The sequence below is a fragment of the Lepus europaeus genome, chromosome 1 (genome assembly GCF_033115175.1).
Source record: "Lepus europaeus isolate LE1 chromosome 1, mLepTim1.pri, whole genome shotgun sequence".
NCBI classification, from domain to species: domain Eukaryota; kingdom Metazoa; phylum Chordata; class Mammalia; order Lagomorpha; family Leporidae; genus Lepus; species Lepus europaeus.
The window spans coordinates 31,199,028-31,271,116 of NC_084827.1; positions in this window are offsets into that span (position 1 = coordinate 31,199,028).

Here is a 72,089-nt window from a genome sequence, read left to right on the forward strand (position 1 = left end):
CAGCTCTACTTCCAACTCCAGCTTCCTGTTAATGCACACCATGGGAGACAACAGCTATGGTTTAAGTAGCTGAGTCCCTTCCACATATGTGGGAAACCCGGATTGAGGTCTTGGCTCCCAGGCATTTGGAGCATAAGCCAACATATGGGAGCACTCATTCTCCCCCACTCAAATAAATAAATGTTTTTAAAAAGAGTTTAAGAAGGCAAAGAAGGAGGAACACAGAACACACAATGAGCTTTTAACTTTATTAAGGAAGAAGAAACAAAGCAGAGATGTGTAAGTCTTGAAAAGTGGTCATTGGAAGGCAAGGGAGCCTCCTTGTAATGGCTTCTTATTTTGTTGATGGAAGTATGAAAAAGGTGAGATGTTAGGGAAAGATATGAAATAATAAATTTGAGTATGGGTACACTGAGCATGAACAACATTCCTATTGCAAGAAAAAAGTATTACCAAATTCCTCTGAAAACAGTCTAGTTGGTAGAAAATGCTTAAGAGTGCAAAATTTCAAAAATTGAAAATTAAAGTGCCACATATTAGACAGAGGGAGAATTTTATGTGATTCCAGAGAAGAGAGAAGAGGAAAGAGAATGAAGTAAGGTGTCATCTGAGGCTGTTCTTTGTGCTTTGTGAATCGTAGTGTGACCCTTAACCCCCTAGCTGAAACCTAAAATGATGTTTGTTGAGTTTACACAATCTTTTGTACATGAGATCCTACTGGAGACAGAGCAGCACAAGCCAAAAAACACGAGTCTCCAAGGAAGAACATAAATTTGAGCATCTCTAAGACAGAATTATGAGTTTAAAACAATCTTTTCTAGACTATCTCTTGATACCTAGATGACATTTGCTTCTAAAACTGAAAATTTAAGAAGGGAAGATGAATGAGTCATTCTTGTGTTGGAAGGCAGTGAAGTGAGGCTCCCACACCTGGTCTTGGGAGTCCTTTCAATCTTCTCTCCTACGTCTGAACTCCAAAACCCACCCTGGAATGCCTCTCCTCCCTTAACCTCAATGACAGTAAGGTTCCTGCCAAGTTCAGAAGGAAGTTACCTGAAAGGCTGCATTTCATTTTGTGGGATTCTGAACCTCTCAGGGTTGATTTATTGAAAAAGCCTCAGAGAATAGAAATCATCATCATTAAGATGTGCGGACCTTTCTAGGAGAAAGGAAAGAGGCTTAAACTGTCAACCACCAAAAAGGCACACCCAAATCAATGGTGCAAATGGAGCCAACCCTTATTCCTTCTTGAATGCCTAAGCAAACAGTGTACTCTCAGTGAAACAGGCTAGATGAATTATGCAGTATCTGAGTTCTTGCCTACTCTGATTCTTTAAGCCAGTAGAACATTTTGTGGAGAGACAGTGGGAAAGGGAAAGGGGCACTTTCGGTAATTGCTTGCCCTTTGCTGGCAATGCAGTAGCCATAATTTTATGCTGCAGTGAACTCTCCAGTTTTTTTTTTTTTTAACACCTGAGCTTTGTGTTACACAGCTCCTCTAGCATGATAAATGTTCTTTACAGATTTAGAAGTAAGAACTGGACTTGAGTCCAGCTCTTTGTTGTATTCACTAGTTTGACTACAAGGAATAAATCCCACAAATAACTAATACTAATGTAGTTTAGATGTTAGAAATCTATCCAAATCCTCACACAAACCACATACTCCATCTGTGCTCAAACACTGGCCATTTCCTAAAAGTTAAGGGGAAGGAGACATGGACAGGTCTCTGTCTATCCACCCATCCTGCTCCAACCCCCGTGCTGGCTCACTCATATTTGTCTGTTACACATGATTCATGACTCACATTCTCCTAAAGCCTTCCCTTGTCCCTGTATACCCCGTCCAGTAAGATGGTTTGCTTTTTCAGTGCTTTTAGTAGTTTTATAACACCTTGTGCCTATGTCTATGACAGCATTCTTTTTCATTGCTGTGTAACTTCGTCATAATGATATCTACAGAAAGAAAGACATACGCCTGCGCCTTGGAAAATCTAGGTGAATTGAAGGGTGCAAGAAGAATGTGGGCTGGAATAGCCCAAAGATGTGAAAAATAAGAAGAACCTGGGCTTAGGAATCTTTGAAAGGAGGTCACACCTGAACTTATGACAGCAAGAATGAGCAAAGAATAGGACCTTGTGGTTCAGTCACCTGCTTGTTGACAGAAAGCGCCTGTCCTGCTCCTTGGATTGACCATGCAAAATCTATAAATAGAACTCTAACAGTATCCAGAAGCTCATTCAGGCGTTTGGGGCAAAGTCTCATTTCTTCACTGTCCTTCTTATGATTAGCTCTTTCTGCTCAAGACCCAACCAGATTCAACTGTCTCCCATCTATAAAGATATCAGATGTGGGGGGGGGGGCAACATTGTGGCATAATGGGTTAAACTGCTGCCTGTGACACTTGCATCCCAGATGGGCACTGGTTCAAGTCTGGGCTGTTCCACTGCCTTGGGCCCCTACACCCACGTGGGAGACCTGGATGAAGCCTCTGGCTCCTGGCTTCAGCCTGGTCTGTTCCAGGCCTCGTCAGTATGGTCATTTGGGGAGTGAACCAGTAAATGGAATATCTCTCTCTATCACTCCATCTCTCTCCATGACTCTGAATTTCAAATAAATATAATAAAACATTTTTAAAAAATCAAGAAAACAGATAGTTAAATATATATATATATATGTATGTATATATATATATATATATATATATATATATATATATATCAAGTGGAGCCAGCATTGTGGCATAGCAGGTAAGGCCACTGGATGCAATTCCGGCATCCCACATGGGTGCCAGTTTGTATCACGGCAGCTCCATTTCCATTCCAGCTCCCTGCTTATGGCCTGGGAAAAGCAGCAGATGGCCCAGGTGCTTGAGCCCTTGTACCCATGTGGGAGATGTGGATGGAGTTCCTGGCTCTTAGCTTAGGCCCAGCTCAGCCCTGGCCATTGTGTTCACTTTGGGAGTGAAGCAGCACATGAAAGATCTTGCTCTCTGTCTCTCCCTCTCTCTCTCTGTAACTCTGTCATAAAAATACATAAATCTTAAAAAAATAAAAATATCAGATACAAATTATTGCCTGACACATAAAGTATAAGGAACACCAAATTTCTTTATTTTTCTATCAAATCAATTGCAGTTGGAGCTCTCACCTATTGCAGTTGGGGAGGAGTTCAATACTGGCCAATATGTGCAGCTCCTGCTCGTACCTCTAGTCCTGTGCACTGGGGGGCAGCTTAATGTCATCACTTTTCCAGGCCTCTTTCCTTGCCCAAATCAACCACCAACAGCTCTGAGCATCTCAACACCTGTTCTTAAGGCTCTTCGCTTATAGAAGTGATTCTGTCTTAGGATACCACAGCCCTCTTCCTGATCTTCAGGGTCTGGTACTGCCCTGGAACTAGATTTCCTTCCTTCACCTCCCCCTCCAAGTACGAAACCTTCGAATGTGGTCACTGCATCACCTGCATCAGAACCATCCAGGGTGCTTGTTAAGCTGAGGTCATTACAATCACTTGGGGCCTATTTCTTCAGACTCTTCCTGTGGAATCTGAGCAAACTTGCTCTCAATGATTATTTGGGCTATCCTTAAAGAGCCACTTTCCTGTATTCTGAATACTAAAGCCTGTGAAGGGTATCTCCAAACTTTCAGAGAGAATAACGTACACTCACTCTCTTCACGCGGATTCATTCCTTAACTCTGCTCAGCCTGTTTCCTGATCCATTATCGAGTCTTGGTATGAAAGGAGAGGCTGTCCACCTTGGGAAAGCAAAAGAAAGTTACCAACTATTCTGAACAGAATAAAGGAAAAGCTCCAAAGAGGCTGCTTTGGGCAGACCTGAGAATAAAATTGCTGTTTGAATTCCTGGCTGACCACTTTAGTGTCCACGTGTCATTGCTTGCCATTCTTGTTGTTGTGGCAGGATTTGGTATGGCTTCTATAATTTTCATTTTTCTAGCACTTAACAATATTTCCTTTCAAAGTTTCATGATGCCAGTATCTCTTGTAAACATTTTTGCCTAATTCCATCATCAATCCACTTCTCTTCTAAATTCACATTCCTTCCCAATAATTTCTAATGTTCTAGACTCATTTAAAAACTGTACAGGCACTCTCAAGTCTCTGTGCCTGTTTCCCCTGGCTTCTCCATTCATTAGTGTTCACCCAATCAGCCAAGCCAGAAACCTGGAATTCAGCCAAAACTCACTCCTCGCTTCCCATCAGTCATCAAATCCTGGCAATTCATCTTCCAGCTATAACTCTAATTCCTTATTTCCTCTGTAGCCATTGCCACTGATGTGCTTTTATCATTTCTCACCTTATCTACTGAAATTCCTCCATAATCCATCTGTCTGCTTCCAAACTTGCTCTGTTTCCAACACATTTTCCATGCCAGTGCCAGTTAATTTTTTCATTAAATAAAAATTGAATAGTGTAAGTTACTGGCTAAAATAGCCTTAATTTGTTTTCTCAAGCTTCTTAGTTGCATAAAAAGAAATGGGATTCACATTGGCTTATAAAAACTTGGAAATTTGCTGCTTCAAGTAACTGGAAAGTCATGGGGTGGAAGCCCTGTCATACCCAGCCATTCTTACTATAACATCAGGATCATCACACTCTGTACCCCTTACCTTGTTTATTTTCTGTTGACTATATTATTAGGCAGGTACTGCCAGGTTGCAGAACAGTGAGTATAAGCAGCTCTAAGATTATCCTTTCTACCATGTTAGTTCTTAGCATAAAGTGGGCCCCTCCTTTCTAATATTTCTAGTTAAGTTAGGGGCTAGGGATATTGACCTCTCTTGGGTCACTTGAACATCCCTATGGTAGACAGAATATTGCTCCCCAAAGATGTTGATGTTTAAATCCCCAGAATTTGTGACTATCTTACTTTTCATGGCACAAACGACTTCATAAATATTATTGTTAAGGATCTTGAGAGGCAGAATTTATCCTGGATTATTTGGATGGACACAATGTAATCACAAGTACCCTTAGAAGAAGAAAGGACGGGATCGCAATCAGTAGCAGATGTGAGGCTGCTGGTGGTGGAGACAGAGGTGAGTCAAGAACCAAGGTGTGTAGGTAGCCTCTAGAAGCCGGCAATGGCAAGGAAACATTATTTCTAAGGTCTCTGGAAGGAATACAGCCTTTCTGACACTTGGAGTTTAGGGTTTCTGACCTCCAGGACTATAAGATGAATTTCTGGTTAAGCTCTTAAGTTTGTGAGAATTAGTTAAAGCAGCAAGAGGGAATTAATACAATCCCTGAACTAATCACTGTGGTTATGATAATGGAATTCTTTAGTTGGCCATTAAGTCATGTGCCCATATATGATTGTCTGACTTATCCAAGTCTCACAGTCAAGGGGAGGCTGTATGTTTCTCCAGAGAAATTCAGGGTGCAATATCTTCATAGAAAACAGACGCCTAGTGTGTACAAGCATCAATCGTCCTTTCCGACTCTCATTGTTTTCCAGGTAAAGATTCTGAGTGGGGTGAATACTGGCACCTGAGGTCAGGTTCTTACTTCTTTCTGTACTATTTTCTTATCTTCTACATAGACAATCTTTCCTTCATCCTTCACCTAACATATGTTCTTTTAAAAGATTCATTTATTTGTTTGAAAGGCAGAGTGACAGAGATAGAGTGGGGAGGCACCCTCCATCTATTGGTTCGTCCTGAGGTTGTACCAGACCGAATTCAGAAGCCAGGAACTCCATCAGCATCTCCTATGTGGGTAACAGGCCCAGTGTAGTTGGGCCTTCATCTGCTGCCTTCCTAGGCATATTAGGGAGCTGCATTGGAAGAGGAGCAGCCAGGACTGGAATAGCCACTTTGATATTGAATGCTGGCATCACAAGCTGTACCTTAACCTGCTACACTACAACACTGGCCCATAGCTCATGCTCTTACAGACAGCTCTGGCATCATCACTCTCAGAAAGTTCTCTTGGATAGCCTGGGCTAGAATAATCCTCTTCCACATTCTCAGTAAACTCCTACCACATTACTTGTCCCACTTGGTTGGAAGCAGTACTAAGTCAAATGATAATTCTCATAACCAATCATAGTTGTTGTGCTGGAGGAAACATGTAAACTTGATTTCCTAAGCAAAACAGAATATCAGCTATTTTTGTAAACCTTGTTGCCATGGAAACAGCCATCAACACACCAGGAGGGCTCATTGTGACTATATTTGATACAGTTCAATAAACTGGTATGTCTCTCCCATTTCTCTCTCTCAAAAGATTCAAGATTCACTTAGAAATCTACTCTTGATAAAATAATTGTTATAAGTATTACTTGAGCCTGATGGAACTGGAAACTATTGCTGTCCATGGACAAAATAGCATTCATTTTCTCCCAAAACTCCAAGACACAATTGCTATTTACTTTAGATTGTAATTTTTAAAATAATAACTCTAATTCTAATATTGAGGATTCTTGTTAGCTATTTCTTCAGCCCTGTCTGGGCTGAACAGGTGAATATAGTAGGTAAGAAAAGGGATATTTTTATTTCTTATTCCTATTTTCCAATATGACTCGAACTACTTCCTGCCAATAAATCCTCCTGACATTTTACAGTCATGGCACTAAATCACTAAAGCATCCATGGCCACTGAAAATCTACTGAAAGTAATGGTATTAAATGATGATTTTTTAGGTCTTGTCACCAATGTTAAAATGTATTCTTGATAAGGCATTGGATTTATATGTTAATGGCTATATTTCACCACCCTGCCTAATGGGTGTCTCTGTTACAGTCTATAGTAAAAAGTTATTAAACCTCCAAGGACCCTTTGACTGAAAGAAGTCTTGCCGTAAATCAATGAAAATGAGCACAGCCTATTTTCTGAGCATGGCACATCACGGCTGTTTGACAGAATGAGCACAGTGTTTGCTTGTTTTTAATCCAATAATATCCCTTAATTTTTGCAAGCTGTGGAAAGCAGCTTGATGGCCCATAGGGAATCAATTCCTTCACTTCACGTACAGGATGAGGCTTGAAGGACTACAAGGGAAGAGAGGCAATTTTCAAAAGTCAGTTGTCCTCCTTTTTCAGAAATGAAGCTCTCTTCCTTGCTTCCTTTTATTTTAACATCAAACCTAGATTTCTCTAAGGAGTTTTATGTAACATCAGTACCAATTAGTCAGATGGGGCTATTCCTATAGTTATTTGTTCCATATTGTTGAATTTGTGAGGCTAGAAAAGTTTAAAGGTTAAGGAAGTGAAAAAATAGGCAGCTGAATGTCATAACACTAGCTTGGAAATACTTCTCAGGAACCAAACATAATTCTTTATAAAGTCGTTTAGTACTTGTCCCTAGCAATGGTTTCAGATAGTTTGCCTCCTCTTGCAGATCCTTCCTCTTCTCTCAACCCCAAGCCTGGCATGCTTGTCCTCATCAGCTGCTGTCCACATAGTGCAGTGCACCTCTCTGCTAAAGCAAGGGACAGCTTGACCTGAACCATGACGAAGCTTCCTCAGCCTCTTGATGATTATTCTGATGTTTCCATGCTCTGTGATGTCAAAAGGAAAGGGTTTGACAATATTTTTCTGTGAGGATTTCAGTGCAATGTGTCTCTTTTGAGGTTCAACATGGGACTCTTTCTGTGGTTTCTTGGCAGGAAGAGTATAAAGATGTATTCAGAGCGGTTTTTAAATAATTGCTTTAAAATTTCATTTTAGAGGGAGAGAGAGTGACAGACTAACCTCCTGTCTGCTTGTTTATTTCCCAAATGAACCATAAGCTAGGAGCTCTGTCTAGGTCTTCTCTGTGAGTGGCAGAACCTCAACTTCTTGAGCCATCATCTGCCGCCTCCCAGGGATCTTGGATCTTGGATCTTGGATTAGTACCACTCAGCTCATTGGGATTAGGAGTCCCATGGCAAGTTTTTAGCTTTATCCTTAGAGATAAGTCCGTGGGAATGTGTGCTGAACTGTACAGTTTCTCCCTCTCTTATTCCCACTCTTAAATTTTACTGGTATCTATTTTCAATTGGATTTAAACACTTAAGAATAATTCTGTGTCAAGTAAAAAGTTAAACCAATGGTATTAAGTAGAAAAAGAAAACTAAAAAGAATAAAATAGTAAGCTGTTCCTTGACAGTCAGGACAAGGGCTGATCAAGTCATTGATTCTCTTAGTGTCAGTTTCACTTCTACAGGTTTCCTTTTAGGTGCTCAGTTGTCACAGATCAGGGAGAACTTGTAATATTTGTCCTTTTGGGATTGGCTTATTTCACTCAGCATGATGTTTTCCAGATTCCTCCATTTTGTTGCAAATGACCAGACTTAATTAACTTCATATACAGAAGACCAACTCTATACTAACTAAAGATTTCAACAGTTTGCACCCACAACATACCTTATTTCACAAAGTCTGATGTTTTCCAGATGCATCAATTTTGTTGCAAATTACTGGATTTCATTTTTTTTACTGCTGTGTAGTATTCCATAGGGTACATATCCCATAATTTCTTTTTCCAGTCTTCAGTTGACGGGAATTTAGGTTGATTCCATGTATTAGCTTTTGTGAATTGAGCTGAAAAAATATGGGGGTGCAGATAACTCTTTTATTTCCTGATTTCATTTTCCTTGGGTAAATTCCCAGAAGTAGGATGGCTGGGTTGTATGGTAGGACTATATTTAGATTTCTGAGTTATCTCCAAACAGTCTTTCACAGTGGTTTTACCAGTTTACATTCCCACCAACAATGGATTAGGGTACCTTTTCCCCAACATTCTCACCAGCATTTGTTGTTTGTTAATTTCTGTATGAAAGCCATTCTTTTTTTTTTTTTTTAATTTATTTGACAGGTAGAGTTACAGACAGTGAGAGAGAGAGAGAGACAGAGAGAAAGGTCTTCCTTCCACTTGTTCACTCCCCAAATGGCCGCTAAGGCTGGCGCTGTGCTGATCCAAAGCTAGGAGCCAGGTGCCTCTTCCTGGTCTCCTATGCAGGTGCGGGGGCCCAACCACTTGGGCCAACCTCACTGCCCTCCTGGACCACAGCAGAGAGCTGGACCGGAAGAGGAGTAACCGGGACTAGAATCAGCACCCATATGGGATGCTGGCACCAAGTGAGCCACAGTGCCAGTTCCATAAAAGCCATTCTAACTGGGGTGAGGTGAAGCCTCACTGTAGTTTTGGTTTGCATTTTCCTGACAGCTAGTGATCCTGAATATTTTTTCATGTGTCTGTTGGCCATTTGGATTTTCTCTTTAGAGAAATGTCTAATTAGATTGTTTGTTTTGTTGTTGTTGAGTTTTTTATATATTCTGGTTATTAATCCTTTATCAGTTTCATGGCTTGCAAATAATTTCTCTGATTCTGTCAGTTGCCTCTTCATTTTCCTGTTTCTTTTGCTATACAAAAACTTCTCAATCTGAAGTAATGCTATTTGTTTATTTTGGCTTTGACTACCTGTGCCTCTGGGGTCCTTTCCAAGAACTCTTTGCCTGTGCCTATATCTTTCAGGGTTTCCCCAATGTTCTCTAATAATTTGATGGTGTTGGATTATATATTTAGATCTTTAATCCATGTTGAGTAGATTTTTGTGTAAGGGATAGGATACGGGTCTTGCTTCATACTTCTGCATATGGAAATCCAGTTTTCCCAGCAACATTTGTTGAAGAGATTGCCTTTTCTTCAGTGATTGGTTTTAGCTCCTTGATCAAATATAAGCTTGTTGTAGATCTTTGAATTGATTTCTGGTGTTTCTATTCATTCCATTTGTCTATCCATCCATTTTTGGCTGTTTTGATTTTAAGTGCCTTGTAGTATGTCTTGAAATCTCATATTGTGATATTTCTGGATTTCTGTATCTTATATAAGATTTCATTAGCTATTTGAGGTCTCCTGTTCCTCTGTAAGAATTTTAGCATCATGTTTTCTAGATCTGAGAAGAATGTCTTTGGTATTTTGTTTGGTATCACACTGAATATGTAAATTGCTTTCAGAAGAATGGACATTTTGATGATATTGATTCTTCCATCCATGAACACAGAAGAATTTTTCATTTTTTTATATCTTCTCTATTTCATTCTTTAATGTTTTATAAGTCCCATCATACAGATCTTTGCCATCCTTGGTTAAATTTATTCCAAGGTATTGGATTTTTGTAGCTATTGTGAATAGGATTGATCTTTGAAGCTAAATCTCAGCCGTGGCATTATCTGTGTATACAAACGCTGTTGATTTTTGTGTGTTGACTTTATATCCTGCCACTTTATGAAACTCTTCTATGAGTTCCAATAGTCTCTTAGTGAAGTCTTTTGGATCCCCTATATATAGAATCATGCTGTCTGCAAATAGGGATAATTTGACTTCCTCCTTCCCAATTTGTATCCCTTTGATTTCTTTTTCTTTCCTAATGGCTCTGGCTAAAACTTCCAGGACTATCTTGAATAGCAATAAAGAGAGTGGGCATCCCTGTCTGGTAGCAAATCTCAGTGGGAATGCTTCCAGTGGGAATGCTGGCCATGGGTTTGTCATAAATTGCCTTGATTGTGTTAAGAAACATTCCTTCTATACCAAATTTACTTAGAGTTTTCATCATGAAAGGATGTTGTATTTTATCAAATGCTATTCTCTGCATCTATAGGTTTTTTCCCAGCAGTTTGTTAATGTTATGTATTACATTGATTAATTTGCGAATGTTAAACCATTCCTGAATACCAGGGATAAATCCCACTTGGTCTGGGTGAATGATCTTTCTGAGGTGTTGTTGGGTTCAATTGGCTAGAATTTTGTTGAGGATTTTGTGTCTGTGTTCATCAGGGAAATTTGTCTGTAATTCTCTTTTATTTTATTTTTTCTTGAAGGTTTTTATTTAATGAATACAAATTTCATATGTACAGCTTTTAGGAATACAGTGTTTCTTCCCCCAATTTCTGCCATCCCACCCCCACTCCCATCCCACCTCCTACTCCTTCTCCCATTCCATTTTTCATTAAGATTCATTTTTACTTGACTTTATATATAGAAGACCAACTCTGTACTAAGTAGAGATTTCAACTGTTTGTACCCGCATAGACACACAAAGTATAAATTACAGTTTGAAGACTAGTTTTACCATTAATTCTCATAGTACACCACATTAAGGACAGAGGTCCATCATGTGGAGTAAGTGCACAGTGACTTCTGTTGTTGATTTAACAATTACTGCTCTTATTTTTGACATCAGTGGCCACCTGAGGCTCTTGACATGAGCTGCCAAGGCTATGGAAAACTTTTGAGTTCACAAACAGCATTGGTTGTAATTTTCTTTCTAGTTGCAACTTTTTCAGGTTTAGGAGTTAAGGTGATGCTGGCTTCGTAGAAAGAATTTGGGAGAATTCCCTCTTTTTCTATTGTTTTGAATAATTTGAGAAGAATTGGAGTTAGTTCTTCTTTAAATGTCTGGTAGAATTCAGCAGTGAAGTCATTCGGGTCCTGGGCTTTTCTTTGTTGGGAAGGCCTTTATTACTGATTCAATTTCTGTTTGGTTATGGATCTGTTTAGGCATTCTGTGTCTTCATGGCTTAATTTAGGTAGGTTGTATGTGTCCAGGAATCTATCCATTTTTTCTAGGTTTCCCAGTTTGTTGGCATACAGCTTTTTGTAGTAATTTCAAATGATTCTTTTGTTTCTACGGTTCCTGTTACATTTCCTTTTTCATCCCTAATATTATTGATTTGGGCTTCCTCTCCTTTTTTTTTTGGTTATTTGGGACAATGGTGTATCAATTTTGCTTATTTTTTCAATAAACCAGTTCTTTGTTTTGCTGATCTTTTGTGATTTTTTGGATTCAATGTTGTTGATTTCTCCTCTAACTTTAATTATTTATTTTCTCCTACTACTTTTGGGTTTAGTTTGCTGTTGCTTTTCTGGATCCTTGAGATGCATTGATAGCTCATTTAATGGGTGTCTCTCCAATTTCTTGATTTAGGTACCTATTGCTATAAACTTTCCTCTTAACACTTTTGCTGTATCCCATAAGTTTTGATAGGTTGTGTTGCCATCTTCATTTGTTTCCAGAAAGTTTTTTATTTCTCTTTTGATTTCTTCTATGACCCACTGTTCATTCAGGAGGGCGTTGTTCAGTCTCCATGTGTTTGCATATGTTCTAGAGTTCCCTGAGTTCTGATTTCCAGCTTCATTCCATTTTGGTCCTGAAGATGCATGGTATGATTTTGATTTTTTAATTTATCGAGACTTTCTTTATGGCCTAGCATGTGGTCAATCCTTGAAAAGTTCCATGCACTGCTGAGAAGAATGTATATCCTGCAACTGTAGGATGAAAAGTTCTATAGATATCTGTTAGGTCCATTTGGTCTATAGTATTGATTAAATCTGCTGTTTCCTTGTTGATTTTCTGTCTGTCCGATCTGTCCATTGCTAAAAGTGGGGAAATGAAGTCCCCCATTACTGTTGTGTTTGAGTCTTTGTCTCCATTTACATCCATTAAGATTTCTTTTAATCAGCCACGTGCCCTGTAATTAGGTGCATATACATTTATAATAGTTACATCTTCCTGTTGAATTGATCCTTTAATCATTATATAGTGCCCTTCTTTGTCTCCTTTAACAGTTTTTGTGTTAAAGTCTATTTTGTCTGATATTAAGATGGCTACACTGGGGCCAGCATCATGGCTCACTTGGTTAATCCTCTGCCTGCAGTGCCGGCATTCCTTATGGGTACCGGGTTCTAGTCCTGGTTTCTCCTCTTCCAGTCCAGCTCTCTGCTGTGGTCCCGGAAGGCAGTGGAGGATGGCCCAAGTGCTTGGGCCCCTACACTCACGTGGAAGACCAGGAGGAAGCACCTGGCTCCTGGCTTTGGATCAGCGCAGTGCCGGCCGTAGCGGCCATTTAGGGGATGAACCAACGGAGGGAAGACCTTTCTTTCTGTCTCTGTCTCTCTTTCTCTCACTGTCTAATGCTATCTGCCAAATAAATAAATTTAAAAAATGGTTACACCAGGACTTTTTTGGTTATGGAATATGTTTCCATCCTTTCACTTTCAGTCTGTGTACATCTTTGTTGGTGTGATATATTTCTTGTAGGCAGCAAATAGATGGGTTTTGTTTTTTAATCCATTCAGCCAGCCTGTGTTTTTTAACTGGGGAGTTGAGGCCACTTATATTCAAGGTGACTATTAATAAGTAACAACTTTGCTCTGTGATTCTTCCAGAAATATTGCTATTTTTTACTTTGAATCTCCTTTGAACTTTTACTGAGAGATTTTCTTCCATTATCTTCTTTTGTAGTAATGACCATGTTTCTATGTGTCTGTGTGCAACACATTCTTAAGCATTGTTTGTTTGGCTGGATGTGTGGTGACAAATTCTTTCAATTTCTGTTCGTTATGGAAGGTCTTCATTTCACCTTCATTCATAAATGAGAGCTTTGCAGGGTATAATTTCTGGGATGACAGTTTTTTTCTCTTAAGTCTTGGACTATAACTCATTGTTCTCTCATAGCCTGTAGGGTTTCTGATGAGAATTCCACAGTGTGTCTAATTGGAAATCCTCTGAACATAGTCTGTAGTTTCTCTCATGCACATTTTAGAATCTTCTCTTTATGTTTTACTGTGGTGAATTTGGTTACAATGTGTCATGGTGAGGGTCTTTTCTGGTCATGTCTATTAGGAGTTCTATGTACTTCCTGTACTTGAATGTTCCTTTCTTTCTCCAAACTAGGAAAGTTTTCTGTTATTACTTCACTAAAAAGGCCTTCTAATATTTTCTCTTCCTCCATGTCTTCAGGAACTTCTAGAACTCACATATTGGGTCTTTTTATAGTATCCTGTAGATTCTCAACAGTGTTTTTTAGTTTTCTAATTTCCTCTTCTTGTCTTTGGTTTGACTGTATAATTCCCTGTGCTTTGTCTTTTAAGTCTGATATTCTTTCTTCTACTTCATAGATTCTGTTGTTAAGGCTTTCCACTGCATTTTTATTTGTTCTGTTGAATTCTTCATTTCATTTTGATTTCACTTTAAGATCTCAATTTCATAGGAGAAATTTTCTTTCATGTCCTGTACAGTTTCAGTAGTTTCTGCATTTTCTTCTGATTACTTCTATGTAATCTTATGATCAATTTTTTAAAATTCCATTTCTTGCATTTCTTCTGTCTCATCATTTTCACAATCTAGTATTGAAGTGTCATGTTCTTTTGGGTGCATGATGTTGTCTTCCTTATTCTTGTTTCTTGAATTGGTGCATTTGTTGTTTGGAATTTGTAGAGATACTAGTTGGTTTCTTCTCTTTTTCTGCTGTGGTGGCTTTTATTTTTATACCATGACTCTGTAGATAAGCAGAATATCTGCTTTTTAGTGAATATCTAGAGGCTTAGGTGTGTGTGGCCAGAGAGCTCTGTTCAGTTCTCCAGGGTGAAGAGTGTTCCTAAGGTGATACTCCCAGGTTTGGCATAGTAAATCTTCTCTCTCTCTTTTAAATCAGAAGGGAAATTTATTCTGCTTAGTTTATCTCCTCTCCTCAAAGGAGACCAGTGTCTGAGCACTAGCTCCAGTGAGTATAATATTCATCCCTCTGCCCCAAAGACCACACAAGGGATCTGTGCAGTCCTCAGTGTAAGTTCAGTTTCCCCAGCCATGTCTCTCACCAGGTAACCAAGGAACCCTGAGCATGTAGAGTCTCCCTCTGTGACTCCTGAAAGTCCCAGCTACACCATGAGTCCTCTGACACACCCTCAGTTTTTTTCACAGTCCCAGTACAGAAGCCTCACACAGTCACAAGCTCCTAGCCCCCTGTTAGTTCTCCCCACCAGAGTCAGGAGTCTCCACTTGGCTGGTTCCTGGGCACAGACACGAAGTGGTACAGCTGTTACATATGTCCAAAATGGCACCTGTTCTATCAACTTGTTACAGGATGCCTTTGTAAAGTGATTGGGGAGAGAGAAATGTGTCAGTCCTGTCCTTTTTATTTTTCTCCTCTAGTTTGGTTAGAACACTTTCCCCATGGGGATCCAACCTGAGTGCCCTCTGTGTTCTTCCTGCAGCTTTTTCACCAGTGGTTTGGGCTGCTGTGGTCCGGTCTCACCTCACTTTCTAATGCTGGTGCATAGGCCCTCAGCTGCTGTAGTCCAAACCATGGGCACCTATGCCCTCCTCATAGGTCCACTATGTCCCTCTAATTTCTGTGGGGTTCCCTCTGCTATTTTCTCTCTAACTCTTCCCTGAGACCACACGCTCTCCACTCTTTTTAAACTATATTTTCCTGGGCTAGAATAGTAAACTCCCTCCCTACTCTGCCATCTTGGTATGAACAGAAAATTTTGTTTTAACAAAAGAAAAACTTAGCTCATTCATCCAGAAAAATCCTGCAAACAGCAACCCGATCAAGTTCCTAACAGGATAGAAGATACATTTAACTCTTGGTTTAGAGTTTAATTGATTTTTGCTATTCATAGTGTTTCAATGCCAGACACAGGTTTTTAGTTCAAAAGTTGTTCATTCAAGGGTCAGTTTTCCTGTGGTTATAAACAGACACTATTAAAAAAGTGAAGGATGGGTGGGTATTTATCACAGTGGCTAAGGCACAGTTTGGAATGCCTGCATCCTGATTCCACTCCCAATTCCAGCCTCCTGCTAATGTACACCCTGAAAGGCTGCAGGTAATTCTTTAAGAGTGTGGATCTCTGTTACCCATGTGGAAGACCCAGATTGAATTCCTGGCTCCTGGATTCAGCTTGGTTTTGACCCAGCTGTTAAATTAGCCAACAGATGGAAAAGCTGGCTAGTTATCTGTCTTTTTCTATCTCTTTCTTTCAAATGAAATGATGTGAAATAATAAATAAAAAGGTTTTGAAGTAAAGGAAAGCAGTTCACCAAAAGCGTTATTACCAACTGAGGCATACTTTATGGAACAAAGTTTGCTGGAGAGTTTTGATATGGGAGGAAGATCGACACTATGAGCAACAGCCTGGGAGTATCTGTGCATGATCCGCAGGGACCAGGCAGGGATCACAGTGGCGGTAGCCAGTCTGGAAAGGGGGCAAGGCAATTTCAGAAAGGACAGTGGGCTTGGGACAGGACCTGGAGTCAAGGTCAGACTCATAGATCTGTAAGGGAGATTATTCCAGGAGCTACTGGGACTCTTATTTGGAAACAGGCACAGCCTTTCCAAACTGAAAAGAGCCGTCCTGAAATGCTGATGGCCACACTTCAATAGCTTGGCTGCACCCTCTTCACTCCAGGGCTCTTTGCCTCACTGGCAGGAGTGGGGCTTCCAGGAATAATGGCAGGATATGACTGACTGGATTTCCCTCATCTCAACTTCTGCAGTTCTCAAGGCCCAAGTTTAAGTAAAGGAACTCTAGTACAAGCAGGTAGCAGAATGTAAACAAAAAGTCCTGGTGGTGGGTAATGCCTGAGGCCTTTGGAACTGGTACACCTGGAGATGGCTGGAATGTCTGGTATGGGGTGGGGACATGGAGATGTTGTAAGAAGATCCTGGGAAGGAAGACAGATGATGGGCTCTATATAGGGAGTTTCCAGATAAAACACAGTATGCCAGTTAAATCTGAATTTTACATAAATGAATAATTTCTAAGTATAAGTATGTCCTAAACCTTGCACTGGGTGCTAGAATTGTAGCACAACAGGTTAGGTTGCTGCCTGCAATGCCAGCATCCCATATGAGCACTGGTTGGAGTCCTGCTCCTCCACTTCCAAGTCAGCTCCCTGCTACTGCACCTAGGAAAGCAGTGGGAGATGGCACAAGTGCTTGGACCCCTGCCATGCATGTGGGAGAACTGGATGGAGTTCCAGGCTCCTGGCTTTGGCCTGGCCTAGCCCTGGCCAAATTGTGGCCATTTGGAGAGTGAACTAGTAGATGGAAGATATCTCTCTCTCTTTCTCCCCCCCCCCCCTTTCTCTTCTACCTTTCAAATAAACAAATACATTTTAAAAAATAAAAACATTGCCAGGGATATACTTGCACTTTTAAAAATCCATTGTTGAAGAGTCAAATTTAAATGGGTGTCCTACCCTACCCATATGCCACACCAAGGACATGGGCCTCTCCTTCAGGCAGCAGAAAACCATTGGTGGATTTCAAAGGGAAAGGTCATGGTCAAATCATCCTTCTGTCAGCAGGAATGGGGAGCTGGAGGGGAGGAATATGAGTCTGACACAAACAGGAAGTATTGTAGAAAAATAAGAGTCAAAAGACATAAGCAAACAAAAAACAAGATGCTATTTTGAATCAGAACAGTTATTTCTTCAGTCCAATATTCTGTCTGCCAGGAGTGCCAAACAGTGCTTTGCAAAAAAGAATGGCACAGTAAGAGAAACCTCAGTCTGAGACGCAGCTTTTAGCTGTAATAGGCCCTTTGAACCTGTACAGATCAACTACAGACCACACATATAGCTAAGCACCTTCCATCTACTCAGGCTTCTTTTCAAAATTTCTATTGTGTTCTTAAATATTAGAGGCATTTCCCAAAAGGCCCTCACACATTAGGAAGGTTTCCTGGTTTAAATGCAGAAGTAAGTTAAGGCTGGAACAAAGCTACTTATCTTCACCCTCAGAATCCTCTGTGTCTCCCAAATCACATCTCTTCCCAGCCTTGTTCAGGATTCTGCACTAGGTGTCTGTGTCCCCCTGCTCCTGTATTCCTTGTTTTGTAATTACTTCCTTCCTCTTTGCACCTGCCTAATAAGCCCACTTGTTCTCTCCTTCATGTCACCTGGAGACTCTGAGTCTTAGAATAACTGACTTAAATCTTAGATCACAACGGACTGCTCCTCTTCCCATCCCTAAGGCTGTGGTGGTTGTTGACCTACTCAACAATTTCCTGGAAATATCATTTTATATCTCCCTTTCTGTTAAAGCTGCAGGGTTCTTTTCTTCTGCTAAACATTGACTTCTTCCAGAAGTGATTCTGAACCAGGGGTTATACTATTGGTCTGTCCACATATTCCTTTCAGGAATATAAGCATTAAATATATAAATATAAGCATTAAAATAAAAGTCCTTGTATTTGACTGCCTTTATCTCTATGGTTATATGAATTCTTCATATAACTCATGAAAAAGGTATGTGATGAAAAAGCTATGCATATGTTTCAAATACATTTTGCATGAATTTTATCTTTTAATCCCATTTTCCCATGTACTTTTTGGAGTTCTGCTGTACTACTCATGATATTTTGTATCTTTGCCCTTCAAAAGCCAAATAATCCTACCGTCTGCCACCATCACCAGGCAGGGAATGTGTGAGCTTTCCTGATTCACCTCTCATAATTTTTATTACAGAGCTGTAGACTATAGGCGGCAAAGAAATTCACTTGATTCCCTAATAATGATGTTTCATTTGTTGGCTCAAATGCTTTGGCTTGAATGAGTTAAACAGAGCCTAATACAGGACAGAATGTTGGTATTCTTTGCGATTGACTTAGGAAATGAGGACTTAGTAGCAAAATGAGAAAGGGAAGTTTTGGTCAGCCAAGGGAGAGCTATGAATAAAAGCATCACAGTAGTTTGAAACTTTTGAAAAATGTAATGCAGGTTTTTATACCTCTTAAAGGGTAGTTATAAAGCTGGCATAAAACCTCAATGCTATGGAGAAACTTACTGTAATAGAAAGCAAGATCAGAACAATTACACTGAATATTTATAAATGGAAAGGTTTTGAGGTGATTTTAAGATTTTTACTTTATTTATTTACAGAGAGAGGTCTTCCATCTGCTGGTTCACTCCCCAAATGGCCTCAATGGCTGGAGCCAAGCTGATCTAAAACCAGGAGCCTGAAGCTTCTTCCAAGTTTCCTATGTGGGTGCACAGGCCCAAGAACTTGGGCCGTCCTCTGCTGCTTTCCCAGGCACATTAGCAGGGAGCTGGATCAGAAATGGAGCAGCCAGGACTTGAACCAAGCACCCTTATGGGATGGCAGCACTGCAGGCTTGAGTTTTAACCTGCTGAGCCATAGCATCGGCCTTGAGGTAATTTGAATTTCAAATATAAGCAGATTGACTTTTTTTTAAAAGTTGATATACTCATTATTTTACTCTGTTCCTGCAATATATGTATTTGTATATAGTCACTTCAGTGTTTATATATTTCTCTTTATCCAGTGTGTGTCTTTGTGATCCATTTTGAATATCTAAAGCAGATAGAATTAATTATAAGGAATTGATTACATAGGGGTAATACTGAGAAGGGCCAGTGAGGCAGCTGAGGTGCTAATAACCTCGGGAAGCCACTGTCACCCCTGGAGGGACCCAGGGAAGCTCCACTGTTAGCACAGCCCAAGAGGAGGGGCCCGCAGAGCATTCTGGGACCCTGGTGTCCTGTCCAGGCGAAACTGGAGCCTTGGAAGGAAAGTGATATCTCTCCATCCTGGACTCAAAGCAGGATGGGTTAGGAAGAGAAATACCCTGGCTTCTTCCTTCCCCCTTCTGTTTAGGCTCTCAGCACCCATATCCTCCATAAGCCAGCAGAGACAGGGCCTAGCAAGCATTCCCATCCATGTGAAGCTGAGCTGGGCAGAAAAGCATGTGGAATTACTCTGAGCACAAACAGGCCCAGGCCTAAAGAGTTTCTCACATAGATAATCTCCTTATTAATAACGACTTATTGCTTTATTTGATTCATTTCTCAGAGGATTAGTAGTAGATTCTCACCCAATACACTTCCTGGCCCATTTGCATATGACATCACAGAGGCATAGCTTGCAATACAAAGTGGAGGGAAACAAATAGAGATGAGTCACTCAGAGGTAAGACATGATTGTTTTGAATGGAACGCTTATCTGCAAGAAGGAAGCTTTGACACGTGTTAGGTTTAATTTATGTAGCACTTGCATCTGAAAATGTATCTTGGACTCTTTAATCACTTGGTCAGTTCTATATGGAAGATCTTGTTTTGATGTTTCATTTCTCTGTGTGTGGGAGAGGAAGGAGTGGTGTTGGGGCTGGCAGTAATGCAGCTGGATTTCAAAAGCAAAGGAAATATGAGAATCTAGGGAGACAGGAGTAGTTCAATTTGTGTTTACTTGTCGATTCTATAAGATTATTTTTTTAGTTTCTATTTTAATTAAACATCAGTAACCGTGAAGTCCTGAAAAGAAGACATCTGGCTTAGTATGAGGGTACGTGGAAAATGTACATTATCTTATAATTCCATTTTTCCATAAACTTTTTGAGGTATCCTAGTATATTTTCAGTTTGCACTGGAAAGAAGGGAGCTGATCATATGTGAGACTGGAGATATATTTGACAGGACAGCTCTATAGCTAGAGCATGCCAGGTTCTATTTATATCACGTTGTCGCTGTATAACAGTGCCTGTAACTTCTCTGAAAAGATTCATAGAAATGTCTCATTTCCAAATGATGATGTGGTACTGAGCAGGGCAGTTTCCCCAAGTGCCCCAGAGGTTGCTTCTCAGTATGCAGGGCGGCTTATGGTGGGAAGGAGAAAGAACAAGGCTGAGGCCAAAGCTAAATTCTAATCACTTTTTGGATCCATTTACATAGGAATTCCACATTAAAAACTCAATATCCCTAAAATGGTTAAACTTGATGTTATTGATGAAAGGTATGCTATAAATGATCACTAATCTAGGATGTCTCTTAGACTATAGTGAATAGTGGAAGAATGTTCACTCATAAAAGGATGACATTCTGTCATTTGTGACATCAAAGGTGGAGCCAGAGGTCAGTATACTAAATGTAATAATCCAGGGGGCCAGCGCCATGGCTCACTTGGTTAATCCTCTGCCTGCAGCGCCGGCATCCCATATGGGTGCTGGATTCTAGTCCCAGTTGCTCCTCTTCCAGTCCAGCTCTCTGCTGTAGCCCGGGAAGGCAGTAGAAGATGGCCCAAGCGCTTGGGCTCCTGCACCCACGTGGGAGACTAGGAGGAAGCACCTGGCCCCTGGTTTCGGATCAGCGTAGCTCTGGCCATAGCAGCCATTTTGGGGGGTGAACCAATGGAGGGAAAACTTTTCTCTCTGTCTCTCTCTCTCACTGTCTAACTTTATCTGTCAAAAGTAAATAAATAAAACATAGTCTCCATATATTAGGAGCTAGCATATAATATGAATGACACATACATAGCACACACAAACATATATACACACCCAAGCATGAAGAATAGAAAACATACATGGAAAAGTCATTGTTAATTCTGAGGAGTGCAGTGAGACAAAAAAATAAAATAAATGAAATGAAATAATCCAGGTACACAAAGTCAAGTACTGCATGATCTCACTCATGTGGAATCTAAAAAAAAATCTGATTTCATAGAAGTTCAGAGTAAAATGATGGTTGCCTGGGGAGAGTAGGAGGAAGGGAGGAGTGGGAAGAGGATGGTAAACAGGTACTAATTTGTAGTTATGAGGGAGAAGTTCTGGTGCTCTATCCATGGTAGAGTGACTATAGATAATAATGTATCAATTTTTTAAGTTAGAAGAGAAGATTTTGAATGTTTTTACCATAAAGAGGTGATAAATGTTCAATGAGATAGATATAGTCACCCTGATTTGAACATTACACACTGCATACATGTATTGAGATATCACATGATGACCCATAAATACATATAATTTTTGTGTATTGGTTAAAAATAAAAATTTTAGATTTATTGATTGATTTGAAGGCAGAGTGACATAGAGAGAAGGAGAGAGAGAGACCTTCCATCTGCTGGTTCACTACCAAAATGCCTGCAACAACTGAGCTGGGCTAGGCCAAAGCCATTAACCGGGAACTCTTTCTGAATCTCCAATGTGGGCAGCAGGAAACCAAGAATTTGGGCCATCATCACCTGCCTTTCCTGGCTCATAATCAGGAAACTGGATCAGAATTACTATAGTTGATACTTGAACAATGACTCTGATATGGGATGCAAGTGTCTCAAATGGCAGCCATTAGCCTGCTGTTCCACAAAGCCCTCTCTCCCATCAAAAGTGATATTTTTAAAGTTAGGGTGTTGGACCTCTCAGTTGCAGAGATGCCCACTTGCTCAGGAGGACGCCCAAAGATCCAGACTCCAGACCAGTTGATGCAAAAAGCACGAGGTTTTTATTGGACGTTTGCGCAAATGGGCCCCCACCTCAGGCAGTGAGGAGCCCTGAGCGGCAGTTTCACACAGGTTATATAGGCAACGAATTAGCATATTCCTAATGCGCATGCATAGGATTGGTCAGTTCAGAGGGACCATTAGCATATGGGAGAATGCTGGCGAAGAATGCTGGTGGAGAGTGCTGGTGTAAAATGCAGAGGTGGCACGGGATTGGCTGGTTCGGAGGGACAATTAGCATACCGGAGAATGCTGAGGGAGAGTGCTGAGGTGTTACAGGATTGGCCGGTCGCAGTGACATCATAAGTGCGTGCCTAGAGACTCTCCTAAGGGGAGGGGCAGCTCTGCTCTGGGCGCGCCCAGAGGTTTCCCGGAGGGGAGGGGCAGTTCTGCTCTGGGTGTGCCTAGAGGTTCTCTGAAGGGGATTGACTTTTCCTTCCCAGAGAATGTCCTGCCCGCTAGACTCTGGGGAACATCTATCCTCTTAAGAAGCCCCTGATATTTGCCCAGGCCTAGTTTCTTGTCCCTCTCCCCCATAAGGGTCCTTCAAGGGCACTTGTTTAACTCATGATGCCTACTCAATAAATGGTGGCTATTGCAGAAAAAAATCAGGAATAATGAGAACTAATAAAATCTCACCAAATTTCTTGATATGACAGCAAATGTTTTAGCAGCATGAACAGGAAAGCAGAGCAGGACACAATCTGAGAGGTACAGGACAAAACAGATGGTCAGATAAATAGGTAGCTATCATGGGACATTTATTCTAAATGTTTACTCAGGTAAGGAAGGAGAAAACAGAACAGTAGTCAAACACGAGCAGCAGTATTAAAAGATACTTTTGTTTTTTTATGAAGTTTGGAGAAATCTGGACATATTTGAAGACAAAGTGGAAAAGTCCCATAGAAAGAATAAGAATAAGAGAGTGAAGAACTGAGAGATCAAAACCATGGATAAGGTAAAATGGGTGGGATGGGAAGGGACTAAGGGCACTGATTCCAAAGATTCTAACAAGTGGCCTAGAAAGATGTGAAACCACTTTTTCCTCTGATACATGATAAAAAGGAAGCAGAATTAACATCAGCATATAATGTCTGGGAGCAGACATTATATGAGACTTGGGTCAAGCACAAGGCCATTAATCACGCCCATGCAGCAAGGGAGAGAAGGTTGCAGCTCAAGTAAATAAAGAGCCTTGGTGCTGAGTCTGTGGGGCAGGTGTGCAATGGCAATGTTGTTACCAGCATTGGGCCATCTAGCAACAAATGACAAGGTTATACCAATAGGATGGTGATTCAGACAGAATATTAATAATTGAAGTTTCCAGGGAGGAAAAGTGATTGCTGAGTAAGAAAATGTCCACCATGGATCAAAAAGATAAAGCAGAAACTCAATTATTAAAGCTAGCCATAAAATCAAAGTAGGATTAACAGCACATTTGTCATGATGAGCCATTACTTGAACCACTATCTTTGACTGGAAACAAGATACGGTTCTCAGTTTGGGCTGAGCTGAGCCACATGATCCTTCTTGAAGGCAGAAGGGGGGGAAGGTAAGTAAGTCAGATGAAGCAGAAGGAAGAGAGTTCACAGGGGTGGTGGTCATGTGGTCAGAAAAGAGGAGATGCTGGTTACCAAAACCTGGGTTGACAGGTGGGATTCAGGTTTAAGACAAGATGGGAGAAAAATCTTGAATAGCTCCTTTTGCTACAGAATTCAAGCCATCTATAAAAGGGGCCTGAAAAGATTACCACATGGCAGGGATTGTCAAGTAAAGATAACACGCAATGTCTATCATCATGAAGGCTTCCATAGCCTTGACAGTCCATGGCAAGAGCCTCGGGTGATCACTGAGGTCATAAATAAGAGTGTTAATTATTAAAGGAACAACAGAAGTCGCTATGCACTTATTCCCCAAATAGGAATTTCGTCCCTAATGAGTTATACTATGAAAATCGATTGGAAATTTTGTTCCCAAACTGTACTCTATATATTGTGTGTGTGCATGAATGCAAACTGTTGAAGTCAATGCTTAGCATGGAGTTGGTCCTCTGTATATAAAGTCAAACTAAAAATGAACCATAATAAAGAAGGAGATGGGAGAAGGAGAGGGAGGTGGGATGAGAGTTGGGGAAGAGGTAGGGTAGGTATGAGGGAAAGAACCATTAGAATGGGCCAAAATCACCATCCTTTCAAAAATAACAACAAAAAATCACTTTACTTTGTCATGTAACCTCTACTCATAATCTTCTGTGGAATTTTCAGATTTAGTTTATGCCCTTTAGTTAGCTTTGCACCTAATTTTATCAGTTTTTTTTTTTTTTTTTTGACAAGCAGAGTGGACAGTGAGAGAGACAGAGAGAAAGGTCTTCCTTTGCCGTTGGTTCACCCTCCAAAGTCTGCTACGGCTGGCGCGCTGCGGCCGGCACACCACGCTGATCCAAAGGCAGGAGCCAGGTGCTTCTCCTATCAAACCCATAACAGTGTCATGACACTAACTAGATAATATTTATTAAAAACAAAACTAAAATAAAAGGGGAAATATTTTAATTGTGTTGAATGTTATAGACATCCAACATGCATCTTAATTTCCTTGTCATCAAATAAGCAAAGTGACACTTTGTCAAAACTTCAGCAAAGTCTTTTAAAACCTTCTTATGGAAAAGCCTTTATAAAAGTACCAGAAGTTGTCAGGAAGAACTCACAAGTTTGACCCTCTTTCAAAGTTTTCAATGACAATACTTTGTACTAGGTCAAAGTTCTCTTCTAGGGAATTGAGGAACTAATGGATAACAATTTACCTATTTCACAAGGAGCAAATACATATAAAATAACTCATAATGTCTTATGTCAACTCAATTAACTAAAATATCAATTGAGAAATGACCCAAGAGAATATTAAGAACAAAGATGAATATAAAATCGAATTTAAGCTATAATTCTGTGATAAATGTCAAGAATCCCTTTTAAGGAACATCAACAGATGGATAATGGAGGCCAATATGTCATAAGGCCTTTTATTACATTCCTAAGTACTCTAAAAAGATATTTTCTAGACTGAAAGTTTAGTGATTAATATAAATTTGCATTAAATGCAGATCTAAGGGATGGAATTGTGGTGTAGCAGATCAAATCAGCATCCCATATCAGAGTGCCAGTTCAAGTTCTGTTTACTTCACTTCTGAATCAGCTTCCTGCTAATGCATCTGGGAAGGTAGTGGATGATGACCCAGTATTTGGGTTCCTACCACCAGCATGAGAGGTGCAGAAGGATTTCCTGGCTCCTAGCTTTGACCTGGCCCAGTCCTGGTGGTTGTAGGTATTTGGGTAGTAAACTAGCAAACAGAAGATATCTGTCTCTCCCACTCTCTCTGTCACTCTGCATTTCAAACAAATATTCCCTTTAAAACAAAACAACAAATCTATTTTGATGCAGAAATGATTTATTATGTATACCATACCAAGAAGAATATGTGATTATGAAACATTGACTTGAATGTAATTCTGAAAATTGCAACTTGTTTTTGGTATTGTTCCTCTCTCAAGCTTCTCTAAAGGTGGGTTGTACTTTATTTTTCTCATATGATATGAAAGTGGGATACATTGCTTAAGTACTTTTGTAGTTGCCTCATCTCTATAAGACAAAGGCTAAGAGATTTAACTTAGATTCTTTGTGGTTTGTCCATGGCCTATACATCTAGCACACACTCCACTACCTTCTACAGAGACTGTGAGTTCTTCCCAGTATCCATTCTCCCCTTTTCTGTTAATAGTAACTTGAGTTCTAACTGGCACAGGGCCTCCCAAGAGTCTTCCAATCATACCAAATGTCATATGCTTAAGCGAAAGAAATACATGTCAGAGGAAACACCCCAGGGTCTTCATGGAAATCTTAACCCCAGATTACATCGTTACATTGCTCGTCATCAGAACATTGCCTTATTTCTTCACCAACAAGACTGAAGAAGCTATTATAATTCTTCCCATTATAATAATCCATGGAAGTGTTTTGAATAAAGTGAATCATGAGTATGTGGCACTCGCATGCTACCATACTTCAAGCTCATGTGCAATGCAAACAGCAGGATAGCCAGAGCTTTTACCTATGGACAATAAAATGGAGACCAAAACTGAATATGTTGCAGACAAAAAGTCCACAAGTTCTCAGTCCATGAGCATACCCACTAGTGTAAACCAGCATTTTATCAAAAGAGATACAGCAGTGGACGCTGATGAACCACGATAACAACTCAAGAATCCTTCAGGCACTCCTGAGTAAGAGTTCACTGTGGGGTTATTGTCTAGCTTCACCTGTACATTTTCCAGTGGTTTGTACAAATGTTTAGAGACAAGCAAAACATTTTGAAAACACTTTATAGTTCTTAATCTTCTTGTATCTATCAATCCTACAGCAGAAAATAGCAGAAAAATAACTCCCCATTAGTTACCTCTAAAAAATGTGTCTGTGCTATTTTCCCAATAAAAAAGACACAGATAGACCTTGCAAACCTGCCAGTACAAAGCACAGAAATGCAGTGTAAAATATTTTAGAGGCATCCTTTAAAGTCACCTATGAAACTGCAAGGAAGTAAGAAAAATTCTCTCAGGCAGGAATGTGAAGCAGGAACAAAAACAAGATAGGGAAGGCAGCATAAGGCTGTGCAGCCCTCCTCAGGAGGACGGCCAGGTCTTCAAGTTAGTGGTCATGCACAGGGCTTGCAGGCAAGGTCCTGAATATAGACATCCCTCGAGAAAGGGAAAACGTATCTTCCCAGAAGATGTATAGCTGAAGGATAGCACCTATGGGAATTGGGGCCTGACCCTATGTTCTGTGTCATGTGCAACCCAAATGCAGTCCCTGTAACAAAGCATAACAGTGTGTTCAGGGCCACCGTACACCAGGAAACAAAGGCAAAGGCTTTCTGGAAGAATGGCTCCTCCATCCTGGCCTCAGAGTATGCTCATAGGTGACATTGCATTGAATTTAAACTTGTAATAAAAAACAAAATTCTAAAGCATATCAGATAATACCACCCTAACTAAGCCTCAGCAAAAAAAGAACATCAGAATTAGACATTTTTTGAAAAAGATTTATTTATTTATTTGAAAAGCAGAGTTACAGAGAGAGGGAGAGAGAGAAAGAAGAGAGAGAGAGAGAGAGAGAGAGAGAGAGAGAGAGAGAGAATCTTCCATCCACTGGTTCACTCCCTAAGTGGCTACAATTGCTGAAGCTGGGCTGGTCCGAAGTCAGGAGCCAGGAGCTTTCTCTGGTCTCCCACGTGGGTGCAGGGGCCCAAAGACCTAGGGAATGCTCTGCTGCTTTCAGACACGTTAGTAGGGAGCTGGATGGGAACTGGAGTAGCCAGGACTTGAACCTGTGATCATATCAGCTTTACACACTACTCCCACAGCATTGGTGTCAGAACTAGACATTTTAAAATTCCAGGTATTGAAGTTATTAGACAAACATAAAATAGGCCTGGTTAATAGAGAATTGAAACCATGAGTAGGGAACAAGAATTTATTTTTTAGAAGTGATTATACTAGAAAACATACAAATAGAACTTTGCAAAGTGAAAAATAAAGTCATTGGTATCCTTCTTAGAATTATATCTACGAAATACATGAAATCTGTTCTCTTTGTATTGATAAACATCAAAACAAACTGAAAAACTCAGACAGTTAAGCAGCAAATCAGGCCCAGCTGAAAAGGAAATTACAAATCACAAGATAGATTCTAAAGACTTTCCCAGGACACAGGACAGACTGAAAAAAAGATAAAAATGAGGAAAAAACTTGAGACAAGCTGGATAAATGCCTAAAATAGGTTCCGTTTGAGCACCGGAAGGAAAGGAAAAAAAAGAACAGAAATGAGAAAAAAAAAAGTTTTAAAGGATAATGACTGAAGTGAAAATGTATCTTAGAGGATAGAGTAAACCTAATGAATTCAAAACATGATAAAAGGAAATCCAAGATCAAAAAAATGACAGTGAAATTCAAAGAGAAAAGTAAAAGATGTTAAAAGAAGCCAGAGAGTTAAAATAGGCTGGGCTAAAAGAGCTGTGCTTAGTCTAGGGGCCGCTTTCTCAATAGCAAGACTGGATGACACAAGACGGGGAAATGGGTGGCGCCCACATGCTGGGAGAAAATAATGATTGATTTCAGTGTGTGTAGTCAAACACTAAGAAAAGAGAATAAAATAAGGGATTTTTTACATAAACAAAAACAGAGTTTACTACTAACAAATTCTCACTAAAGGAAAATGTGAAGGAAACTTTTTCCTGGAAAGATGTTGAAGATGAGAATAAATCTAAACACACATCAAACAAAGCAATAATATCTATCTCCAATTAATGGGGTGGAAGTTTGTCCTAGTGATTAAGTTGCCACTAGGATGCCTGCATCCTGCATTTCAGAGTACCTAGATTTGAGGCATGGCTCTGCTCAGGATTTCAGCTTCTTGCTAATTTGTGCCCTAGGAGGCAGCAGGTGATGGTTCAAAGTTGTTGGATCCTAGCCACCCAGGTAGAAGACTTCGGTCCTTGTGGAAGCAGTTACAGACATTTGGGGAATGAACCAGTCAATGAGATGGCTCTCATCTCTCTCTCCCTCTCTCCCTTCCCACCTCATCTTCCCTCTTGGGATCTCTCCACCCCTCAAATAGATAAAATTTAAAACGTATTTAAAGAACAGCTAGATGCTGTGTAAAAGAGCTATACCTAAAACAAAAAGACACAGAAAAGCTAGAAAGGATGGGAAAAAAGATGCAATTAAAAGAAAGCTGATACAATCACTATCACAAGCAAATATAACTAAAGGCAAAAAGCAAGCACTATAAGTAATTAAGAAGTTCACAGGCTGGGCCGGCGCCGTAGCTCAACAGGCTAATCCTCCGCCTAGCGGCGCCGGCACACCAGGTTCTAGTCCCGGTTAGGGCACCGGATTCTATCCCAGTTGCCCCTCTTCCAGGCCAGCTCTCTGCTGTGGCCAGGGAGTGCAGTGGAGGATGGCCCAAGTGCTTGGGCCCTGCACCCCATGGGAGACCAGGATAAGAACCTGGCTCCTGCCATCGGATCAGGATCAACGCGCCAGCTGCAGCGGCCATTGGAGGGTGAACCAATGGCAAAGGAAGACCTTTCTCTCTGTCTCTCTCTCTCTCACTGTCCACTCTGCCTGTCCAAAAAAAAAAAAAAAAAAAAAAAGTTCATTACATCCTGATCAAACTTTCCATTCACCAGAAAGCTGTAATAATTTTAACCTTTTAGAGACTAATAATATAACTTGAATTCCATAATACCATTAATAAAATAAAATATATTACACCTTGAAATTAATTGTGTTATACCTTTAAAAGTAAGTATACATAACTTAGCAATAAAATCAGCTGATTACAATTCATGTCCATAGATAAATATTCGTAAGTCAGACTAAATGCTCTTCATAGATTGTCCATATCTGGTTTAGTCATCAGATTTATTTAGTGTCAGAGGCTGAATTATAGAATGTGCTCTCTTTTTCTATGCCACATTTAGAATCATCTCACTCAGATGTTTGGTAGGACGAATCTCTAAAACCATATAGGCAGAAATACTCCTCCCATGGAGATTCTTTAAGGACCTATTTAATGACTTCAATGGTTACAGATCTACTCTCATTTTCTATTTCATCTTGAGTCAATTTTGATAAAATAGCCATTCTTTGAAAGTTTCAGAATTTTTGGCATTAAAGCATTTTCTCTTCATCTCCTCTGTATCTGTACTTTTTCATTCTTTAAAGTGTTTCTTTTAACCTTAACTTTTTTTCCCTAACACCTTTTATTTAAGACATACAAACTTCATGCTTTTCATAAATACAAATTTAGAAACCTATTTCTTATTCTCTTGGTCAAACATTCCAGAAAGCTGTCCACTATTTTGTTCTCTTCAAAAATTAATTTTTAACACTGATGATACATTCATGTCTTTGTTTTATATTTTTTATACTCTGCCTTTATTTTTTATAATTTTTCACATTTCTTTGTGTTTATTCTATTCTTTACCAATTTTTTAAAGTAGATGCCCAGCTCATCGATTTTCAGACTTTTTTCTTTTCTTTTCTTTTCTTTTCTTTTCTTTTTTTATTTATTTGACAGGTAGAGTTAGACAGTGAGAGACAGAGACAAAGGTCTTCCTTCTGTTGGTTAACCCCCAAAATGGCCACCACGGCCGGAGCTACGCCGATCCAAAGCCAGGAGCCAGGTGCCTCCTCCTGGTCTCCCATGCAGGTACAGGGGCCCAAGCACTTGGGCCATCCTCCACTGCCTTGGGCCACAGCAGAGAGCTGGACTGGAAGAGGAGCAGCGGGACTAGAACCTGGCACCCATATGGGATGCCGATGCCACAGGCAGAGGATTAACCAAGTGAGCCATGGCACCAGCCCCCAGACTTACTTCTTTTCTAATAAAGTGTTTGATTCCGAACAATGTAGTTCTACATTTCACTCATGTACATCTCCAAAATTTTGGGTTACATTATTTTCCTTATTACAATTTTTAAGCTATGTCATTAAAACATATTTTTACATTTCCAAAATGTATTTTGTTCTCTATGTACTTGAATATAAATTATATAAATTTTAATTATTCCTTAATTTGGTTTTTCTCAGGGATGTAATTCACTGTACAATTAATTCTTTGGAATTTACTCCAATCTGCTATCTGGTCAAAAGCAGTCATGTTTTGATAAATGCTTCAATTTTTTGGTAATTGTTCTTCATTGTCTGCAAAGAACAGGGTCCAGGATGTTCTTTGTATTCATTGGGTGAATGTTTATCAAACCTATCGGGTAACAGCAATTATCTGACATGTGTTTTTTGTTTGCTTGTTTGTTTGTTTAGGGCAAAGCTTTCTGTGTCCCTTTCCCAGAGATTTTGTCTCAACAGATCTGGTTCTGGGTAAGTTTCAGAAATCTTGCAGTGAGCATAGCACATTTACTGTTCCTGTCAAACTTCCCTAATTGTACTAACTGATGTCTATTTAATCTGCTGTTTATTAAGAGAGTTGTGTTCAAATATTGCAATATGATAGTAGATTCTTCTTTCCTGTTAAAAATTTTGTTATAGAAATATGTCTATGCATGAATATGTGTATACATATTTATACACACACATTTGGCAGATATTTTCAATTTTCTTCTGCATCTGCTTCCTGATTTTGTAAAAATACAGACAAGAGAAATAACAGTAATTATTTTAAAGGCTTAGGAAATATAAAAGTGCATTACCAAAAGTTGCCAGTCCATGGTAACTGCTCAGTAGGTCAAAGCTGTTATTTTCTATGCGGTCACTTTGAAACGTAGAATTATCTACATATATGTGCATGCAGTCCAACTATTTAACTAAGGGGTGGTATATATTATCCTTGGATCAAGCCACCCAGTGTAAGTCTGAGCACAGTCTATGCTACATGTAAAGAACTATTTTTACTGAATGGAATTGAGATATTACGGGACTAACTTTCCTCAGGGCTTACTCCCATGTGTGGATTTTCTGTGCTAATGTACCTGAAAACGTTGTCACTAACTCCAACAGTATCCCTGACACCAAGTCCCATGAGAAACTGCTTTAAGAGAAGTTAAACAGAACCTGTTTCACTGCTAAATTTTACCAGACATTTAAAGAAGAACTAACTCCAATACCTCTCAAGCTATTTAAAACAATTGAAAGGGAAGGGATTCTCCCAAACTCTTTTTATGAAGCCAGCATAAATTAATTCCTAAACCTGTAAAAGATGCAACAGATAGAAAAAAAACTACAGACCAATTTCCCTAATGGATGGAGACGTTAAAGCCTCCTCAAAATACTAGCCAATTGAATCCAACAACACATCAGGATGAGCGTTCATCCAGACCAAGTGGGATTTATCCCTGATATGTAGGGATGGTTCAACATTCACAAATCAATCAATGTTATATATCACATTAACACACCAAACAAGAAAAGTCATATGATTATCTCAATAGATGCAGACAAAGAATTTGATCAACTACAACATCCTTTCATGATGAAAACCTTAAGCAAATTGGGTGTAAAAGGAATATTCCTCAACACAATCAAAGTAGTTTATGATAAAACCATGGCCAGTATCTTATTGAAAAGGGAAATGGTGGAAGCATTCCCACTAAGATCCAGAACAAGACAAGAATGCCAATCTCACTATTGCTATTCAATATAATCTTGGAAGTTTTAGCCAGAGCCATTATGCAAGAAAAAGAAATCAAGGGATATAAATTGGAAAGGAGGAATTCAAACTATCCATATTTGTAGATGTCATGATTCTGTATATAGCAGATACAAAAGATTCTAAGAGAATATTGGAACTCATAAAAGAGTTTGATTAAGTGGCAGTATATAAAATCAACACAAAAAAATCAATAGCCTTTGTATACACAGACAATACCATGGCTGAGAAAGAATGTCTAACATCAATCCCATTCAAATAGCTTTAAAAAATTAAATACCTTTGAATAAATTAAACAAAGGACATCAAAAATCTCTGATGAGAATTACAAAACATTAAAGAAAGAAATAAAAGAAGACACTATAAAATTGAAAAGTCTTTCATGTTCATGGATTGAGAGAATCACATCATCAATATGTCCTCATTACCAAAAGCAACTTACAGATTCAATGCAATGCCAATCAAAATACCAAGGACATTCTTCTCATATCTAGAATTAGGGGATATGTATACCATGGAATACTACACAGTGGTAAAAAAATGAAAGTCTGTCACTTGCAACAAAATTGATACAATTGGTAAACATACTTAGTGAAATAAGCCAGTCCCAAAAAGATAAATACCATATGTTCTCCCTGATCTGTGATAATTAATAGAGCACCTAAAAGGTAATCTATAGAAGTGAAATTGACACATTGAGATATGATGACCCTAACAGCCCTTGTCTTGACTATTGAGGAACAGTTTTTTTCCTCCTACTATCTTTTGAACTCTTTACTTAGTGTAGGGTTAGTCTTTTTTATTAATAAATTTATTTTTAAGGAATACAAATTTCATATGTACCACTTTAGGAATATAGTTATTCTTCCCACCATCCCCACCCTCCTACCCATACTCCCCCACCTCCTCCTTCTCCCCTTTCCAGTCTCATTCTCCATTAAGATTCATTTTCAATTAACTTTGTACACAAGATCAACTGTATACTAAGTAAAGATTTCAACGATTTGCATATGCATGCACATGTACACACACCAAAACACATTAAAAAAACCTGGGAACAAGTATCACATTTAACTCTCATAATGCAACTCACTGGGACAGAGGTCCTGCATGGGGAGTTAGTGCACAGTGACTCCTGTTGTTAATTTAACAATTAACACTCTTATGTATGCCATCAGTGACCACCCAAGGCTCTTGACATGAGGTGCCTAGGCTTTGGAAGCCTTTTGAATCCACAAACTCCATTAGTATTTGGACAAGGCCATAAGTAAAGTGGAAGTTGTCTCCTCTCTTCGGGGAAAAGTATATCCTTCTTTGATAGCCACTTCTTTCCAATCGGATCTCATTCATAGAGATCCTTCATATAGAATATTTTTTTTTGCTATAGTGTCTTGGCTTTCCATGCCTGAAATGCTCTCATGGGCTTGTGTGTATAAAGTTAATTGAAAATAGATCTTAGTAAAAAATAAGAATGTGAATAGGAGAGGGAGGAAGAAAAATAATGGGAGTGCAGGTGGAAGGGAGGGTAGGGTGGGAAGAATCACTATATTCCTAAATTTGTATTTATGAAATGCATGAAGTTTGAATACCTTAAATTAAAAAAAATTCAAAAAAAGACAAAATATGAGCCATGAAATGGTCAAGAAAATATACTATTCATCCCATCTAGAATACAATTAAAGCAAGAGAGAAAACAGACAAAAAATAGACATAAGCTATGATTCTCTTGAAGACCTTTGGTGGATTTTCTTGGCGTTCTTATATAACAAAAACAATTGATTTGTCTGTTTTTATTGTTACTTTGTCAGTCACAAAGTTCAGAACCAAGTTCATGTCTTAGCTCTAGTGACCAAATAGAGGTTTAAAGATGTATTAGGTATTTTATATTCTCCCTAACAGTCTCCTGTAGCCCATTTCTATCTCCAGTAGTAATTTAAATTTTCCTTGTTCTATTGTTTTTTTAAATTTTTGCTTTGCAAACTTATTGCATGTATTTCCTGTTAGCAACAAAAGTCTTTGTGGAATAAGCCAAGATATAAGCACATGGACAGTTACACAAATGTTACTATTCAAGTGGATAGACACATGACTTTCTACGTATGTATGAACTTAATTTATAGACCAAATGGGGAAGAGAGCTGGATCCCAAAGCCCAGGGCCCTCAGGTCAGTATCAAAGACCCTGTATCAGAAAAGACAAGCCATAGAGATATAGCATAAAATCTTTACTCAGAAATATAGAAAAGCCATGCCTCCCTTAACTTGGTGATTTACTAATATGACTATAGTCTTTAGAGAAGGATAAAAATGTATAAGATTTATAGATTTTTCTGCTTCTGTAGATATTGCATCTAGAGTTACAGTAAGATTTACGTCACCTTTTATATCAAATTCTTACTTATGGCTCTGTGTTTAGTCAAAATGTCATTTCAGGAAATAATGGCTTGTTTTCAGAATAATATCTTGTTTACATGAATTCACTTTCCAGGAAAAAGCAGGGAAGTTAGTGTGCCTTGGTAGAGTCTGCAGTACACTGGCCATTTCTTGACCTGTGTTCTTGGAGCACTGTGAGTCTGTTTCTCATATTCCAGCTCTAAGATCCTCTCCTCCATAAGTCTTGGAAGTAGTTATGCACACCCAGCTGTTTAGCATGCTTTACTGGAAACGTTTGTGAAACAAAACTTTCTTCCTGCCTCCTAACCTCCTGCCTTCTTAACGTTAGAACTACCCTTTGTAATTTCCTTGTTTTTCTCACATTGACTAGATCTGAAAAGAACATTTATTTATGCCATAGCAAACACAGTGTAACTGGTATTTTAGCTGACAGAACATCTTTGTTTATGTGCTTGTGTAACCTCCTCCTCCGGCAGCAGAACCAGGGAAGCTAGCCTTCTTAACAAACTGCCTTGGCTATGCCAGTGGCAGACACGGCGGCAATCCTGTTATTACAGGAACATGAGATTGGTTGAGGGTTACTTCATTTTTCATTTATTGACTTAAGGAAAAGTAACCCAATGTTAAAACCTGAACATTATTTCAGAAATCAATACAAACCACACTGTAGGTAGCTTTCAAAATTAAGGGCAATACTTCATCTAGTAGTGATAGCTTTAGGGCACTGTAAATTTTCTTCCAGGATCTTCTTATGGTCCATGAAGAAAGCAAAGGGCAATGACGCGAGTTGGTCCTGAGGGAGGCTAGATAAACATGGCTTAAGATTAAATTGTTTCCTAGCCAAACAAGAATTATTAGCACACAGCTTGCAGAATCTACTGTGTTGTAGATAAATGTATGGAACAAATACAGAAGTGGGCTATATTCCCCAACTGGAAACAGGTGTGATTTTCAATTTCTGTTGAAAGGGGTCCTGATTTTAAAAGGGTGGGGGGTATGACCCAGCAACCAAATGAAACTGTGAAGGCACAGGCACTGCTCTTCTTCAGTGACATAATGCTGTTTCAGATACTTCTAGAATATTTATGGAAAACACTGTTCTCTTTTGAAAGTCCATTGTTGGGCTATTATTCATCTTTATTACTCCCCCAAGGCATTGTGCAGATTAGTGCCCTAAGAAGAAAACAGAAGATATAACACCATTTTTAAAATGCCATTACTTCCCTTATTCCCTGTTATTCCCTTAACAATGTATATATTAAATTCTCTTCCTACATTTTGAGCAGACAATTTTAAAACATTGTGTCAATGGTCAGTGACTGTAGGTCTAAAGTGGCACTTGAAGCCATTTGGAGACCACATGGTAGCATTCCTTGTTGTAAGCTATGCATCCTTGATAAAACATAGGGCAAAGGGTAGAAGAAGATGGCCTCTGGATCCTTCCAAAGAGTTCATGAGCTGACTTTGTAAGCAAAGAGCAGAGTTGTGCATTCAGTTAGCCCCTGTTTTTCCAATAACCACACTGTGAGCTTGCTACCCTTTGTCGTGTGATTGAGGAGTGTCTGTCTTCATACCAGAGACACTTAGTAGGATTCTATAGGAAGAAAATTAGCTCATGAGACAGATTATAGGAAATTTCAGACTCTACAAGCTTGGCCTTGTCCTGTTTCCATCCTTGTTCAATATTAAACCTCAAATTCTCTGAAGATAAGGAAACTAATGATTGCTAGCTACTTGAAAGAGGAAAGATAAAATTTCAACTTCACATTTTCAAAAGTCATCCATCAATGTATATTACTTATTATGAAAAAGAAATAACCTACCTACAATTTGCTTTCATTTTGCTTTTTTTATTTTTTTATTTTTGACAGGCAGAGTAGACAGTGAGAGAGAGAGACAGAGAGAAAGGTCTTCCTTTGCCATTGGTTCACCCTCCAAGGGCCGCCGCGGCCGGCACACTGCGGCCAGCGCACTGCGGCCAGCGCACCACGCTGATCCGAAGGCAGGAGCCAGGTGCTTATCCTGGTCTCCCATGCAGGTGCAGGACCCAAGCACTTGAGCCATCCTCCACTGCACTCCCGGGCCATTAATTATATCATGTTTTTGACAACCAAAAATCCACAAGGAAATACAGTTATGTTATTGACAATAATGGTAACTGAGGGTTGACAGGGAGCCAGATGTCTGTACAGAACTTAGAAAAAAAAATGTTAATTCCAATGCTGTATGTTCTAATTTAGAGAAATCAACAATCTCAATTTCCTGAATCTTTTTAACTTAAAAGGGCTGACTTATAAAGAAAACAAAAATGAGAAGTAATGATGATAAAGAGGAAAAAATGAGTATAGAGGGAAAAGTTAAAAAATGAAATGTTTGACAAAAGCAGAGAATTGAGATTGACATAGTAATAATGGCTTGAAGGCTTATCATGATTCCAGGCAGTTTTGAGCCAAAGTTAAACAACTCTGGGCCAGTTTTCTCATGGTTACTTTTGTCCCATCCTCATTCTTCTCAATAGGCCCAAATCATTACCTTCACTCATTCATTTATGCAGCTATTTCAGCTATCTTTACTGTCTACTGTATAAAACTATGCTAGATGCTGTATGCGATGGGAAAATACATATGATGTAGTCATGTGTCCTTTAAAGATTCAGAAAAGACATAGATGTGAATCTGCCTTATTTAAGGAAGTGCAATGAAAACTAACACAAGAGAACAGGGAAAGGACCCATTTCCAGTTAGTGAGACCTGGGAAGCCTTTTGAAGAGACCCGTTTCCATCTGAGTCATGCTATTTCCCATCACTGCTGAAAAACTCATTACCTCACATACGAATAAACTGAGTAGTGCTGAAATTAAGATAAATTGGTATGACAGCACCGAGCCTCACACTACTGCTACTTCTTCCAAGCAGCAAAAACATTGTGTCCTTATGGTTGGTCCCGATTTTGTGCAGTCTTCAGCTCCCCTAGCTATGTCCCTGTGAACAAGTGAAGGCCTTGGCACCTGTAACTGTGTTTCAACACTTTTCAGAAAGGAATGTTTTAGTGGCTTCACGCTCCCTATTGGCTCTTGTTTGGGAGCTAATTTAGAAGGCTAAGGTTACTATCCATCTGTGTCCATCCTTACTTAGACACAGAAAGGGACAGGGACAGATTTTGTTTGTGTGAAGGACAGACAGTTACGTAACTGCTGAACATCCAGAGGAAGGTCGGCACTGATGAAATGAAGACCCACCTGCATGGCGATTGCTGTTGTTATCCCTTAAAAAGTCTTTCACTCTCCTTTGTAATAGGGGAAAAAGGCAAGAGAAACGATTCAGAACAATGTCTCTCCGGAGTGACAATAGCATGGTTTCTTTGGCCCTTGTTCAGGTCCTCACTCAACACTCAGCAATAAACTGGGAGATGAAAGTTTCTCCTAGGAAAAATATATACTGGGATCTGGAAGAACATCCAGAAAGACTGAGAAAATTCTGACACAGGCCCATCACCGTGACTATCCATGGAAGGCCACTTTTCTTTCTGGCACTGATATCCTTTGTCTTTGAGAAAAATGAGAAATTTTTGCTGTCTAGAGATAAGCAGCTACTTTTCATTAGTGCCTATTTTATACTAAGTGCTTTATACACTCCATTCCGTCCTTTCATCTGGTGTGAAGTTTCCCCTCATTTCGCAGGTGTGGAAACAGAGGCTCAGTGAACGAGTGTCTTAGACCACAGACTGTCTCTCAGAAAACCTGGACACATTCCCAAAGGCCCCCTGTGCCACAGAAACCCTTCAGGATAGCAACTGTCCCTAAGTGCTTGCCTTGCCAGGAATAGCTTTCTTCCAGGTCAAAACAGTACAGCATGGCTTTTTGCTAAGTGTGGGTAATGGGAATGTGATTGTAGAGGAACAAAATTATGGAAGCAAAGGAAATCATTCAGCCCCAATAAGTAGAAATAAAATCAAAGCATCAGCTTGCTCACAGTTAAGCTTGAGGGCTGGCATTGTGGCACAGCTGTCTGAGCCACGGCTTGAAATGCCCATACCCCATATCTGAGAACCTACTCTGGTCCCAGCTAATCCACTTCCATTCCAGTTCCCTCCTAACGAACCTGGGAAGGAAGTGGAAGATGGCTCAAATACTTGAGTTCCTGGCTTTGGCTGATAGAGCCTGGCTGTTGTGGGCATTTGGGAAAGGAATCAGTGCATAGGAGATCTCTTTTTCTCTCTGTGTCTCTGTCTCTTCCTCTCTCTGTCACTCTGCCTTTAAAATTAATAAATTAAAAAAAATTGGCTACTCACAATGGATTTCAACTCATTTTGTTATTTAAAACCTACTTGCATGTTCAATATATTGCAATAATCAATATATTGCATATTCAATATACTGTATATTCATTATATTGTGTTAAAATTAAGGCACCGTATATATGCCAATTTATCTGAATACAAACCTTTTTGAAAGAGTGTTTTTATTTTAAAAAAGGATGTTTATTTGAAACACAGAGAGAGTGAGAGAGAGAGAGAGAGAGAGATTCCATCTGCTGGTTGTGCTGGTTGACTTCTCAAGTGGCCATTAAGCCAAGAACCAGAAACACATCTGGGTCTCCCATATGTGGCAAGGTCCCAAACTCTTGGGCACATTAGGATGGAACTGAATTGCAAGTGGATAGGTGAGACTACAAACCAGTATTCTAATATGGGAAACTGGCATTACAGGTGGTAGACTAACTCACTGCATTGCATGGGCTCCCCAGTGTTACTTTATGAGAACTAGAGAGCATACTCTTAGAGCTGGCATTATGGCACAGTGCGTTAAGTCACAGCTTATGATAGCACTGGCCATCTATATTGGAGTGCTGGTTCAAGTCTCAGCACTTCTTATCTAGCCTCCTGCTAATGCACCTGGGAAGGCAGCAAAAGATGGTCCAAGTCCTTGGAACACTCAATTGAAGTGTTTGGTTCCTGGCTTCGGCTATCGTAGGGATTTGGGGAGTAAACCAGAAAATGGAGGTTTTTCCCTCTTTCTAGCTCTCTTCTTTTTGAAACTCTACCTTTCAAATGAATAATAAGTCTTTAAAAAAAGAGGAGCATACTCTAAACTGCACTATTAACCTAGATATAAAACAAAGACATGAAGAAAAGTGAGAAAATCTTTATGTAATTTTTTTTTAATTCTCTTTATTGTTGTCCTTGCATTTTAGTTTTCCTTCTAAAGAAAACGGACATCTTATACGTGCATGGCCTTTATGGCCAACAAAACACGTTCAAATACAGAGGAGTTACATCTTATATGGGGATTGGATTCCAAAGTAACTTCATAAGCTAAAAATCAAATATGGATGAAATTACCCCATAGTACATAAAGAATAGAATGCATGGTTTCATACATACAACATTTTAAAATGTATATATATGAATGAAGATAATATCATTAATGTAAAGAAATTATAGCATGCAATAAGGAATAGTATGCAAAATTCACTTCTTATAATAATTGCATAAAATGGATATTTAGTTATTTTAATTTCATGGGAGAATGCACATTATTTGTATAACATAAATGCACACAGAGTGCTCCACTGAATAATCTCATGACATCCATTACGAAGGTAGAGATTATCACATTCCTTTTTTTTTCTTTTTTAAAAGTTTTTATTTAATGAATGCATTTTTTCATAGATAGAACTTTAGGAATATAGTGGTTCTTTCCACATACCCACTCTCCCACCCCAATTCCCATCCCACCTCCCTCTCCCTTTCCCAGCCCATTTTTAGTTTGACTTTATAATACAGAAGACCAACTCCATGTTAAGCATAGATTTCAACAGTTTGTACCCACACACACACATAACATATAGAGTACAGTTTAAGAACAAGATTTGCAGTTGATTCTCATAGTACAACTCATTAAGGACGGGGGTCCTACATGTGGAGTAAGTGCACAGTGACTTCTGTTGTTCCTTTATCAATTAACACTCTTATTTATTATGTCAGTGATCACCTGAGGCTCTTGCCATGGACTGCCAAGGCTATGGAAGGCTTGTAACCATAGACTCCATCAGTATTCGGACACAGCCATAAGCAAAGTGGATATTCTCTCCTCCCTTCAGAGAAGAGTACATCATCTTTGATGACCCTTTCTTTCCACTGAGGTCTTAGAGAGATCCTCCATTTAGGGGTTATCACATTCCTTTACAGAGGAAAATAATGCCTAGAACAAATATAAAACTTATCTAGAACTTCAAAGCTAGTCAGAGGCCAAGCTGTAATTCAAAACTTTAAAACTTTAGGCCCAGGGCCAGATGTCTGGCTCAGTGTTGAACATATTGTTTGGGGAACCAGCATCCAATATAGGAGTGCCTGGGTTCAAGTCCTAGCTCTGATTTCCACTCTAGAATTGTGCTAATGTGCATACTGGGAGGTAGCAGGTGATAGTTCAAGTAATTGGGTCCCCTACGTGGAGGACTCAGAATGAGCTTCTGACCCCAGCAAGATCCAACCCTGGCTGTTGCAGGCACTGGGGAGTGAATCAGTGGGTGGGAATTCTCTTTCTGTCTCTGCCTTTCAAATAAATAAATTTTTAAGGAATAATAAATAAATAAAGCTTTAGGTCCAGTTCTCTTTCTACGACCTCTCAGTTTGAATGTGATTCTTTCCTGCTTGAAGTATTTTGCATTTCAACTTCACTGAATTATGCAGTGCTTTTCAGAACAATTAGTTTACCCAGCTAAAATCATCTTCTCCAAATCATCCATTTAGTGGATAGTAGGAGAGAAAAATGCTATTATGTTTTATTTGAATAGCATCTGTTAATTCAATGTAACTTGGCCAGCTCACGAACTCACATTCTCCAGCTCAAGAACTAACGTTCTCCAGTTCACAGTTGAGCTGCTTTAAATGTGTGAGACTTTACTGGGGAAAGCTTTTTGTTGATTATATCTCCACTTTAGAAGAGAAGGGAAGTAAAGCAAATATCAAACTGCAAATAAGGGGTCAGTGTTTTCCCTCCTTGTCTCTGGCCAAAGCACAAACTTCAAAATTTTCAAGAGAATTAGAATCAATTGATATGGGCAATGGTAATTAGTATCTGTTGCTTTCTTTACTCCTGTCTGATTCATAAGCCTCATTGCTTGCTTCTTTGGCCATTTGTTTCTTGAAAAAAGTTTGCAGGCTCAGGGCTGCACACTGTACTTAAAGAGATGGCTCATGAGGACAACAAGTTTTGCTCTGCCCAAATACCAAGACACAGTGTTACAAACCTTGACCTCTATTGTTGTCCAATGAATAGAATGTGAAACTACACAAAGTCACATCCTACCCTCCGTGGCCATATCTTGCAAACAAGAAATTGCATAATGGAAGATATGGACATAAGGGTAAAGAGAGAAGAGAAGAGGAGAGGAGAGGAGAGGAGAGGAGAGGAGAGGAGAGGAGAGGAGAGGAGAGAGGAGGGGAGGGGAGGGGAGGGGAGGGGAGGGGAGGGGAGGGGAGGGGAGGGGAGGGGAAAGGAAAGAAAAGAAGGACGGAAGGAAGGAGCCTTTAGTATATAAATGTGGCAATTATAAATAATACATTAATAGATTGTGTACTAGAAGATTGCATTTAGGCAATTTTTCCTATTCTAGGAATGTGTATGTAGCTTTTCCAAAGCAGAGAACACGTGCTAGAAGTACTCCCTTACTGTCCTCTTAGCTCATTCTCTTTTTAAATCTTTCCACATATTGAACCATATAGACACTTATATGTGATAATTACCTCAACTCATTATTTTTTACAAGATAAGTTGAGTCCTCCCAATGTTAAGTAACTTTCCTAGGAACATTCAGAGCTGGGACTTGGAATTACGTTTTTATTACTTCTTTGATAAAGGAAAAAGTATTGCAAACCTAGTGAACGTCGGGTATTTTTGCTCTTTTCCTCACACTGACCCTTAACAATCAGGTTGGATAGTAGTTTGGTTAGAAAATGTGAAATAAGCTTCTAATGTAATCTGATTCCGGGGTATGAGAGATTTCAGATCTTGGTCAACGTGAGAGTCTTGCAAAGTGCGAATCCCAAGAACAGAACTGGCTGCCATCTGCCCGGTAAGCAAAGTGACCTAAGACAGGTAAGCCTTTCCTGTCTTGCCTTGTGTTTCTTTTGCAAGAAAAAAGTCAGCATTTCAAGAAAAAGAGGAAGGTGCTCAATGAGATGCAGGAAGTGTAGAATGTGTGCAGCTAGTCATGGCTGTGTGACCTGTGCAGTTGTGTGGGATCCAGCACTTAGCGGGGACCCCCATGTGGTTTACTGCTCTGCAGTTGCCATCTTGGAATTCCTAATAATTTTTTTAAGCAGAGGCCTCTGATTTTTGTTTTTCACATAACTGTGCAAATTATGTGGCCCTCCAAGCCCATGCCTTCCTGAGCAGTCTGTTCTGCCTTGCTCCCCACAAGTCCAATGCTCCAGACTGCTCCCTGCACTCTTTCCACATGGGCCCCACAGCTAAGACCTGTTTCTTGTATCTGAACACATGCCTTGTGTAGACCTCATTTGTATAATAAATTTTCCCTTTGAAATTCAAATTCCAGTGGACTCGTTTGGAAAAACGGGATACTGTTTTACAACTTGTTCTTTCTATTTCATAATATTTTGAGGACATGTTTTTCTACCAGTAAATGTAAATCTGCCTTGTTCTTCCTTATGGCAGTAAAAACTATATGGAGCTCATATATCCCCACTGGGGGTTCCCTTAGTGCCCAGTTAACCTTGGTCTGAACCCCGGTTCCTGTACTTTAAATTCCATGGTTTCTGCTAGTTCCTGTGCTGACTTCGGGATCATCTGGTGCCAGGCGTACGCCATCTGCACCCTGTGCTTGGTTGCACTCTGTGAATCCAGGATGGATGTCTCCCCTTCTCTACCAGATCCAAAAGATACGTAGGGATGCATGTAGCATGCTTTTTGTGTGCATTTTGCTAGGTCTAGGGATACTCAAGCTGAGGGGAAAAGTTCATATCAGGATACAAACAGTTGTCTGCAATCTCACTGATTTCCTCCCTCATTCTTTCTCCAAATAAAAGGTAAATTTTTGCTTTTGTTTTACACAAAAGCTTTCACCAGTATCAAGGTCCTATAAGGGTCTCATATTCCATCTGAAGCACTTTCCCAATTCATTGTGTTCCTATCCCAGATAAATGCTTATTTAAATCATCTAGTAACAAGTTTCAGTTGTTAGCAGTGGTTTTCTCAGAAAAGATAAAAATTTTCTTATGACTTACATTTCAGGATTTGGTGAGTCTTTATACAAAAAATAAAGTGGCATTTAAATGACCTACATTTTTCAAGCTGGGCATGAATATGTATTCCAGATACTATTGCCTCATTCTGAAGTCCTTTGTTTTCCATTTTTTTTTCCTTTCTCCTCTAAAAATACTCGATGATTATAAAAGAAGCTCTAAGAAGCTCTCATTTTTTTCTAGGTCATAAAGAAAATTCTATTTTCTCTTTTAAAAGGTGTGAGTGGTGCGAGTGAGGTGCTCCATTTCTCAGTCTCAGAAGCTTGGATGGGAAAATATATTAAAGCTTAAAAATGGTACGCCTGCCGGTGCCGTGGCTCAACAGGCTAATCCTCCACCTTGCAGCGCTGGCACACCGGATTCTAGTCCCGGTCGGGGCGCTGGATTCTCTCCCGGTTGCCCCTCTTCCAGGCCAGCTCTCTGCTGTGGCCCAGGAAGGCAGTGGAGGATGGCCCAAGTGCTTGGGCCCTGCACCCCATGGGAGACCAGGAGAAGCACCTGGCTCCTGGCTTTTGATCAGCTCGGTGCGCCGGCCGCAGCATGCCGGCTGCGGCGGCCATTGGAGGGTGAACCAACGGCAAAAGGAAGACCTTTCTTTCTATCTCTCTCTCTCTCACTGTCCACTCTGCCTGTCAAAAAAAAAAAAAAATGGTAGGCCTTTGGCCTAGTGGTTATGATGTCCACATCCATATCAGAGTGCCTGGGTTCAAATCCCAGCTCTAGCTCCCAATACCAGCTTCCTGCTAATGCCCACTCAGGAAGCAGCAGGTGCTGGCCAAGTGGTTGGGTCCATGATACCCACATGGAGACTTGGATGGAATTTCTTGATGCTGACTTCAGACTGGCTCAGGACTGGCTATTGCATTGGATGAGAGATTCTCTCTCTCTCTCTCTCTCTCTCTCTCTCTCTCATTCTCTGCCTCTCAGATAACAAATTTTATTAATTTTTTTAAAGTCACAAGAACTTTTTGAAGATTTATTTATTGAGAGGCAGAGTTACAGAGAGAGAGAGAGAGAGAGAGAGAGAGAGACCTTCCACCTGCTGGTTCACTCCCCAATTGGCTGCAAGGGCCAGAGCTGGGCTGATTCAAAGCCAAGAGCCAGGTCTCCCATGTGGGTGCAGGGGCCCAAGCACTTGGGCCATATTCCACTGCTTGCCCAGGCCATTTGCAGGGAACTTAATCAGAAGTGGACCAGCAGGGATTCACTCAAACTGGTGCCCATATGGGATGCTGGTTTAGTAAGGAGAGACATAACCTACGATGCCACAATGCTGGTCCCAAGAACTTTTTTGAAAAGCCTAAAACAATATTAGAAAACCCTTTGCCCATCAATTTCTTTCATAACATATATAGTAATTATAATTATAGTTATAATTATAAATACTGTATTTTGAAAATACGTTTTCATGAGCTGACAGCATTTTTCAATCACTTTTGCACTGATTAATCTGTTTAGACCTCATTGATACATGCTACGTAATTGCAGACAGGCGCACTTACTAATGTATGGGATGGATCTCTTTATGCAAACAACTTCCCCAATGCAGTTATTCAGGAGAGGCAGGCAATCTGTTGAGAGTCAGGAAGAATGATGTATATATTGTTCACCATTAACCAGTGCTTTATGCATAGCCAGTTAATTGAAAGCTAGCCAATCAGTCTATATATAATTAGTTTGTCTATCAAGCAGATGAAAACATTGTATAATGTATTACCAGTTAGGGTTAATCTTTTGGAGTAAACAAACCCTAACCAGGTCCATTCCCAAACTCCACTTCAGCTCTGTATAAAAAGAAGAGAGAAAATCTTCTAAATATTAAAAATACATTATAACCTCACATCATACCTAGAAATTAACTCAGACCTAAAATAATGAAATTTAAAAATATAACAGAAAAATTTTGTGAACTTGGGTTAGATATAACATTAAACACCCTATCCTTTAAAAATGTTGAAAAAATGGACTTCATCAAAATTTTACAACTCTGTTCTTTGAAAGACATTATTAAGATAATGAAAAGATAAGCCACAACTGGGGGAAAATATTTGCAAATCATGTCATTTCTAATGGACATGCTAATCAGCCGCAATTTCAAAGAACTCTGAAGTCCCATTAATGAGAAAACAATTAATTTTTTGAATGAGGAGCACAAGATTTGAGCAGATGATTTACAAAAACAAACGTGCAGAATGCAAATAAACACATGAAAAGATATTTATAATCATTAGCCACAGGAAATGCAAGTTAAAACCACAATGAGATACTACTGTACAGCTTTAAGAATAGTTAAAATTTAAATGTGTCAATTATTTGTGGCCCAAGCTGAAACAACTTCAAGATAATTGTAATTGGAGCTGTACTTCAAGAGGGATAAATACCATAAACATCCATCCACATGAAATAAAAGCAAAACTCCTAACTCAATGTTAACTGAAGATGTAAATACCCTTACATGACTTGTGACTCGGCATTGAGGAGACCTGTAAACTCCCTACATAATACATGAAATGGTGTGTATATCTTCACTTCTTGGGGTAAAAAGAAATAGGATGCCATCAAGTTTTTCATGCAGTCACTTAACAAAACCCATCATGACAAAAAGGTTAATAAACCACACCAGTCAATAGTCTGACTGGGCCAAACACCACAGAGAACTAATGAAGCAAGCATGAACTTACTGGCTAGGAAGAGGTGCAGGGGAAAATAAACTCATAACTGGAAATTACAAGATACACAGGAACTCTCTGCAACATGAACTACTCAAGAGATTGATTATTCTGTGGCATAATTCACAAGTGATAAAGTGTATAAGACAGCATTTTCCATTTAGAATAAGTATATTTACATTTCTCAAAGAGATAATAGAATAAATAGTATCCCAGAAACAAGAACATAAAATTACCAACGAAGAGCAGAAATATATGAAAATGGGCCAACTGGAAATCATAAAAATGAAAAAAAATGATTACTGAAAACACAAGGCATTGCTGATTGATGAAATACCGAGTGTACTAGACATACCTGGAAAATGAAAATAGTCCTGAGAAAGGTAGAAGAGGAGTCACCCAAAGCACAATAGGAAGAGAAGGAGACGATATATCTGAGAAATGTATTATGGAAAAGGAAGGATAGATTGAGAAATTCAAAATAAGATAAATACAAGAATGGAAATAATGTAGTGAGCAAATTTTGCAAAGTAGTATCTGAAATGTTTTCAAGAACTAAAGAAATGAGTTTTAAGGTTAAAGAATTCTTAGCAAATGCTGAATAAAAGTTTTTAAATGTTACAGTACTGTGATATGCTGATATCATGCTATAATTTCAGATTATCAAGGATAAAATGCAAATATCAGGAACTACCAGAGAAAATTCTAGATTACCTATGAGGCAGTGACACTGAACTGAACACAGGCTTCTTACTGACCACAATAAGTAAATGCCAAAAGACAGTGAAATAACATATACAAAGTGCTAAAGAAGAATGACTCTTCTTAAAGAATGAAATAAATAAACTTTAGATTTATAAAGTTTAAGGCCTCTCATTGAAAGGGTTAATAATAAAAAAGAATTAATAATGAAAGTAAATTCAGAATTCAAAATGAATTCAGAAAAACACAAGAGGCAATAGTGAACAAATACATTGTTTAAAGATGAAAATGCAAATGTTGTCTGAAAAATTGATCATAATTCCTGAGAGATTAAAAATGGGCTCAAACTGGCCGGTGCCTCAGCTCACTAGGCTAATCCTCCACCTGAGGCACCGGCACCCTGGGTTCTAGTCCCATTTGGGGCACCGTATTCTGTCTCGGTTGCTCCTCTTCCTGTCCAGCTCTCTGCTATGGCCCAGGAAGGCAATAGAGGATGGCCCAAGTGCTTGGGCCCTGCACCTGCATGGGAGACCAGGAGGAAGCACCTGGCTCCTGGCTTCGGATCAGCGTGGTTCACTGGCCGCAGCGCACAGGCCGTAGTGGCCATTTGGAGGATAAACCAACGGAAGGAAGACCTTTCTCTCTGTCTCTCTCTCTCACTGTCTAACTCTGCCTGTCAAAAAAAAAAAAAAAAAAAGAAAGAAAGAAAAAAGGAAAAAAAAAGAAAAAAAATGGGCTCAAACTAAAACTTTAGGCTACTTTCACATAATTTGTAAGAAAACTGTTTTGTTGGATGCTAAAAGTCCTTGTTTTGTTTAGGGGAAGGATGGTTACTAACTATAGGATTCTTTACAAAACAAGAGCCTGGCTTGTATTACAGTCAAATGAATTGTGAATACTTGATTTGAAGAAGGAATTTTCTAAAACTTTCATTATATTTTCTCTTACAAAACAGTAATCTTTTCCCAGTGAAAGAAACAGTTCTTCCAAGAAAAGTTGAATTATCAATTGAACTACACACACAGACTAGGTAGTCACTCAAGTATCTTCTGCATTTGCCAGATGCACAGGCATGTGTTATGTCTCCTAATATAATACAGAAATTATTTAACCAAGATATATGATTAATCACCTGTTGAAGATCATGTCCAAATTCAATAGTTAAGATAATTTATTTAGATAAATTGGAAGCAATAGATAATTCTGTATAAAAATTTGGCCCTATAAATTATTATGATGCTACATAATCCATCTTGCTGGATATGCAAAGAACAGGTTGGAAGTATCGCCTTGAGGGAAGCTCCCTGAAATTCATGACAGTTGAACTGGTGTTGAACCATACAGAACAGAAGCCTGGCCTGGGGAGCGAGGAGTTTTCCCATGGGTTAGAAAGAAAAGAATATCCAAAAAGGCTTCAGTTGGAGTTCCCAGAGCATCACTGAAGTGGTAGAGCAATAATCTCTCATCATTTTATTCTTGACCAGAGGGAAACTGACTTTTTCTGCAACTTGCTTGCATCCGGGGAAGTATTCCTACCTCTTTCCTTTGAACCTTGTTCCAGTTGGCTTCCTGTCCCTCTAACTCCCATCCCAGCCCCACCAAAGGCAACAGAACCAACTTGTGATTTGTTTTTTTTTTTTCATTTATTAAACTTTTATTTAATGAATATAAATTTCCAAAGTACAGCTTATGGATTACAATGGCTTCCCCCCTCCCATAACTTCCCTCCCACCCACAACCCTCCCCTTTCCCACTCCCTCTCCCCTTCCATTCACATCATGATTCATTTTCAATTCTCTTTATATACAGAAGATCAGTTTAGTATATATTAGGTAATGATTTCAACAGTTTGCCCCCATATAGCAACACAAAGTGAAAAAATACTGTTGGAATACTCGTTATAGCATTAAATAACAGTGTACAGCACATTAAAGACAGAGATCCTACATAATATTTTTTTAAAAATTAATTAATTTTCTATGCCATTTCCAATTTAACACCAGGTTTTTTTTTTCATTTCCAATTATCTTTATATACAGAAGATCAATTCTGTATATAATTAGTAAAGATTTCATCAGTTTGCACCCACACAGAAACACAAAGTGTAAAAATATTGTTTCAGTGCTAGTTATAGCGTCACTGCACATTAGACAACACATTAAGGACAGATCCCACATGAGATGTAAGTACACAGTGACTCCTGTTGCTACACTTGATCTTAGCCAAAAGGCCGAGAAGTGATCCTGTTGCTGACTTAACAATTTGACACTCTTGTTTATGGCGTCAGTAATCTCTAGTCATGAGTTGCCAAGGCTATGGAAGCCTTTAGAGTTCGCTGACTTTGATCTTATTCTGATAGGGTCATAGTCAAAGTGGAAGTTCTCTCCTCCCTTCAGAGAAAGGTACCTCCTTCTTTGTAATGTGTTCAACAGTATACCTGCAGCAGGTAGAGCATTAGCCTAATAATAGAGTAGGGAGAAGAAAGGAAAAAAGTTTTTTTAAAAAACAAAATTGTAATCTTCTGCAATATGACTTGATCACCAATAACTCTTAGAAAGGAAATCTTTACGCCTTTGTCTCACTCTTTTTTTTTTTTTTTTTTTTTTTTTGACAGGCAGAGTGGACAGTGAGAGAGAGACAGAGAGAAAGGTCTTCCTTTTGCCCCGTTGGTTCACCCTCCAATGGCCGCCGCGGTAGGTGCGCTGCGGCCGGCGCACCGCGCTGATCCAAAGCCAGGAGCCAGGTGCATCTCCTGGTCTCCCATGGGGTGCAGGGCCCAAGCACTTGGGCCATCCTCCACTGCCTTCCCAGGCCACAGCAGAGAGCTGGCCTGGAACAGGGGCAACTGGGACAGGATCGGTGCCCTGACCGGGACTAGAATCCGGTGTGCCGGTGCCACAAGGCGGAGGATTAGCCTAGTGAGCTGCGGCGCCGGCCAAACCTTTGTCTCACTCTTACTGTCTATCAAAAAGAACTATAACTGGCCTGAGTCTGGACCTACCTCTGAGAATGTTTTAAGTTTCAGACATATGCTTTCTCCTGAATCATTTGAATCATTTGTTTGCATTGAAAAATGCATAATAAACACCGCTCTTCTTTAATCTTCATTGGAAAGAACAAACATTGAAAGCAGGTCATTCTTTTTATAAACCAGGATGCTTTTAACAATAAAAAATAGAAAATCAAATATTTATCCCTATGAAGAAAAGCACTATAATAGAGTCCCCTGATTTATTTTCAGAAACCAATAAGAAACTTAACCTCTTTTCCTTGTTAATATAATAAAGGATTAAGCTGATGGCTTGCTGCCAATTCAAACACATTTTGGTTCCTCCATGGGATGACAAGAAGACCTGTATACAGGGAGGGGTTATTCCTTATTTAGAAATCCCCAGTCTAATACCTGCAGCCATTGGAACCAGATATGTTTGGAGATGTAGTTTGTTAACATTAGAAAGCTAAAAGGAACATGTGGCAGTTACCCTCTTCCAGACCTGGGGAAGCAACCCCCAATGAAACACATTCTGGCATGGGTGTTTGTTTCAGGTGTTAAGAGACCATTTAGGACCCTCACATTCTGTATTCGAATGCCTGGATTCAAGTTCTGGCTCGGCTTCTGACTCCCACTTCCTGCTAATGTGCTTCCTGAGAGGCAGTAGATGATGGTTCAAGTACTTGGGTTGCTGCCACCCAAGGGGGAGACCCAGATTGAGTTCTAAACCTGGTCCAGCTCTGGCTATTGAGGCCATTTCATTCAGCAGATAGAAGATATTATAGTCTCTCTTGGTCTCTCTCTCTCTCTCTCTAATTCCCGTCCCCCTTCCTCCCTCCCTTTCTCTCCCCCTCTCACTCTCCCTCTCTGTCTTTCAAATAAAAAATACTTTTAAAAAATGTAAACATATTTTTGCTAAGAAAAGTATAAATAATTCACACTGGATGGGATAGACTATAAACAGCTTCCTATTTGTTCAAAGCTGATATTGCTGCCAAGAGAGTTCAGATGAGGTATTGCTAGCAAAGAAGTTATAAAAGTCTTGTCGTTTCTAAAATTGTGGATTCAGGGCTGTAGACCTGTTTTACCCTCAGGAAAACAGAGGAAAATAAAGTTCACACATCCTTCAACTAGAGCACAATTAGTCATTGGAGCTCATATCCTAGTACATTAAATCTCTCCTTAATCCTACAAGAGACCCTCTGTATTCTGAGTGGACATCAGTGGAAGTGTAAAGTCAACCAAGTGTGTACCAATGCTAATTTTTTAAATTATTATGTCCTATCCATGACACACGTGTTTTGATCTTGTTGATTTCTTTTTTTTTTTTAATTTTTTTTAACTTTTATTTAATGAATATAAATTTCCAGCGTACAGCTTATGGATTATAATGGTTTCCCCCCCCTAACTTCCCTCCCACCCACAACCCTCCCCTCTCCCGCTCCCACTCCCCTTCCATTCACATCAAGATTCATTTTCAATTCTCTTTATATACAGAAGATCAATTTAGTATAAAGATTTCAACAGTTTGCACCCACATAGAAACACAAAGTGAAACATACTGTTTGAATACTAGTTAGAGCATTAAATCAAAATGTACAGCACATTAAGGACAGAGATCCCACATGAGGAGCAAGTGCACAGTGACTCCTGTTGTTGACCCAACAAATTGACACTCTAGTTTATGGCGCCAGTAACCACCCTAGGCTCTCGTCAAGAGTTGCCAAGGCTATGGAAGCCTTCCAAGTTCGTCGACTCTGATCATATTTAGACAAGGTCATAAAAGACAGGGTGAGGATAGTAACCAATGATCCTAAGAGTGGCATTGAACAGGTCTGAACAATTATACAGCATTAAGTGGGGAAGAGGACCATCAGTACACACAGGTTGGGAGTAGAGCCATTGGAGGTAGAGTAGAGGTTATGATTACAAAGAAATGAGGCCCAAGTGTGCTAGACAGGGTCTAGAACAAAGGACAGAGTCATTATTAGATGTGCTAAGAAAGGTGCTGTCTAAGCTACAATTAAGTTTTCTGATTGAGAGGCAAATAGAACCTGATAGAAGGGGCTTGATAATAATCTGGTGGGCTTTAGGCCTTGTAAGTTAAGAGGCCCAGACCTATCTATCTCTTCACATGGGGTATATCCTAAGGGAGGTGTGAACCTCCTAGGGGAAGACACTCTGTTGACTTTCATTACTTGGCTGGCCTGGGAGGAGGGCTGGCCAGGTAAAGGCAGGTGGCATCTCTAACAAGAAATTTACAGTTCTGCCTGCAATGTTGCTGACCCTACTTGAACATACCCTCAGCTGCAGTGGTCACTTTGGAAGTTGGGCTGAGTGAAGGGATTTTCAGCTTAGAGCCAATAAGATCTGTGGCTCTGACCTGGGCATCCTTCGACTCCAGGGCAGGTCCATTTCCAGTGATCCAACTCTTGGCATAGCTGCCAGGGCTCTTCACAAGTTGACTTCTGCTGAAGCCCAGGCTTACCACATTGAAAGTCCCTGCAGTGGACTGGCCTGTTGGGTCTCCTTGAGGGCAGATCACTGTACAGATCAGCCATTAATAGGCCTTCCATCCATTGCTTCTGATGCCTAGCTTTCTTTTCCTCCTGGTTTGTGTTAAAGCAGACCAGAGGATGCAAGTCAAGGGAGTGCCCAAGTCCCATCTCTAATCTTCGGTGGCCTGAACTACAAGTCTATAGTCACAGGCATGTTCTGTAGTAGTTTTTCTAAAGTAGACAATGCTCATGAGGAAAATTATATTCTCACTTTAAAACTTTCTTTCCCTTTGGTCTGAAAGGGAGGTTTTTTCTACTTACTGTATACTTCGCTGATGGCGAAGTGAATCTAGCTAAGAGATTATTATTTAAGTTCTTATTTTGGCTATGCTATTACAGAAAAATGTTAGCCATCTCTTTTATAAGGTCTAAAGATTAAATTGTGCATCCTGCAGATTCCTTCATAATAGAATTAGTTTCCTACCTTGAAGAGAATAGAGAAATGAAAGAACAAGTTGGGCTTAGAATAGAGAAATGAGGGAGCAAGTCCTAGATCGCTTGCTGACAATAGCAGTATTACATGAATACTTAGCAAACCGTTTCAACCATTAGATAACAACTTAAGAAAACATTTACCAGAAGGTCCAATGCCTTCTATAAATTTTAAGAATCATGTATTTGAAAACACCTCTTAAATATCTAACATGGTGTAGTTTGTTTAACCAGTAAACTTAAGCACAACCATATAAAATGTTTTTAGTTTCTTTCTACCAACAAGTTTAAAACATATGATACACAGATTCAGGTCACACAAATTAAAATGTATCTTTGATTGATTTTAGCAGCTTAAATTTATGGACAATCTTATCTATAAGCCATTTAAAATAAAACTCTTAATAAAATTTCCTATGTGGACATACAATATGTACACACATATAACATAGCATAATAGACCAATATAGCAATTTTAATAATAGCTTTTAAAATCTTTAACTCTTTTTGTCGATTGCCAATGGATTTGAATTGCTTTTTGTTTTTAGATTACTTTAATGCATTGCTTTAACAGAGCATCAGAGTTTAATTCTATGTCAAAGAGAAATTGAGCTTCCTGTGATCTTTTGCTGTGAGGTTTCCTTCCTTTATCTTCTTTCATATTGGTGACCATGTTTCTGTGTTTCTGTGTGTAACACATCTTTAAGCATCTTTTGCAGGGCAGGACGAGTGGCAACAAATTCTTTCAGTTTCTGTTTGCTACGAAAAGTTTTAATTTCACCTTCATTCATAAATGAGAGCTTTGCGGGATATAATATTCTGGGCTGGCAGTTTTTCTCTCTTAGTACCTGGGCTATATCTCGCCATTCCCTTCTAGCTTGTAGGGTTTCTGATGAGAAGTCTGCTGTGAGTCTAATTGGAGATCCTCTGAGAGTAATCTGACGTTTCTCTCTTGTACCTTTTAGAATCTTTTCTTTATGTTTCACTGTGGTGAGTTTGATTACAACATGTCGTGGTGAGGATCTCTTTTGGTCATGTTTATTAGGGGTTCTATAAGCTTCCTGTACTAAGATGCCTCTGTCCTTCTCCAAACCTGGGAAATTTTCTGCTAGTATCTCACTGAAAATGCCTTCTAATCCTTTCTTCCTCTCCATGCCTTCAGGAAATCCTAGAACCCGAATATTAGGTTTTTTAATAGTATCCTGTAGATTCCCGACAATATTTTTTAGATTTCTAATTTCTTCTTCTTTTCTTTGGTTTGCCTGTTTCCTTTCCTGTTCTCTGTCTTCTAAATCCGATATTCTCTCTTCTGCTTCGCCCATTCTGTTTTTAAGGCTCTCTAATGTGTTTGTCATTTGATCTATTGAGTTCTTCATTTCATTGTGGTTTTTTGTCACTATCACAGTTTCCTGTTCTACTAGTTGTTTCATTTCATTTTGATTCCTCCTTAATATTTCATTTTCACGAGAGAGATTTTCTATCTTGTCCATTAAGGATTTCTGTAGTTCAAGAATTTGTTTTTGAGAACTTCTTAATGTTCTTATCAATTTTTTGAGATCCACTTCTTGCATTTCTTCTATCTCATCATCTTCATAATCTTGAATTGGGGTGTCTTGTTCATTTGGGGGCGTCATAGTGTCTTCCTTGTTCTTGTTAGCTTGGTTTTTGCGTTTGTTGTTTGGCATGTTGGAGATATTTGGTTTCTTCACTGTAGTGTTTTTTCTTGTTACACGATGGCTCTATGTTAAGTGGACTATCTGCTTTCGGTGGAGCCTTAGAGGCTTGAGATAAGTGTGGACTGAGAGCTGTGTTTGGTTCCTCAGGGTTGAGGGTGTGTCAAAGATGACACTCCCAAGTTATGCGTGGTAAATCTCTCTTTCTTTTTTTTTTTTTTTTTTTTGATTCAAAAGGGAAGTAATTCCGCACAGCTGAACGTAATTGGAGGTAGTTAGCAGGCAAATGATATACCCACAGGAGCCAGAGATTGGAAGCTCTTTCCCAAGGACCACACAGGGAATCTCTGCTGCCCTCAGTGTGGGCTCCAATTCTCCTGCAGTCTCCCACTGGATTGCCAAGTTAGATCCTAATCTCCTGTTATTTCACCCCTCCCCCCAGAGTCAGCTTTTCTGCTAGGCTCAGGGCTGGTGCAGACCTGAGGTCGCCCTGCTTATGACGTATGACCAAAATGGCGCCTACTCTTTGTCTTGCTCGCCTTTGAGGGGTGAGCAGAGAGAGAGAAACTCGTGTCCATATCGGTCACTTTTTTATTTTTTTCCTCTCTCTCTTCTAGTTAGCCTGGTCAACTTTTCCCCACGGAGTTTCAAGCCTCGTTCCCTCTAGCCTCCTCTTTCCGCTTGCCCGCTGGTGTCTCGGGCTATTGAGGTTCGGCTCACCTCGTGTTCCAGCGCTGGTGCGTTAAGTCTGCCGCTGGTGTCCCGAACTTGGGCTCCCACGCTCTCCATGCAGGTCCACTGTGAATCACTAGTTCCGGAAGAGTTTCCTCTGCTGTTTCTTCCCCTACTCTTCCTTGACCCTGCAGTATCTCCACTTTTATTTACCTGTGTGTCTTGCTGAACTATCAATGTGCTCCCTTCCTATTCCGCCATCTTGCCGCTCCTCCTTGATCTTGTTGATTTCTAATAAATACAACAAAATAATATGAAATGTTGGTCTCGACATACACCTTTTCACTAAGCTGTAATTTCTGTTACCCACATTATTACTTGCTGAGCTTGGCCTGGTTTCCTTGTTGGTTTTTCTGTACCAGACAATGGGGGAATGTCAAGGAGTCCACAGAGCTCTCGTCCATTCCAGCCTGGTTCGTCTGCATCTTCTCTGTGAATTTCTTTGAGCACAGCGCCAAGTCAGACAAACAGAGGCACGACACAGGTCTCCACTAATGGGATGCTTAATCTTTTTTAAAATTTATTTTATTTATTTGAAAGAGTTACAGACAGAGATAGAGAGAGAGTTCTTCTATTTGCTGGTAAACCCCTCAGATGACCACAATGGCCAGAGCTGAGCTGATTTGAAGCCAGAAGCCAGGAGCTTCTTCTAGGTCTCCCATGTGGGTGCAGGGGCCCAAGGATGTGGGTCGTCCTCCGCTGCTTCCCCGGTGCATTAGCAGGGAGCTGGATCGGAAGTGGAGCAGCCAGGACTCAAACTTGCACCCATATGGGATGCCAGTTCTGCAGGCCAGGGCTTTAACCCTTTATGCTACAGCATCAGCCCCTCCAATCATGGTTAAGGTCATTCAAGTCCCCAGGGAAAACCTTGTTCACTCCAAACCTATCTGTGATGGAAGAACCTCCCCATTTGCCCAGCTTTTTCGTTCCAAGAACATAGGTAGGGGTCAAATTACAATTCTCACCAGGCTAATCTTGAGAATCTCTCTATGGCACTACATTAAGTCCTAGATAAACTACCTAGTACTCTGAAATCCTTTAAAATCTAAGAATTCTAGGAATATATATCTCCTATAGCTAAGAGCTTATGTGGCATCATGATAACAGAGAGTAATGACCCACAGGTACTTTACAGTTTGTGATAAATCACAGTAAGCTACGTATGGTAACATTATCTGCATCTTATACTTTGTATGGTATTGCCATTTTATATGTACTTGCCTCACTGCCTGAAGAGTAAAAGGAACTATGGATTCCAGAAGGCTACAGAGGAGCTTGTAGTTGGAGATGAAGAAGTGAGTCAATAAAATAGGTACACAATGTTAGCCGCAAGTGAAACCTAGTCCAAAATATAGTAGTGTTATCAGGAATTAGTAATTTCACCACAACTGTCTTTCAGTTCAGATATTTGGGGTCAGAAATCATGGTTGGAGGAGCAGGTATTTGGCCAGTGGTAAAGATGCCTATGTTATATAAAAGCTGATTAAAATGCTTTAAGTTGGGCCAAGTATTGTCAGTGAGTTTCATAAACAAATAAGCCAAGACTAGGAAATAGGAAGCATGTACAACTTATGAGTTTAACTGATAAATGAAGAGCATTGTGGTTATGGGAAAGTTGCTTGGTTTCATTAAAAATCCTAGCCCCAAGATACTGCTTGACCAACGATTTTTATTTCCCTTTTTTGTGTGTCATCGACTAATCTATAATGTAATATACTCTATGGTATGAACAATATAAGCATTTTTATGAGGATTAAATAAGTTAATATTTTGAACTAATTAGTATTGTCCCTGGAACATATTAAGTAAGGGAGGGAGTGAGGGAGAAAAAGTGTAGGGCCCATTTCTCAGCTAAGAGAAATATTAAATATTCCTTTTGATTGATCAGACAGTTGTGTCTAAAGGCATCAGTTCATTTTTCCCACAGATAATACCTGAATTATGACTATGCTGGAACAGTAGCGTGCAGGCTCACCAAGGGCAGCGTAACAGACCAGCACAAGCCAGTGGAACGAAACCAGCACAGGCTCACTGTGACCTGCTGTCATCCCCTGAAGCAACTGCTCTTCCTGTGTTTGCCTGGGTCTTGTGTTTGCCCTGGGTCCTGTGTTTGCACTGGTATTTCAGTGAGGCTGTTCCCACTGCCTGTTTGTGTTTCTGTTCTTGGAAGTTTTAAAGATTTGCATTGAGGGGCTGAGGGGAGGAGAACCATGCAGGCCTGTGGTGAGGTTTCTTTATTTTTGTTGCTTTTTTAATTTTAAGGCTAAGAGGAACCTTTAATAACAAGGGGCACAATGCTGTTGTTTTACACAGACAGATGCTGGGGTAGAAGGCTTGGCAACCCCAATCCAGACAGTGGTGATATTATAAATGTGTCTTTCCTGGATGTTTTTGCTCATTTTTATGTCAACATTTCATTTATTGAAACAGAAAGTTCAGCTTTTACTTAGGACAAACCATTGTTCCATATATTTTAGGTTTTTACTCATTTAGAAAAAAAAAGAAATGGAAACAGCATATTAAAATGAAAATATGATTTCATGCTTTTTTGACTTCACTATTGCTTAGCTGCTTAACTTCTGTGATGCTGTTTATGAGCTTAATATTTGGGGGTCAGACATCATGTTTGGGAGGAGCAGGTGTTTGGCCTAGCAGTTGAAATGCCCATGTTCCATGTCAGAGTACCTAGGTTTGATTCCTGCCTCTGGTTCTTGATTCCAGCTTCCTGCCAATGGACATCCTGGGAGGCAGTGGGGACAGCTCAAATGATTGGGAGACCTGGATTGAAATCCTAGCTCAACTTTGGCCTGGTCAAGTCCTGGCCGTTGCAGGCATATGAGTGGTGAACTAGCAGCTGGGAGCGCTTTCTTTCTCTCTCAAAAAACTTTTTTTAAAAACTGAAACCAGACTTTGATTCTAAAAGCTTATAGTTTTTAACCCAGGCTTGCACAGCCTACTAATCTTCTTAATTAATCGTAAAATGATAACACCTTGTGAAGACTGATCAGTTAATGACAGTAAATAATGAATGTGAGGCCCATGGAACATAATAAGTACTCAGTAAATGTAGTTCTCCATCCATGCTGCCTTCTCTTAAGAGATGGAGTTTTAATGAGTCCACTACTTAATTTTCACGTGAATGCAGTCATTTCTTTCTGAATCATTGCATCCTAAATCAAAAGTTGACACAGAACTCATTTTCCCACTCTTAATATGCTTTCTTTTTTCATTTTTATTTATTTATTTGAGAGGCAGAGTTACAGACAGAGGGAGAGGCAAAGAGAAGGGTCTGGTGCCAGCACTGTGGCGCAGTAGGTTAATCCTCCACCTGCAGCGCCAGCATCCCGTATGGATGCCAGATTGAATTCCGGCTGCTCCTCTTCCAATCTAGTTCTCTGTTGTGGCCTGGGAAAGCAGTAGAAGATGGCTCAAGTCCTTGGGCCCTTGCACCCATGTGGGAGACCAGAAGAAGCTCCTGGCTCCTGGCTTCAGATAGGCGCAGCTCTGGCCATTGCAGCCATTTGGGGAGTGAATCAGCAGACAGAAGATCTTTCTCTCTGTCTCTCCCTCTCACTGTCTGTAACTACCTATCAAATAAGTAAATAAAAAACTTAAGGAAAAAAAAGAGAAAGGTCTTCTATCCACTAGTTCACTCCCCAAATGGACACAATGGCTGGTACTAGGCCGATCTGAAGCCAGGAGCCAGGAGCTTCTTCCTGGTCTCCCAGGTGGATGTAGGGGCCCAACATTTGTGCCATCTGCTACTACTTTCCCAGCCCATAGCAGAGAGCTGGATCAGAAAAGGGACAGCCAGTACCTGAACTGGCACCCATATAGGGTGCTGGCACCGCAGGTGGAGGCTTAGCCTACTACACCATAGTGCCAGCCTGCTGGATATGCTTCCTGATGTTTAAAGTGTGGTGGTTGAGCTGGCACCGTGGCTTAATAAGCTAATCCTCCGCCTGCGGCGCTGGCACACTGGGTTCTAGTCCCGGTCGGGGCGCCAGGTTCTGTCCCGGTTGCCCTCTTCCAGGCCAGCTCTCTGCTGTGGCCCGGGAGTGCAGTGGAGGATGGCCCAAGTCCTTGGGCCCTGCAACCGCATGGGAGACCAGGAGAAGCACCTGGCTCCTGGCTTCGGATCAGCACAGTGCACCAGCCGCAATGCACCAGCCGCAGCGGCCATTGGGGGGTGAACCAATGGAAAAGGAAGACCTTTCTCTCTATCTCTCTCTCTCACTGTCCACTCTGCCTGTCAAAAAATAAATAAATAAATAAAATGTGGTGGTTGAATTATTTTACCTATAGTGCCCTTCAAAGCATGGACACCTATTGCTTCTTCCTAGATTTCCATTGGATTGGGAAAACCCAGTTCATCCCCACCATCTGAGTCTCCCTGTTTTGCCAAAAGAAAAACTAACTTGAAATGTTTGTAGGTAACTAGAGGTAAAATGCCTCATAATTCCTCCTCTATGAAAGCATATTTTTCCATTTTTTGATATCTACAAAGCACTATACAACCACACAATTTATTATTATTACTACTACCATCATTACTACCTTTATCAGTATTCTGTTCCCTCTCCCCTGCCCCCATTGGAAGAGAGAAGTACTACATATAAAGATAAATACATGGGCCAGCATTGTGGCACAGCAGGTTAAGTCACCATCTGCAGTGCCAGCATCTCATATGGGTGCCAATTGAAGTCTCAGCTGCTCCACTTCCAATTCAACTCCCTGATAATGCACCTGGAAAAGCATCAGAAGATGGCCTAGGTGCTTTGGACCCTGCAGCCCGTGTGAGAGACTTGGAAGAAGCTTCAGCCTGGCCATGGGGCTGATGCTGTGGTACAGCAGGGTAAGACATGGCCTGCAGCACCAGCATCCCATATGGGCACAGGTTTGAGTCCGGGCTGCTCTATTTCCAATCCAGCTCCCTACTAATGTGCCTGGGAAAGCATTGGAAGATGGCTCAAGTTCTTGGGCCCCTGCCACCCATGTAGGAGACCTGGATGAAGCTCCTGGCTCCTAACTTCAGCCTGGCCCAGCCCCAGCCATTGCACCCATTTGAGAAGTGAACCAGCAAATGGAAGATGTTTCTCTCTCTCTCTCCCTCTCTCCCTCTCTCTCTCTCTCTCCCTTCTCCCCTCTCCCCTCTGCTCTCTCCTTACTCTGTAACTCTGCCTTTAAAATAAATGAATCCATCATTTTAAAAAAATCTGTGAAACAGCCATATTGAAAAAAAAAAAAAAAAGCATCAGCCACGAGAAGCCTTGCATCTGGAATGGTCTCCAAGAATTAATCCAAATGGTGTAAGAGGGCTGGGTGCTTTTATTCCTGCATCAGCCAGTCACTGGATGTGGGATGTCCCAGGAAAGGAATAAGATATTGAGAGAGACAAGTGCTGAATAGGGTTAACAGTTGATGGCTGCTTTCTGATAGCAGTCCCAGTCATCAAAGGAACAAGTCCATCATTCCTGAGGGGATGACTGATGGGCACATCACAATATCTACTACAGTGAATTCCTATACTAATCAGATCTAATTCTTTGTAAAGGTTCTGGGACCTACTCCTTCTGGACTCTCGTGCACTTCTTCTTATGGGGAAACTTATTAAAGGAAGGTTAATAGAATGAACTATAGCCCCAGTGGCTACAGCCCATCATTGGGTGTTCATCATCACCTTCCTTGCCCATTTTGAATTCCCTTTACCCTCACCTAACACCTTTTCTGGTCTCACCCTCATAGTAGAACACAGTTCCTTATACCTGAGAAATCTGAGACTCTTGAGCACCATGCCATTTTCAGACTAGAATTACTATCCGAAGAGACACTCAAGTAAATCAGCTGGGAGCCAAACGTATTTCATCCTGCCCTTGTTTCATAGCATTAACTCAACCTCAGTTTCAATTACTCTGGCAACAGGATGACTTCCAAGTGCCGGTGCCCAGGCAGCAATCATATCTTAGAGTTTGGTGTGACTCTTGATGTATCCTATGGTTGAAATGTTTCCTCTTTGGAATAAGAATGCAAAAAGTTGAGTTGTGGGAATGAAATGGGGAGCTGAATTCCTCAAACAGGTGCTTGGAAGTCATTGGAAACAGATCATTCCTGCTTCCAACCCTTGGGTTCTTGGGTCATGTGTTCTAGTTACTAGGGACACAATATGGTGTCACAATTGTTGATTTAGACTCAGAGCATTCACTGTGTCCTAGAGGATTTCTCCATCTTGGAAAGGTTTCACCCCGAGCTGATGACTCAACTATGCCCTCAACAGACTCTTCCTGGATAGCAACTTCTATCTGGGGAAGTATGTGATAAAGCCAGGCATTCACTGGCGCACCTCTTTTGCTGTAGAGTTGGTTACTTGGTCTGATGCAATGTTATCGTGAGATCTCATTCTAGGAGATCCAGTACTATGTGAGGATGTGCAGTGAAATGACCAAAACAGCAGGCTACTTGCCTATACTGTCTGAAGAAATCTTTCCTTCTCTGGGCCTGACTCTGGGCTGGCCATCTCTTATGTCACCTGGTACACAAGTCAGCACTGTATTCCCAGATGTGGAATTTGTAGCCTCAGAGTCTGAGGAAGCCAATCTAACAGAAGAGTGATTCTCCCTTTGTAGTGGGGGATAAAAAGTATAATAGTTTCTCCTTTATTTGAAGGAAATGTCTTAAGTCACTAAACCCACAAAATACCACAGATGTGTTAGATCTTTGAGTCTTTATAGGGATTATCTCCCACAAGCTAGGGCTAAAGCCTCCAAAGTATTTACCACTTCTTTTCTGGTCCAACTGGTATGATATCCTCAGCAGACTGGACCAGTATATAATCTATAGCATTTGCAGCTGACTCATATCTCTTTGAACTATTTTATGACAGAAGGGAGGAATGTTAGTATAGTCCTGATACGAATGTAAATATATGTTTTTGCAAAGTCTAGTTTCCTGGGAAGAAGACTGAGACTGGGATTAACATACATGAAGCTTACTAGAATGTAATTTTTTTTTGACAGGCAGAGTGGACAGTGAGAGAGAGAGAGAGAGAGAGAGAGAGAGAGAGAGAGACAGAGAGAAAGGTCTTCCTTTTGCCGTTGGTTCACCCCCCAGTGGTCGCTGTGGCCAGCCCGCTGCAGCCGGCGCACCGCACTGATCTGAAGCCAGGAGCCAGGTGCTTCTCCTGGTCTCCCATGCGGGTGCAGGGCCCAAGGACTTGGGCCATCCTCCACTGCACTCCCGGGCCATAGCAGAGAGCTGGTCTGGAAGAGGAGCAACCCGTACAGAATCTGCGGTGCCGGTGCCGCAGGCGGAGCATTAGCCTATTGAGCCGCGGCGACAGCAGGATGTAATCTTAAGAAGAACTGGAAACAGAGAGGGACACAGGGAGGAGATGACAGTGATGACTCCCCCTAAGGCTCAGCGGACCTCCTGGGGCACTCTGGAACTGAGAGGGCCCTTCAAGGTTGTCTCAAACTGAGGCAAGGGCACCTGGTCTGTAGGCTATCACTAGTAGTGTTCTGCTCTGGGAAGAGTATGTTATCACATGAGGCATCTCTCTTCTGCCAAGGCCATTCCTCAAAAGGACTAATACTTAAGGGCTATCTCTCAGCAACAGTTCCATCACCTGGGGGAATAAGCCCATCATTTCTGAAGTTACATTCAGCTAATATATCACAGCATTCACCCAAGTTTCCTTCCTTACCAGCCTCACTTTCTTCTTTCTTTTACTCTTATTTTCCTGCATTTGAGCCCTTAATAAAGTATTAGCATGCGAGCTTGTACTTTAGATTCTGTACTCTAGAGCTTTAGAATCCTAAAAGCCATATATGTTTGTTTTGGCTCCTATTAAATGGACTTTAAATGGACGTGCTCTGCAATGGCACTGTAAGCAGAATGTACAGAATTAATGCTACACACACACACACACACACACATAGTTCAGTGCAAAAAAAATTGTGGGCAAGGATATGACTTCTCCAGTAGAGTTCAACCACTAACTTGTGGCTATTGAGAGCACAGCTTGGGCTCTGAGATTTAGTTTCCAGTTTAACACAGTGGTCAAAATAATGCCTGATTTTTCCATCCTCATAATGACACCAAGATTCTGAATAAATATAAGGTATGTCAGAGCATTTTCCAAAATTACAAGATCCCCATTAACTAATTGTTTTCCTTCCCCCTTATATTATCTAGCAAATACACTCAATGGTATAGCAGCAGTACCATGCTCCAAAGATCATTTTTTTTTCCTGGTTTCTTTTCAACTTTTATTTAATAAATATAAATTTCCAAATTACAACTTTTGAATTACAGCAGCTTTTCCCCCCATAACTTCCTTCCCATCCGCAACCATCCCATCTCCCATGCCCTCTCCCATCCCATTCTTCATCATGATTCATTTTCAATTATCTTTATAAACAGAAGATCAACTTAGTATATATTAAGTAAAGATTTCGACAGACTGCACCCCCAAAGACATACAAACTATAGAGTACTGTTTGAGTAGTAGTTTTACCATTAATTGTCATAGTACAACAAATTAAGGGCAGAGGTCCTACATGGGGAGGAGGTGCATAGTGACTCCTGTTGTTGATTTTACAATTGACCCTCTTATTTATGACGTCAGTAACCACCCAAGGCTCTTGTCCTGAGCTGCCAAAGCAATGGAAGCCTCTTGAGTTCACCAACTCTGATCTTGTTTAGACAAGGCCATATTCAAAGTGGAAGTTCTCTCCTCCCTTCAGAGAAAGGTACTGCCTTCTTTGATGGCCCATTCTTTCTGCTGGGATCTCACTCACAGAGATCTTTCATTTAGGAAATCATTGCCAGGTCTACATGGTGCATAATCCCCAAACCCTGGGAAGCTATCACCTCAAATGTCTCTCTTGTCCTTACCATAGTTCCTGATGCTCCACCATGGAGTAGAAGGAGTTTCTTCTCCCTCAAAGGTTGTTTTATCTTGCAGAGAAAGCAACAGGGTCACAGTGTTGCTCAAGTTCAGGTAGCTTTGTCTTGGGAATCTCTGAATGAGTCTTCCTGGAGTTGGGTTCATGGTCAGTACCTGAGATGAGACAGAAACCTTCTTTGTCAGGGAGAAGATAAGAAAGGAAGGTGAGGTATTGGGAATTGAAGCATTGAAAAGGGAAACTGAAATGTGATGTCAAGGGGAAATATTTCACATACTGTTTGATTTTTAATAAGATCTGTCTCTAATTCGATACAGGTCCAGTTCTCCACCAAGGAGCACAAGAGTTGTACCCTAAATGCAGAGTCCCTTGCAAATGTGGTAATACTAGAACACAAGTTTAGTTCTCCACTCCTGCACCATTCCTGGCTGGGGCTTCTTGCAATTCCAGCCCCATTCTATCTCCTTCCCTCTGAAGTCATCAATGGTCTCACTCAGTTGGGTTTGTAAGGTCTCTCATTTGACCTATATATGAGGGTGACACTCATAATTATTAGAATAAAATTCTTAGTCCCTTAATGTAAGCCTTGCTATTAAAAGACCTCCATCCTAACTAAGGACAGGAAATTAGAGCATGACCCACTCTTGCTTAATTAGCACCCCCTATTCTGCCAAGATTTAATTTGACAAGTCTTTTGAAAGGCAACACATTAGAAATGAAATAATACAGAGTTCTTAGCACTCTCTGGGGAGAGATGGATAAGTCTTTCTAAAAAGTGAAAAGTAATGGAAAAATAATTAAAGGAAACATCTCTGACATATTAAGACTAAAAGAAACCATATGCTGTAGTGGGGAATTATTTCCCATAGCCCTGGGTGAAGGCTAAAAGAGACAATTCAGTTTGGATCCTGAGGACAAGCCTGGGTGAGCTCCTCGTGGAATCTTGGGAGCACATTCCCTCTGACCCAGAGGTCCTGAGTGACTGTCCTGCCGCTCAGTGTCTGCTGCTGAGTCTGCCACAGAGCCAGCAGCAATTACTGGAATGTTGGACACTGACCTACTTCCCAATTTTGTGAACCAGTAAAGCTAATTCAGTGCTCTTTTCAATAGAATAGGCTTCATTGATTTTTCAAACAGATCAATGCCAGCCGCCTGAGACCAAGGCAGCATTGGAACAACCCCTAAGCAGTTCTGAGATTGTGAACTGACTTGCACAGACAACTGCCTGAAGGATCTGTGTGCTTCATCAGTGTGTTCTTTATTGGCTCCATGTATACACCATGGAAGGAAATATCTGTAAGTATATCACCAGAGTCACAGAGCACCACTTGAAATCCATCAATGGGAAGGAATGGCAAGATGCCAAGGAGCCAAGGCCAGGGACAAGCAGGTGGACTGTGAATGTAAGGTGACTTGAAGAACACCTAAATATCAATTCTGCTCAAAATAGAGAATCATAAAATGTCACAGCTGTAAAGGACAACAGAAATTATCTGCTTCAATAATAGAGCTCTATTTTTGCCAAACTGAGAGAGGCAAACAGATGCATTTAACGCACTCAAACACAAAATTCAAAAAGATCTCTCAAATCTGTTATAATTAGCCTTAATCTAAGAACCCATAAAACCTATAAAATGAAAAATTTCTATCAATTTCTTTAAACAACACCTTACCACTATTTCACAAACTTTACAGGGTCAGTGCACAATCATGACTTTCACTGTCATTCTAGAGGCAATTGAGTTCAGGGTCAGAGAGGAATGAGCTCAGTTTACCACTGAGAATTCTTTATACTCAAAGCCATTGCCTGCAGTGCCAGCATCCAACCAGATCCCAGTGGCTCCACTTCCAATACAGCTCCCTGCTACTGTACCTTGGAAAGCAGTGGATGATGGTGCAAGTCCTTGGGCCCCTGCACCCACATAGGAGACCCAAAGAAGCTCTAGGCTTCTGCCTTTGGATCAGTCCACCTCCAGCCATTGCAGCCATCTGGGGAGTGACCCAGCAGATGGAAGACCTCTCTCTCTCTCTCTGCTTCAGCCTCTGCCTCTGCATAACTCTACTTTTCCAATAAATAAATGAATATTTAAAAAATAAATAAAAGTTTCTCAGTATAGATTAATCTAGTTGATTAGAAAACTATATTAGCACTCTAACCTCAGAATCAGTCCCTAAGGCATTCAGATCTGGCTGAAAAGCCCATGAGAGCCTTCAGGTATGGAAAGCCAAGACATAGTAGCAAAAAAGGTTCTGCATGAAGGATCTCTGTGAGTGAGACCCCAATGGAAATAAGGGACCATCAAAGAAGGATGTACTTTTCTCTGAAGGGAGGAGAGAAGTTCCACTTTGCAAATGGCCCTGTCTAAATATTGACAAGTTTATGGACTCAAAAGGCTTCTACAGCCTTGGCAGCTCATGTCAAGAGTCTCAGGTGGTCACTGACGTCAAAATTAAGAATGTTAATTGTTAGATCAACAACAGGAGTCACTGTGCACTTACTCCCCATGTAGGACCTCTATCCTTAATGAGTTGTACTATGAAAAATAACTATAAAACTTGCTTTCAATCTGTATTTTATACCTGGTGTGTAGGGGGGTGCAAACTGTTGAAATCTTTACTTACTATAGAGCTGGTCTTCTGTATATAATGTTATTAAAATCCAGTCATTTGTAACAAAATGGAGGAATCTGGAAAACATCATGTTGAGTGAAATAAACCAGTCCCAAAGGGACAAATATCATATGTTCTCCCTGATCTGTGACAACTAACTAAGCACCTAAAAAGAAACCTGTAGGAATGAAACTGACACTATGAGAAGCAATGACTTGATCAGCCCTTGTCCTGATTGTCAAGGAGTAGCTTACTATTTTATTATTTTTAGTATTTTCTTTTTCAACATCATACCATTGGTTGAACTCTTTACTTAACACAGAATTATTCTTAGATGTTTAAATCCAATTGAAAATTGATCCCTGTTAAAAATAAGAGTGGAAATAAGAGAGGGAGGAGATACATAGTTCAGCACACGTTCCGACGGACTTACCCCTAAGGGCAAATCTAAAAACTTGTCATGGAACTCCAAATCCCAGTAAACTGGCAGGTACCAATGCCATCTTGCTAGTTAAAGTGATCAGTTTAAGTTCACAACTGATCATAAAGATAGGATTAAGTGTCAAAGGGATCGCATAAATAAGACCAAGTGTCTGCTAATAAGAATAGATAGAATTAAAAAGGAGAGAACTATCCAACATGGGAAGCAGGTCAAACAGCAGACTCATAGAATGACAAATGTCCTAAACAGTGCTCTGGCCTCAGAATCAGCCCATAAGGCATTTGGATCTGGTGAAAAGCCCATGAGAGCATTTCAGGCATGGAAAGCCAAGACATAGTGGCAAAAAATGACCTACATGAAAGATCTCTGTGAGATCCCAATGGAAAGAAGGGGCCATCAAAGAAGGAGGTATCTTTCTCTGAAGGGAGGAGAGAACTTCCACTTTGCTTCTAACCTTGTCTAAATAAGGTTGGAGTTTGTGGACTCAAGAGGCTTCCATAGCCTTGGCAGCTCGTGACAAAAGCATTGGGTGATAACTGACGTCAAATAAGAGTGTCAGTTTTTAAATCAACACCAGTAGTCATTGAGCACTTACTCTCATGTAGGATCTCTGTCCTTAATGTGTTGTACTATGAGAATTAATGGTAAAACTAATCTTCAAAGAGTACTTTATACTTTGTGTGTCTGTGTGGGTGCAAACTACTGAAATCTTTACTTAGTCTAGAGTTGATCTTCTGTATATAAAGATAATTAAAAATGAACCTTAATGAAGAATGGGATGGGCAAGGGAGTAGGAGGTGGGATGGTTTGGGAGTGGGAGGGCGGGTATGAGGGGAAGAACCACTACAATCCTAAAGTTGTACTTATAAAATTTATATTTATTAAATAAAAGCTTTCAAAAAAGTTAATTAAAAATAAACCTTAAAGAAGAATGGGATGGGAGAGGGAGTAGGAGGGGGGATGGTGATGGGGGTCGAAGGAAGAACCACTATATTCCTAAAAGCTGTACATATGAAATTTGTATCCATTAAATAAAAGCCTTCTTTAAAAAAAAAGAAAGAAAAGTATGTTAAAGGAAGAAAATTCATAGTGTAAGAACTGGTCTGTTTAATTTTCTTGTATCCATAATCTTAAATATATCCTCTAGTATGAGTCAGCCTGGTGGAGTATTTTAAATTATACACCAACTATGGCAAGAGATAAGGTGGAGAATGGGTCTGGAACAGTGCAAGAAATTCATAAATGCCTTGCTGATGCCAAAGATGTTATTAATTCTTATCTATGTTAATTCAGTTATATATTCACCAATCATATATTTTGGGTGAAGGAGAATAACCTAGTTAAGTAATGTTCAACAGGAGGATAGGCTGTGGGGTGGGGAGCTATTCCCTGAATCAGTGGTGAGCTTATTTTAAAAAAAAATGCACAGGCTACCTAGAACCCCCTGACCTGGCCTAACAGTACATCAGAGTTTGGAAAGCCTGTCATGTGGCCTCACAAATGTTTTTAAAGTTCATCAGGCAATTCTGATCAAAGACTCTCCCAACTTCCTGAAGAACCTACTGTTTAGAGGTTAAAAAAAAAAATTGAGTCTCAGAGAGGTATGGTTTAGCAAAAATTGTATAGCAAGTAAAATGTAGAACTTGGATTTCCTATCCAGATGTTCTGATTCCAAATTCAGAACTTATAAATTTACTTCATTCATCTTAAAATATAATTTTTTATTTAATAAATATAAATTTACAAAGTACAATTTTTGCATTGTTGTGGCTTTTTCCTCCATAACCTCCCTCCCACCTGCATCTCCCACTCCCTCTCCCATCCCACTCTTCATTAATATTCATTTTCAATTATCTTTATACACAGAAGATCAACTTAGTATATACTAAGCCAAGATTGCAACAGACTGCACCCACACAACCACACAAGATATAGAGTACTGTTCGATTAGTAGTTTTACCCATGAGTTTAGACTTAGGGATTTTGTGCTCTTTACCTCTGTGCTTTACTGAACTCCTAACAGGTGGCCTGAATTGAATGACTGTTGGTCAATTTGAAAAACTGTAAACTCTCTTCAAATCTTGATATTTTATGTGCAAAATGTGTTTGTTAAGAACAGCATATACTTAGTTCTTCCTTTAAGGAAATCTGACCATTTGTGCATTGTAACTAGAGCTACTAGATTAGTTCCATTTCATATAACAATCATGTCTTAAATGTTTTGATTGCACTATTTTGTTTTTTTATCCTCTCTCCCCATCTTTTTTTTTTTTTTTTTTTTTTGACAGGCAGAGTGGACAGTGAGAGAGATAGAGAGAAAGGGTCTTCCTTTTTACCGTTGGTTCACTCTCCAATGGCCGCCGCTGTAGGCGCGCTGCTGCCGGCGCACCATGCTGATCCGATGGCAGGAGCCAGGTACATCTCCTGGTCTCCCATGGGGTGCAGGGCCCAAGCACTTGGGCCATCCTCCACTGCACTCCCTGGCCACAGCAGAGAGCTGGCCTGGAAGAGGGGCAACCGGGACAGGATCGGTGTCCCGACCGGGACTAGAACCCAGTGTGCCGGCGCTGCAAGGCGGAGGATTAGCCTATTGAGCCACGGCGCCGGCTTCTCACCATCTTTTTTAAAGGTGTATGATGAGGGAATCAATTACATAATTTATTTTGAATTTCTGTTTTGCCTAGATTTCTCTCCATTGTTGACTTATTTTATGTGCCTCTTTATTACTGTGCTTGCTATTATCATCATGTTTTAGTGGTTGCTCTAGAGCTCACAGTACACTTGATAGTATTTTTGCTTTAGGAATCCAGTGGTCTTTTAAAGTAAAGTATTTAAGAAAAAAATATATTTTATGTTTACCTACATATTTTCAATTTCTAATACTTTTCATTCCTTTATATAGACCCAAATGTCCATCTGGTATCACTTTTCTTCTGCCTGAAAGATTTCATTAGTATTTCTTATAGGGTAGGTAGTGGTGTGCTGAAGCTAGTTCAGATAGGCTTTTGGGAGCCAATTGTGTGCATCTCTTGCATTCTCTCCTCTCAAAGATTACTGGTTAACAGTATGAAATTTATTGCCATAATAGTATTCATACCATGGAAATCAGAAAAATGCTGCAAATCTGCCTTGTTTTTTCTGGAAAGTGATTTGCCATACATAAGTGGAAAGTCATACAACTTAATGCCAGTCTGTCTCCAATAAACTCATGCAGCTTCTTTAAGTCAGAAAAATACCTTTTTTAAAATTTTTATTTTGAGAGAGATTCATCATTCCACAAAACAGAGAAACATTAAGAAAGTATCGCTGTATATCATATTCAAATTACTAAAAATCTGTGACATAAAGAAAACATTAGAAGCTCTCAGAGTAACAAAGACATATCAGGAACCTAGGAGCAAGGGTAAGAATGTCAGTCAACTTCTTGTCAGAAACACTACTACCCTGAAGAAAGTGGAATGACATCTTTATGTTATTGAGTGAAATAAATTCAAGAATAAATAAAATCTAGAATTCCATACATAGTGAATTTTTTTCAAAAATAGAAGTGAAATAGACTTTTCATATATACAAAAATTGAGAAAACATATTGTTCTAAGGAGGAATTCAGAAATTTTCTGATGAATTTGACAAATTTTCCGGCAGAAAATCAGGAGAAATTGATGAATCTAATGGCAGAAAAGTCATCTTAAGAGAAAAGGAGGCCGGCGCCGCGGCTCACTAGGCTAATCCTCCGCCTTGCGGCGCCGGCACACCGGGTTCTAGTCCCGGTCGGGGCACCGATCCTGTCCTGGTTGCCCCTCTTCCAGGCCAGCTCTCTGCTGTGGCCAGGGAGTGCAGTGGAGGATGGCCCAAGTGCTTGGGCCCTGCACCCCATGGGAGACCAGGAGAAGCACCTGGCTCCTGCCATCGGATCAGCGCGGTGCGCCGGCCGCAGCGCGCTACTGTGGCGGCCATTGGAGGGTGAACCAACGGCAAAAGGAAGACCTTTCTCTCTGTCTCTCTCTCACTGTCCACTCTGCCTGTCAAAATTAAAAAAAAAAAAAAAGAGAAAAGGAAAGCAGTTTTGTCCAGTAGTAAAGTTGAGTGGTAACAGGGACAGGGGCAGTACTATTTTAAGTGCAGTATTAGATCTCCCAGATTTTACACAGCATCAAGCCCCAATGGGATTCATTTCTGAGGCCAATAATGATGCCACAGACCTGACTATAATTGGAAATTGAAAGATACGTTTCCCCAAAGCTCTGTGAGATTTTAGGAAGTAATTAAGATGATGTTGACCTTTTTTAACAGACTAGTGTACCAAAAGAGTTGACAAACATTGTTTTCCAACTTTCCTCATCATTAATGGTCTAAATGTATGAGATTGGAGAAGACACATACAAAACTCCCCAAATAGTAAAGGTATCTTTGCTAGGGGGCTGAAATCCTGCTTTAGCTGAGGGGAAAGAGCAAACAAGAGCATTTTGCTATGAATTTTCTC